Source organism: Benincasa hispida, chromosome 10, assembly GCF_027475165.1.
Source record: "Benincasa hispida cultivar pf3 chromosome 10, pf3_genome.v1.1, whole genome shotgun sequence".
In the NCBI taxonomy this organism is placed as follows: Eukaryota; Viridiplantae; Streptophyta; class Magnoliopsida; order Cucurbitales; family Cucurbitaceae; genus Benincasa; species Benincasa hispida.
In genome coordinates this window covers 852,456-924,544 of record NC_143487.1, presented here as the reverse complement: position 1 = coordinate 924,544, position 72,089 = coordinate 852,456, and the positions used below count along the sequence as shown (strand labels likewise).

Here is a 72,089-nt window from a genome sequence, read left to right as displayed (position 1 = left end):
TTTTAATCATGGATATTTTTTAAACAAATTAAAATTTCAACCAAATCAGCCATATCTAAGCCACGTCAACGCTGATATTTTTCGTTTGTTTCATTATTTGAACAGATTTTTAAAGTTAGAAGGGTATTTTTGAAATAGTTCAAAGTTCATGAGTATTTTTTATACGAAACCCAAAGTTTAAAGATATTTTTAATAACTTAACCAATATAAACGGTTCAAACTTGAAGAACAAAATCATTATTAAATGGGACCTAATTATTCCAATTTCAACATTACAACACATATTTGTTAATTTAAATATTACAAAACTACACACACGTATATATATTTAAAAAGAGAATAAGCGAGAATGTGTCTGGGTCTCGTTTAGCCAACATAGATAAAATTATCCCCACCCTCTATTTCTCATGTAAATGGAGACTTTTCACACATTATGATTGTCCTACAAGATAAATAGACATCGTTAAGTGAGTATAATTTATAATTTTAATTGATTGATGACAATTTTTTTTCAGTACAACAACTCATGGATGATGGATTGAAACCTAATCTATAGTGTAGAAATCATCGCAATTACGGTTGTCTTAAGCTCACTTTAACTATAAAATATTTCCTAATTTAATTATCGTTGAGATGAACTCAAGTTGACCAACTTAATACTTGATAAAAAAGAATTCCATCTAGTTAGATGTTTGAATCATCAGGTTGTTGAACTAACAAAAAGAGGTTGGGATATTCATATTAAAGCCCAAGATATCCGAACCGGAGTGGTCGGTTCGGTCGTTTTGGTTATATGGAAACCGAATCGAACCGTTACGGTTCACGTTCATATATTATTGAAATGGGCCTTGTACATCCACAACTGTGAATCCGGCCCAGTTCTGGTAAATCTCCCGCGAATTCCACGGCGGATATTAGAAAATTAAAAAGAGAAAATATATTTGGCAAGCTGTGATTGGCTGGCACGCGATTCTTTCTATGTGTGTGTAAAGATCCTCTCAGGTCTAAGCCGCGAAAATTCTCGTTTTTCAAAAAACTTCTTTTCGCACAAAAATTAAAATAATTATATTTTTACAACGTGGAGCAGCGTGGTCGAAGCAATTGCGTTTCTGTTTATTTTCACGTACCAAATTGCCCTCAAACAACATTCATTATACTACGTCGTATTTCTCTTTTCACATTAAACTCTATTCTTTTTCCGTCTACGTCCGCGCAGGGCTATTTTCGGTATTATGAAATATTGGGTCCGTCTTCTCCCTTTTCGTTTTGCCTTCTTCCAAGAAACCGACTCAGTGCCCTCCATTCCTTCCTTCTTCTCCAACCCAAAATCTCAAATCCCGACGTTTGGCAAACCCTAATTTTTGTTTCCTTTTCTGTGTGAGTGTTTTTTTTCTTCGTTTCATGTTCTTCAATCTGCTGCGTTATCTCATCAAAAGAATGAAATCGTAATCGGCTTTTATAGTTGGGGTTATCCAATTCGGAACGCATTGAAATCTAATATAAATCACAGGCGCCAGGCATATATTTCTCGTTACTGCTATCGTGTTCTTGTTTTATATTGATAATTCGTTTTTGAATCTGGAAAGTGGGATAAATTCGAGGGGTTAATTGATCTATATGGTATATGGCGAACGGTACGGCTCCGGATGAGTTCGTGGTGTTGTCACGGGTCCGTACTGGTCTCAAGCGTGAGTTTGCATTTGCTTTGAAAGTTCAATCGGAGATTTGTGGGTCATTAGGTCGGACACGTTCCAGGAAGTCGCAAAATGCGATTCCGGAGAGTCCCACCCCCAAGCGGTTAAAGGGCTTAGTGAAGATGGAAGCCAATGGCGGCGAGGAGGAAAATGAGGAATCGGGTGAGGCTGCCCTACTAAGGAGTTGTGAGGTGAGGGAGGTGGAGAAGGTGAAGATAATGGAGGATATGGCGGATTCAATGAGTGAAGAGGAGGCAAAGAGTGATATCGTAGACCTTATAAGCGACGAAGAACCCAAGAGTCAGGTCGATGAATCTACGGGTGATACTGGAACTAAGGACGAGACATCGAATGCTATTCGCTTAGAAGAATCAAAGGAGGAACTGTTGGATAGTGAGGATCCAAGCAGCCATGGGACAGTTGATTTGGCAAGGGACAGGGAATTGGTCGATGAACAAGCGGAGCGCTCATGCGTGGAGGAATCTAAGGTAACCTTGAGGAATGAACCTGAAGGGCCTTCAACATGTGGGAATTTAGGGAAGGTGGGTCAAAATGTTTCCTCAGAGGAAGCAGTGAATGGGTCGGAATCGGTCATTGTTGTTAATGGTCTGTTGGGAAAGAAGACAATTCAGCAACCTCGCAAGAGGTTTACTCGTTCGGCCTTAAAACAGAACTTGGAGCCCACGACGACGTCAGTTGAACATCTTGCCAAATGTAATACGGGTATGGCAATGCAAGTTATCACAAATGATACTGAAACCAAGCCCGATGATGTTCCTAGCTCCTTAGCTACACCTCCGATGAAGATTGGAAAGACAAAGCTGAAGAAAGTGTCTGCAAAGAAGTTTCCCGCCAAGTTAAAAGACCTTCTGGATACGGGTATTTTGGAGGGACTTCGAGTGAGATACATCAGGGGTTCTAAGGTATTGGTTTGAATTGCAGTTGCTTTCATTTTTGTAAATCTATATGGTTTTTGTCTTAGCTTCTATTCTGACTTATTGTAGATTAAAGCACAAGGAGAAACTGGGCTTGAAGGAGTAATCAGTGGCTCTGGGATAATTTGTTACTGTAACAACTGCCAAGGAAATGAAGTGAGTTTTGTCTATGGTCAGATAATTGAAATGCTCGAGGAATTTTCTTTTAATCCATATCTGAATAATGTAGGTTGTTTCTCCTACTTTATTTGAACTACATGCTGGTAGCTCAAATAAACGTCCACCAGAGTACATATACTTGGAGACTGGGAATACTCTCCGAGATATCATGAACGCATGCCAAAATTTTTCTTTAGACCAGACAGAAGAATTCATCCGAAGTGCTACTGGTTGTTCCTTGGTAAAGAGATCTGCTATCTGCATGAATTGCAAAGGTTGTTTTTTATGTCTGGTTAGTGTGTCATGCAGTTCCGCGACTTGGTTGCTACACCCGACAGTCTAATGTTTATAATTATGTTATAGGTCGAATTCCTGAATCAGACACCGGGATTGCCATGTTACTTTGCGGTTCATGCATGGATTCAAAGAAGCCTCAAGTTAGGCCCAGCCCCAGCCCCATTCCCATTCCAGCAGTCTTTAGTAATGACAGGTGTTTTTACTGGTCATGATGCCTTTTCCATTTAGTGTTTTGTGACAACGATATAAACAAGGGTTGGAACCTTTTTGGTGTTTTGTAATTTTTTTGCTTTATTTAATGCTTTTGGAAATTTCTATCAGTGATACTTTAGAATTTGGGATATAACCTAGTGGGAAGAATGCTACCATGCTGGTAAGTGGTAACCTTTTGTGTAGTATATGATTAACCGGCAAGTTGCAGTGTGACCTGCCTCGGGTTTTTGTTGGTTTATCTATTGTTTATTGGTGAATGTGAAGCACAATGGTTGCAAAGCAGAATAAATGAGGGTTTTCTTTTTCGTTGTATAAATCACACCAAAGATTAATTAAAATTTTAGATATTTCCGGATATTATCTCAGTCAACAACTTGAATACTTATTTTGCTTTATGTATTACACCTCTGTTTACCCTTTCAAACTTGACTTGTCAAGTTGTCATGGTTTGTTAAGGCTTTGTTGTAAATGGATGAATTTTCCTCTCCTCTGAATCAATATTTTCTTTTGACAATGAAATGGAACACTAGTATGGATCTGTAGATTTTTGGTTATCTCTATGATATATAAATTCCTTGAGCTCATACTCTGTTGCATGTATTTCAAACCCAACTTGTCAAGTTGTCATGGTTTGTCAAGGCTTTGATGTAAATTGATGAATTTTCCTCTCTTCTGAATGAAGGATTTTCTTTTAACAATGAAATGGAACACTAATATGGATTTGTAGATTTTTTGTTATCTCTACGATATATAAATTCGTTGAGCTCATACTCTGTTGCATGTATTTCTAGGCAATAGATTTACTATCCTTACCATACTAATTATAGGAAAGAACATTGGGTGGATCATCTCATTAAGGCATTATAGGTTTTTGGCTTTTGGAATCGAAATTCTGGTGTAGATGATGTAGGATATTTTATCTTGGACTCCTCTGACTAATTCTAATAATCTATGCCTTGTGTTTGTTTTTTGTAGAACTCCGAAACTAAATTTACTTCCCAAGTCATCTGATACTACTGCATCTAAGAGTGGTTCCAATCGTGGTAAAAGTCATGGAAGACTAACTAGAAAGTTAGTGATTTGTTCCTTATGAAATTCTCGTGTCGCTTGGATATGTTCTGACATACTCTCTTTCTTTATTTCCTTTTCACTGAAGTTTATCTCATGGACATTGTCTGATATCCTTCTAACAGGGATCTAAGGTTGCATAAGTTAGTGTTTGAGGAAGATATATTACCAGATGGAACTGAAGTTGCATACTATGCCCGTGGGCAGGTCTTTCATATTTTCTTATTCATTATTTAATCTTTTTTAACCATAGATAAATAATCAATTAGTTCTTACTAATAATCTTCATGTTATATATAGTTCATCTACTTATTCATCTTATTTCTTATTTTGCAGAAATTGTTGGTTGGGTATAAAAAGGGGTTTGGTATTTTTTGTAGCTGCTGCAACTCTGAGGTAGTATTCTTCTGTGAAACATTTCCGATCTTGAAGATTTGCTAGAGTTTTGATTTGACTTTTGTTTAATGAGTAGGTTAGTCCCTCGCAATTTGAATCTCATGCTGGTTGGGCATCAAGGCGCAAGCCGTGAGTATTTGTCTAGTTCATTTTATTGATATAGTTTATCCTGCATATGTGTGTGCGCGCATGTTTTTTTTTTTGTTTCTTTTTTTTTTTTTTTAAAGAAAATCAAATCAAGTTTTTAATGGGGGGCCTCTATGTTCACGTTCTCTTTTCTTGTTTCAAGACACTCCTTTTATTAATAGAGAACCAAGAAAAAATGTGTTTATAAACTCTTTTATGTTTCATGTTCTCTACAAATTTAAATTAAAAAAATCAAAGTTTTTGTGAAAATTAATTTATAAATATAAAACGTTATAACCTCTTCTGTTGTCTTTATATTATAATTTTTTAATGCAATTTATAGGTGAAAAATGGTCAAATAAGGCTTTTATTTACGTTGAAAATTGGAATGAGAAGAAGAAACTAGATTTTTTTTTCTAATTTTTTAATTGTATATAATATTTGGAATGTTTTTTAGGAACGAGAAACAAGAATGAAGAAATAGTTAACAAATGTCTGTTCTAAAAAACGAGAAGAAAAAAAGACTACGAGAAATAATAGTGTCACCAAACCACCTTTTAAGTAATTATTGTATTTTACCCATCTTATGCTGTAAGTGAAAACTAGATGGATGTTTGTGGAGTTTTGAACGAAATGACACTTTGTTTATAATATATTAGACTTTAGTGGATATAATTGGTTTTTTATTGACTTGGCCTAGCGTACTCTTCCTTGCAGATATTTGCACATTTACACATCAAATGGCGTGTCTCTGCATGAGTTGTCCATATCTCTATCGAAAGGACGAAAGTTCTCTTCCACTGATAATGATGACTTGTGTAGCATTTGTGCAGATGGAGGGGATCTGTTGTGTTGTGATGGCTGCCCCAGGGCTTTTCATAGAGGTGATTATGCTTCCTGTCGAAAATGGCATATCTTTGTGGTAGTTTGCCCACAAAATTTTAAGAAATTCTCTCTCTCTTGAGTCCTACGTTGGTATATTTGTTGATTGGTAACTCTTTCATAAATATTAATGCATAAATATGAGTCTCATGATCAAAATACTAAAATGGATAATGCGCTGGATTTATGCATTACTGCACTAGATACTGCAGAATACAGTTATTCCCCACGCTCCAGTAATTACATACATTTTCATTTGACGTTTTGTGCTTGGCCAATTCAGATTGTGTTCCTTTACCATGTATCCCTAGTGGTACCTGGTACTGCAAATATTGCCAGAATTTGTTCCAAAAGGAAAAATTTGTGGAGCACAATGCCAATGCTGTTGCCGCTGGAAGGATTGCTGGTGTTGATCCTATTGAACAGATAACAACGAGATGCATTCGAATTGTCAAAACTATGGAAGTGGAAGTTGGTGGATGTGCATTATGCAGGTTTATGTTTCTTCCTCGAAAGAAGCCCCATTTTTTGCATTTTGCTACCCCAATATTTGTTACATATTTGGTTTTGATTTTTTAATGTTTCTTCAAGTGTTCTAAATGGTAGTCTCAATTGTTGTAGATGCCATGACTTTAGCAAGTCAGGATTTGGTCCTCGAACTGTTATTCTCTGTGATCAGGTATTAATATTGTTTGAAGGCTTATTTGTCCAGCACTTTTTTGTTAATAATAATTAAAAAAAAAAAAAAAACCTTTACCACTATTTGCTAACTGTAAAGTACCAAATGGCAATATTTTCTCCAGTGTGAGAAGGAGTTTCATGTTGGCTGCTTAAAGGAAAACAACATGGAAGATCTGAAGGTGGCCCCCTATTCCATCTTCTCTGCAGATTTCTTTTGAGTGGTAAATGTTGTGATCTGATATTTAAAAATCTCGATACAACTATTTTTGCAGGAACTTCCCCAAGGAAAATGGTTTTGTTGTCCTGAGTGTAGCAGGATACATTCTGCACTGGAGAAGTTGGTGGTTTTAGGAGGAGAGAAGCTGCCTGAGTCTATTTTGGTCTCTGTTCGTAAAAAGATTGAAGACCAGGGTTCAGCAAGCATAAATGATCTTGAAATTAGATGGCGGGTCCTCAATTGGAAAATGTTGTCATCCGATGAAACTAGATCATTGCTTTCCAAGGCGGTTTCTATTTTCCATGTAAGTGACTATCATCAGCAAATGTCCTTTAGGGAGGAAAGCTATAGTTTACCAATTTTGAGCCGTTCTGATAAATATGGATTGTTTTGAGGGCTCTTTCTTCTTTTTAATTCTGCTTGCCAACCAACTGTTTCGTTTCTTTTTTGTAAATCCAGGATTGTTTTGATCCCATTGTTGACTCTGCCTCTGGGAGAGACTTCATTCCATCAATGCTTTATGGGTAAAGAATTGTACTCGGTTTTTCCCCTCTAATTCCCTCAATGATTGGTTTTTACATCTTGCTATGAAGTTGTGAAATATAGTGATTGTTGAGAGTAATCTTGTGCACTTCTATTTGCCGTGCAGAAGGAACATCAGGGGTCAAGAATTTGGCGGGATATACTGTGCAGTTCTAACTGTGAAGTAAGAATTTCTGACGTTTGTATTTTATTGTTGGAATCTTATCACTTGAAGTTGATTTTTGTCTCTTCTGTAGTGAATCTGTTGTGTCAGCGGGAATATTTCGTATATTTGGGACTGAAATAGCGGAGCTTCCTTTAGTAGCAACAGATACCAACTTTCAAGGACAGGTAACTATCATCTGTTTTTGCCATGAAAAAGATTTCCTCTTTCAATTAAGAAATGAATTTGCGGAGCTCATAAAGAAGACTATTTCCAGGGCTACTTCCAATCCTTATATGCATGCATTGAGAGGTTCTTAGGATTTTTGAAAGTGAAGAATCTAGTTCTGCCGGCTGCGGACGAAGCAGAGTTGTTGTGGATTAACAAGTTTGGATTCAGCAAGTTGCCTCCTGAAGAGGTGCATTAATCTTTACAATAGAAAATTGCATGTTATGAAAAAGAAAAACAAGTAGTGTTGAAAAGCACGTGTTTTCCTGTTGCAGGTAATTGAGTACAAGAGACATTACCAGATGATGATCTTCCAAGGGACATCGGTGCTGCAAAAAGCGGTACCACAATATCGTGTAATTAATAGTTCTTTGAAGCCAGGGAGCTGAAGAAGAAACATAGTAGAAGTTAGGTGACTTGATAGTGAATGAAATTCTTTTGCAGCGGAAAGCAAATCAAGCAACCCCCACTCGCCCTGACGAAATCTATATATAGGGAGGAAGGGGGAGGGGTGTTGTTTCTTTCTTTCTTCCCCTTCTTTTTTTTGGGTGTACAGAAAAATGGTCATACAACCCTGATGAATATGATAGGGTTACCAATTTTTTTTGGTAGTGTACAGAAGAAAGGAGAAAAAAAAAAGGATGGTAGTTAGTTCGGTGGAAGCTTGTGGAGAAAGAAAGTGTTTGGGTAAAGGAAGCTTTCCAAAATTTTGTCTCGGCCTTAAATTTCATAGTGTATTTTGCTATGACTTAATTTGTTTTGCATCCAGAGAATAGAATTCTGTCAATTTGTGGTAATGGAGGTTTTAGATTTGAACATGAATGTGGGTGGAAAGGGAAATTGAATATAGCAACTGATAGATATTGGATTTGGAGTTTTATATCAATGTTAAAACTATATGTAGAAATCATTCTGCTTGTTCCCTGTTTTAAATTGTTGTTCTCCTAATAAAAGTTTGTTCTGTTAGTAAGATGAACGGGCAAGTTTTGTAAGTTCAAATTTACTTTTTAAATGCTAATTCTTTTGTGGTATAAAATATATGGAGCCTGGAATTTAAATCCTTGCAAGTTGGCTGCATTAACATGGAGATTTTATAAGTTTATTTAAAATAAAAAAGAGAATAGTGAGGTCTCAAAAGTTAAAAAATCGACTTTTTATTGTGAAATTAATTTGTCCATTAAGAGTTTATTTATTTCAAGATATTTTTCCCTGCTTTTTAAAACGAAGTAAAATTACTATTTTTGCAAAGTTGTGTTACGTTTATGATTATTATTATTATTTTCTTCCCAAAATGTCAATATTCCAACTTGCAGGGAGAGTGTTATTGACATTGTGGTTCGAAATTCCTCTATTGTGTAAAAACTAGTTCTCTAGACCTAGGTTTAGGGTTTAAACAACAATATCTCACTAATTTAATGTCAAAAAATACCCTCCTTTTTTTTTTTTAGTTTTTGGAAGAAAATTGTTAGAACAACTTTTAAAGTTTCATAAATACCTTCAACCTTAAAAGATTTTTTTTTAAAAAAAAACTCTTATATAAGTATATTGTTAGTACAACTTTTAAAGTTTTATCAATACCTCCAGCCTTAAAAAAAAAAAAAAAAAAAAAAAAAAAAAAAAAAAAAAAAAAAAAAAACTCTTATATAAGTATTATATAAATTATTAATATACTTTACAAAAATACTTGAAATTTAAGAAGCTATTTCTTTTAGTAGAATATGGATAAGAAGAAAAGATGTTTTCAGATATAAGAAAATGAATCAATTTATTTCAAAATATCATTGTCACACAAGGACATTTTACTATATCCAAAAATATTTTTAGCCTTTATCATTTAGAATAATTATCCCTTAGAATCCAACTAACCTATACAATTTAAGAAGCTATTTCATTTATGCTGATTTCAAATATAGAAAAATAAACCAAAATAATAGAGATAGATAATAGTCTATCATTTGCTATTAATTATAAATATTTTTAGTAGTTTTTCTCGCGAATCTCACTTAGGTTGTCGAAGGTTAAAGTTTCGACACACATCCACCCTCGAGATTGCAGGTTTATTACTTTTCTTTTTCCCTCGTAGAGGAAATAAAGTAATGAGATGGTATACTATATGTATCTGTGTACTCGAGCTGCTTCTAACAACCTATGCATTTTGTTATCATTTCGAATTAGACGGAGGCTTGTGGGTTTGACGTGGGGGGGGGAGGGGGGTGTGGCTATATTTCTGGGAGAACTCCAGGCGAATATGAAGCGCATGGATATAAGTTGTGCATTAGAATAAAAGACAATTCCGAATTAGCTTTGTCTACGAACAACATTTTGTATATTAGGTTATCGAAGGTTACACACATGTTGAAACTTCAAAGCGATTAAAGAGATAAGTGGGCTGAAGCAGATTAAGGAGAGAGCGAGATTCAAAGCAAGATAGTAGGAGAGAGCGAGATGTTGAACGAGATTTTAGGAGAGAGCAAGATTCAAAGCGAGAATGTTGGAGAGAGCGAGATTTAGTTTATATTGACTAATCTGACTAACATTGAACTTGGTCAAATGAAATGTTTGAATAATTGAAAAATGAGATTATTCAGGAATACACATTGAATGCTAAGAATATGCATTGAGTTTTTGGTAGTAGATCCATAATAAACAAAAGTGTTTGTGATTGTTCCAGAAGAAATGAAAGCTAGTAATCATTAATGGAAAGCTAGTAATCATTAATAGAAAAATAACAACAATAACAAAGAGAGCGAGATATTGAGAGAGCGAGAGTGAGAGAGCGAGATCTTAGGAGAGAGCGAGATCGAGATCTTAAGAGAGAGCGATACTGAGAGAGCGAGATCTTAGGAGAGAGCGAGACTAAGAGAGCGAGATCTTAGGAGAGAGCGAGACTAAGAGAGCGATATCTTAGGAGAGAGCGAGAGTCTTCACTTTATTTGAACTTTCTATAGAAATATATATAAAAAAAAAAAGAAAAAAAAAAAGCTAATAATCATACTATAATTGAATAATCATTAGACTATAATTGAATATATTAGATTATTATACTATAATTGAATAATCATTAGACAATAAATTGAATATATAGATTATTATACAATAATTGAATAATAATTAGACAACAAATTGAATATATTAGATTATTATACATAATTGAATAATCATTAGACAACAAATTAAATATATTAGATTATTATACTATAAATTGAATATATTAGATTATTATAATGTAAAACTTTATTGATTACAAAAAAAAAAAAAATTGAATATACAGTAGATTATTATAAAAAAAAATTGAATATACAATAAATTATAATAAAAAAAATTGAATATACAATAAAATGAATATATAATAAAAAAAGAATATTTATTATTCAATCCCCAACTATCTGGAGCCCGTCTTAATAATGAAGGATGCTTCCTTCAATTATGTCCTAACTGGTCACAAAATCCACATCGTTGTGGAGTGGTTGGTTCTGTCCAATCCATCTCGTTGTGATAACGTGAACTTTTCGGTCCACCATGTCTTCTCAAACGATGGATCAGGATGTAAGACGGGTATATTAGGGTGCGTGATCCAATAATCTTCATGCAGTACATGTTGAAATTGAGGAGAGTAACATTTTCAGCATACGTTGACAATTTGTAGTAGTCCTCAATAAAATCTTCGTAGTTCATGGTAAAATGTGAGCAAACGGCCATAAAATGCGAGCATGGAATTTCAAATGTTTGCCACTTGTTACATGAATAGTATCGCTCGGTATGATGGTTTGTTCGAGATCACTAAGTATGAAACACCTGAGAGAAATTGTAACACACGAAGAGGTGTGTTTAATTTCAAATCAATATATTGGTATAATTGCAGCAATGAACAACCCAACAAATGGTTGGATGTGACCGAAATGTCACTATCGTTTCTGCTTACGACATATCGTCAGCAACTTCAATAAAAAGTATAAATTTAATTCATTGAAAAATTATGTTTATCGTGCTGGGTGTCAGTTTCAAATTCAAAAGTTCAACAAAGCAATTGAAGATATCAAAGGAATAAATCGGAGCTGTCTAAGTTTTTTTGACAACATTAGTTTAGAGCAATGGATTCAAGCACATGATGGAGGATTCAGATATGGGTGGATGACGACAAATATATCAGAGTGCATAAATGGAGTCCTCAAAGGAGCTCAAATGTTGCCTATAAATGCTCTTGCTTAGATAATATTCTTCAAATGCGTGAACTATTTCGAGAAAAGAAGAGTAGAAATAAGGGATGCATTGGAGCGTCAAGATAAACCCAGGACCTGTTGATCCCGATGTTTTATACGACCAGTCCATTCATCGATCATATGTTGTATGGCGAGATCGTACTACTGGAGAAATATCTTGCAGACGTCGAGAGGCAGGATTTATTCAGTTGGACTGGCATTTAATCACAACCTTGGTCGAGAGATGGAGGCCCGAGACGCATATATTCCATATGTATGTTGGAGAGTGCACTATCACTCTACAAGACATAGAAGTGTTGTTGGGGTTACCTGTTGACGGTGAACCTGTCACCGGAGTGATGTACGATGACTGGTTAGAAGTTTGTCAACTATACCTCGGTGCGACTCCACCTGCCGACAAGATTAAAGGATTGAGGTTAAGTTTAATATGGTTAGGAACATAATTTCGTTAGCTCACAGATGATGCAGACGAGGAAACCGTCAAAAGATATGCGCGAGCATATACACTACAAATGATGGGTGGAAGTCTGTTTTCAGATAAATCAAGTCATTTTGTTCACTTGATGTTCCTGCCACTGTTAGCTAACCTCCATGATGTGGGGCGGTATTCATGGGGTGGAGCATGCTTGACCTGGTTGTATAGACAACTATGCAAAGCAACAAGACCTGAAGTTCGAGAAATAGCTGGGCCTCTCATACTTTTGCAACTATGGACTTAGGAGCGATTTCCAACAATGGCTCCACAGCTACATCATGTTAATGATGCTCAGTTAGTTGGGCGAGCCTATGGTTCTCGGTATGTTGTTTTAATTCAATTTAATTTTTATATCACTGATCTAGTTAATTTAAATTCTAAATTATCAATTTAAAAATTTAGGTGGAGAGATAAATTTGTGTGACTTGGATAGCCACACATGTAGTCAACCAGTATGGATACATGTTTGATCTGCTTCAACCTGAACAGGTACATTACACTAAACCTAATTAATTATTTTATTCACATTTTTATTGTATTTGTCTTTAATATTCTCTAATATAATATTTTTTGTTTCAGGTTATTTGGGAGTCGTACAAAATTATTGTGCATACTTTGCCTAATTTTTTTACGAATGGTCAAACATATGTCGGATGATGAGTCCTCTCATATGTTTTCACATTGGTGAGTGGCATTGTGAAACCCGGATCTCCATTTTCCTACTTAAGTAAGTGATTAAGGGGTTGATTAGGAGAAAGTCAAATCCTATGTTATGTAAATAATCTAATAATTTTACAATTGTCATAATAACTGTAATAATTGTCACCTTCTGTAGATCAACAATTAGTAAGAGTGAATGTAAACTATAATGGTTAGGAATTATAGTTATGATAACCATATTTGATCCTGGAGTATGAGTAGAGAAGACCCTAAAAGAATAAAAAGAAGAGAAAACCTCGAAGAATTAAATCCTGAATAGTGAAGAAAGGATTGAAGTACTGAGGAAAATATAGAAAATTATTTGGGAAAATTCGTGTGGAAGTTGCACGGAGATAAACCATATTCACAGTAGCTAACGATATTGGAGAGAAAGTTGGAGAGAAAATGGGAGAGAGCGAGATTGGAAAGAATGAGATTGGAGAGAGCAGTTTGAGCGAGAGTTTGAGCAAGAAAGTGGGGGAGAACGAGAGTTTGAGCGAGAAAGTTGGAGAGAGCGACAGTGGAGAAAGCGAGAGTTTGAGCAAAAAAGTTGGAGAGAGCGAGAGTGAAGAAAGCGAGATTGTGAGCGAGAAATGGGAGAGAGCGAGAGTTTGAGCGAGAAAGTTGGAGAGAGTGAGAGTGGAGAGAGCGAGACCAGCGAGAAAGTGGAAGAGAGCGAGAGCAGCCTGAATGCCTCATTCGAACGTCACGCCCACATGATCGAAGGAACTCACTTGTGCATTAAACGGCCAAGTAAGTATTTATGTGTTGAATTTGGCCACGTTCTTATAGATTATATATTGAAAACCCTAAATTGAATACAAACAAAGATTGAAGACGCAAGGGCAAAAGTCAACCAAAATTAGGTGTCTTATTAAGAGAAATTATTAAACCCTAATAAATTGTGGTGGATGCGTATGGAAAGAACACCTTGAGCCAAAGTGAGGTAAGCTTGCGTTGATGAGGGGAGAAGTAACCACTTGGCCATGTAGCCAAGTAGGTGGTGTCAACACCATAGGAGGTTTGGACGCCTATAAATAGAGTCTTTGATATTTCATTTTCAAATCACAAATCATAAAATTCGTAAAAACAGGGGGAGAGTAGAGTACATTGGACAGTGAGGGTGGAGGATAATGCATCAATTTGAGACGAAGAGATCTCCCAATCTACTCGAGCGTTTGATGTAATTTCAAAGCCATCTGAAAGATAAGAGAGTCTAGTTTTCATGGTGAGGCTTCCAGAGAAGAAACTCTAAGGAATTGGGCTGGAGAATGAGAAAAAGATAGAGGGGTCGAGATATCGGGTAAGCTGGGCCAGTCTTGATATTTGAATGATTCCGGCTAAATCATGAAGAGTTATGAGCTAAGATTTTATGATAACTTCTTGAGACATTTTATAATAGTTTTGTAGAAGGAAGTATCTCAAAATAAAGTTTAAAAATATGAGTAATCTAAACTGTAAGTTGGATCTAGATTCTAAAGGTAAAAGGGAGCCCGAGGTAGAAAAGGGAACTATTAGAAAGGCTCCTAAGAAATTAAGGTGAGTGTTATATCTGTGATAATTAACACATAGTTTGGGTGTTATAGGAGTGTTATATCTGTGATAATTAACACATAGTTTGGGTGTTATAGCTTTATAGTTTCTATATATCGTGAGTGTTATAGGTTTATAGTTTTAATATATCGTGAGTGTTATAGCGTTATAGTTTCGATATATCGTAAGTGTTATAGCTTTATAGTTTCGATATATCGTGAGTGTTAGGTTGCTTTGATAAATAAATGCATAATAGGAGTGTTATTATAGCTTGGATACGTACTGTGATTGTCATATAACTCTGATATATTATGAGTATTATATAACTTTGGTATGTATGCTGAATGTTATACAACTTTAGTATATAAATGCATATTATGAGTATTTACTTAGCTTTATACTATGATATATGATTATATGCATATGTAAATGAAAAATCCATACTTTTGATGATAGGATGATTGCCATGATATTGTTTGTGTGTGACTGTGGAAACTGAGATTATGTCCGAGATATAGTTAGCATGCTTAACAAAAGGTGCTTGGCGAGAAAAATAGTCGGCTTCGGTCGGCGGGAAATAATTGTCGGTGACGACCGGCGGGAAATATAGTCAAGTACCTAAGCATGATTAGCGGGATAAATAAAAATAGTCAGTGTGCACATTGGCGGGAATTGGGGTCATAGGAAGGTTTTCATAGATGATTGTATTGATTGATGATATGATATGCATGCTACGTGTAGCTTTTGGGATAAAGATTACTGGTTGCATGATTATATCTTTGATTGTGCATGAGTTATAATGCGAGTGTTGCCATGTGATTGATTTTCCAAAAATGATGATTTTCAAAGTGAATTTCGTCTTAAAAGAACCACTCACTGGGCTTAGTAGCTCACACTCTTCAAAATGTTTTCTTAATCCCCCCCCAGGTAGCGGAAGATGAGGAGTTCCAGGGTGGTGCTAAGGCCAAGGTTTGCCACGTGCCCCAATAATTACACTTCCGGAGGGTTTTTACGGTTGTCATTATAAACTTTATTGTTAAGTCCTTAAGTTGTATAAACGTTATATCACTATCGTAATAAAAGATGGGCCTACCTAATCTGTTATAGTTTATTTCCTTGACTTAATCATTCCGCTGTGTATAAGTTATAGTATGGTATCAGAGTTATTCCGCAAGAATTATTAGGCAGTAAGTGTCAACTCAAGGGTTGATAACTACTGCAGTAGCATCCCTCTCCTGAGCTAAGAAGGTGGTCTGGGGGCGGGGTGTGACAGGCATCTTCCTGACAGGGTGATGAGACAATTCGGTTTTCAGCAGGATGTCCCATTGTCTTATAATATTGAACTCGTACTGCATGATATTGACCTAAGAACTGGAGATTGGTCCAAAAAAGTTGCACATTTGGTAGTGCGATGGCACTATCGTGTAAGGTTTATTGCAGTGAGGGTTTCTCTTGAACAATTTGACACAGATGTCACTCCAGAATATATTCATTGGTATAATAATATCATAAGGTGCTACGTCATTCGTCCGGGAGCAGTTGTGGGTCATCTGGTAAATGAATGAATATTATCTAATTTTTTTAATTTAAATTTATTTTAAATATTGTCTAATTGTTTTATAATTCACAGATATCGAACAATATCAAACTCCGTGAGGTTACGAATGATCCGAACCAGGTTCTTGCTATATATAGTGACAACCAAAGCTATATGGAGGAAATTCATTATATGTTCGATATACCTATTGTTCCTCCACCAGCTCCTAGACGTAGAGAACCTGTTCGGAAAGAGGATGAGTTTGATGAGGTTGCACATAATGTGGAAGAGTTGCCCCCTATGACGCAGACGCAGAGTCAAGCTAATTATGTTAGTCCGATGATGATGATGCCAGCATTTGGTTCAGGACATTATGACTCAGAGGCTGGTTCTTCGTCTTCATACGTGCATGGACATGGTAGGGGTCGTGGAGAGCATAATGAATATTTATATTATGAAGCGCCTGCAGAGGTACCAGAGCAACATCAAGAAGAACCCGAGCAACCTCAAGTTCAAAGTCGACGACAACAACCAGCTCGAAATTGACGACGTCCGCCTTGTGAGACACATTGATTTTTGTAATTATTTTTGTATAAATGAGATATTTAATTTACATTTATTTTTATTTTTATGAGTTATTATTTTTTTTAATTTATTCTTTTTAGTGTTTAAATAAAATAATAAAATATTTTTAGAAATTATTTTTATAAAATAGAAAATTAAAAAAAAAAGGATTAGAAAGAAGGTGGAGTGTGTAATAATTAAAAATAAAAAAAGGGAAGTTAAGTGGAAAAAAGAAAGAGATTCATTAGCTCGTTATTTAGTCAGACTTGCTGAGATGACAGAATCCGGAAAAATTATTCAACAATATTAGGAAGGGCAAGGTCGAGGTTCAAAGTTCGACGTACAAATGAAAGGAACCGTTAGGTCGAATTTTGAACCCTTGACTTATTTAAAAAAAAATAATATTTTTATAAATAGCTTGAAAACAAAAATATTTTCCTAAATAGTTTTTAATTTTCCTAAACAAAAATATCCTTTTAATTTTCCCATTTAAAAACTATTTTTTTTCGTTTCCTTCGGCCAAGATCCAACACACAGTAAAAATTAAAAAAGATTAAAAGAAAAAAAGCCCCTACTGTGTCACACGTGGCTTATAATGATTGGCCAATTATGCATTTCATTACTTCCAACCGCGTGCATATATATAATGTGCCATTTCGTCGAGTTCTGGAGCCCTAGCTTAGTCTGAGTTTACTGTTCATACGTCGCTTCACTTCAGCGATCGAAACCATCGAATCCGCTTAATTGTATTGTAATTCCCTTTGAAAGAACGAAGATTACGCAGTGATAGATGGGTCAGATTCAGTACTCTGAGAAGTACTTCGACGACATTTACGAGTACAGGTATTGTATTCTTACTCTCTCAGTTTCTCGCAGTCTTGAAGGATTGTTTGTATTGGAGGTGTTCATTGTTTGTCTTGTATGGCTGACTGGATTGATTGATTGAGGCAGGCATGTGGTTCTTCCACCCGAAGTGGCAAAGTTGCTTCCAAAGAATCGCCTGCTCTCGGAAGTAAGCAATTCTGTCTTCGTAGTTTTTAAATTATGTATTTTGATTTTGTTACGGATGGAAGTATTCTCTCTTACTGTTTAGGAATAAATTGGGTTCAATAGTTGGATTATTTAATCGGGTTTGGGTATCATACTTGACTCTAAGAAATTGTTATTGACTTATGGTACGGTCTATAGCTTTCCCCCCTCTGTCTAATATTTCAAAGTTTTCATGTGATCTTGATACTCTCCCTTTTATTTGACTGATGGTTGTATGAAAGTTGAACCATTGTTTCGAGTATTTCGCATAGAAGAAAAAAGGATTGAGAATCCAGCGCTTATGACTTATTCATTAGACTGTACCGCTTCTGGTCCAATCGTATGTTCTCTCTATGAAACTAGTGAGCAATGAACGCTGTGGTAGGCATAGGAATATTATTATTCCATCAATGCCTTTTGATTTTCTTAGATATCTTCTTGAACTAAGCAAAAGGGTATTTGCCAAATCTATTTGACTACTCATTTAATAGAAGCGTGTTGTTATACTCTTATGGCATGTTTGAGAGTGATTTTGAGAACAAAATCAATTTTATCATGTTTAAAATTACTCCAAAACATAGTTTTAATATTTCAAAATCAATTTTGATGGTATGAAAATTACATTCAAGAGTGTAAAATCAAACACTAAACCAATTTTGACTTTATAAAGACGTGTTGAACATTGATACTAAATATCACAAAAGTGATTATAACTATTTCAAAATCACTCCAAAACATGTACTTAGCCCTTTAATCTTTTGTGCAGAATGAGTGGCGTGCAATTGGAGTTCAGCAGAGTCGTGGGTGGGTGCACTATGCTATTCATCGTCCCGAGCCGCACATCATGCTATTCAGGAGGCCCCTAAACTATCAACAGCAGCAGGAGAATCTTGCTCAACAAAATGTGCTTGCTGCTAAATGACTGTTTTTCACTGATTATGTGAAATGCTACTGGGGAGAAAGAAAGCAATTAATATTCAGTCGTGTAATGGTTTTAAAATGAAAAACCGTCCACACTTTCCTGGTATCTGTGGTCAATCCTCCTACTTTAAAAATCTGCAGGAGTTTCCATGTTTACCCTGAACTCTGTATGGTTGTAGAGGTGGCTTATATATATACATATGCTTCTGTATCTTTTCTAGACTCTGCAATTCAATTCAATGGATATAGAACCAATGGTGTTGATGGATCTTGATCCTTAACTTTCTGTACATTGCTGAATTATTTTTATGCTTCATCTTTGTGTGACTTCCCAATTTTATGGTTTTTAGAAAAAACATGGATTATGTTGATTATGAATCATGATCTTGCATTCTTGCTCCTTTTCTTTTATGAGGCTACATTAGTTCATTCTTGCAACATCTAGGCTTGAGAATTTCTACCACTTTAGCGTACTGCTTGCTTATCAGAACTTGTGAAAGGGAAAGTGAGATTTTTTACTGTATAGGGCTGTTTGAAGTGCTGAATTGAGATGAGATAGGATATATGGGGTTCATGTTCGTGGAATTATACCACTTGGTGTAAATTTTTGAATTCTAAATAACTTGCTTTTGTGATTACTATTTTTGTTTTTTTTTTTTAATTCAATAATTATACTCATTTGTTTGAATAAAATATGGATTGCAATTTGTTTCTTTTAATTTTTAAAGTTTTTTTTTTCTTTTTGGGTAATGAACAACAATTGACCTACTACATTTCTTGCAGAAATATGGTTAAATAAAATGAGAATCAGAACTTTTGATTCTTAATTTTTCTCCATTCATCTTCTTTTTCTATGTCTTGTTATTTATTGTTAATGTCATTGTTTTTTTTAATTGCATTTCCCTTATCATCTTAGCAGCTAATGGAATGTCATCACATTTCTTCAACCATTTTTTTTACTTAATAGTCATCCGTGTTATAATAGTCGATAACTGTCATTAGTGTTATAATAGACGGAAGTGGTTGTTGAAGTTGATTATGCTGGTGGAGTTTGTAATTGGAGGTGGTTGATAGGGCTTGAAGTTGACGCGTGAAAGTGGTATTGGAGTTTGTCGTCAGAGTTTGTCGTCGGAGGTGGTTTTCGGAACCTAGAATTGATTACGTGAAAGTGGTTGTCGGAATTGTCATCAAAGATGGTTGTTGGAGCTTGAAGTTGGTTGCGGAGTTGTCATCAAAAGTGGTTGTTGAAGCATTTGAAAACATTGGAAGGGAAAGTTGGGGTGAGTCGGTGAAATATATTAAGTGAACTCAATCATGTTGGTGAATCAAACACTCCCATACAACTATCAGCAATCATATTGGTGGTCCAAACGCTCCCATACAACTATCATTTAGATGGTGTAAATTTTGTTTTAAATTCTTTGGTTTAACATTTAGGTCAAAGAGATTTGAATGATTCAAATGAATCTCGACGGCCTGAGCATTGAAAAGGTTAGATCTCTTCCGAATCTTGATTTAGTATGCTTTCCCGATTTATTTGCTGCATTTTATCCTCTCCTGTGTTTCAAATATGACATCTTGGCTTTACCCTTTTTACCTTAAATGAAAGCTATTAGTTCACTTAGTGAGTTGTTTTGGTATGAAAATGACAGGATTTCAAAGACATTAGGTTTGGTTTCATGTTGCAATTCACCCAATAAAGTTATTGGATGCTTTAGTGAAAATTGAATCTAAAGGTAAAGACCAATCTTTTCTTCCAAGATATTTGAGGTAAAAAAAAAAAAAGATTTTTCCCCCTCTTTTCCTTAAAAATTAAATAATGAAGAATGTATTAAGTGCATCATTACTTGAAGTTGAAACTCTAATTAGGAATCTGTTTAAAAGCTATAAAACAAGAAAAGTGCTCAAACTATCTGATTTTAACAACAATACATACATACAATACAAAACAAGTGCATTTAACTTCCATAATTGTAAATACAATGAAACAACATTGCCAGTAAGAAAATGCCTCTCTTTCTCTAACTATCTATCGTACGTAACACTGTTTCAAATCGTAATTCTAATTCGCATCTTCTTCAGAAGTCTCTGTAATTCTAAGTTGCTGCTGTAATAATGCAGCCCTTCTTGCCTTAAGCTTTGCCCCTTCAATATGCAACAAAACCCACTTCTCATTCATATCCTTCAAAATCTTCTCCTCCATTGTCCTCAGCCCTTCTCTCCACACCCCATTACCCGGAAATTGCCGAGAAAATTCACCCACAAGAACGGGAAAGTTCTTCAGATCAACCCCAACCCGTTCTTTTCTTGAGAGACTAGAAACTGCCCTTTGTTTGATTCTTCGTGAAAGTTCTCGTGAAGGTGAAATTACCTGTGGTTTTCTTGTTATAGGTGTGGGGGATTTTCCCCAGATGCAGCGGCCGAGCTCGAGGATCTGACGGTGGTGGGGAGTTTTGATGAAGGATTTTGTTCTGGCGAATTTGTGGTACAGGAGCTTGAGCCGGTGGAGCTTATCGGCGATGTGGGAGTGGGTGAATTTGGGGCCGAGAGCGGTCTGGAGGCGGTCAAAGGTCGGAGAATCGAGAGTGGGCTGAGAATTCTTGGTGGGGTTTTGAGATCTGGCGATTTGGAGGTAGGAATTCAGGAGATTGAGTTCATCTTCGTCGGTGAAATGGAGTTGATCGGTTTGATTGTTGGATTGGGTTAGGGTTAGGGTTAGGGTTTCGGGAGAGGCGTTGGACGGCGGTGAACGGCGGAGCGTTGACATGGGGGGGGGATGGGGAGTTGGGACGATTAGATTGGAGTTTCTTTGGGGTTTCGCTTCGGTGAGAGAGAGGGTCAATGACAGGTAAAATGCTTTGAGTTCCAAATTTGGTGAGCCGGTCAATTACACGATGGCAAGCCAAACAAAATTTCCCGCCCCCCCAATCTTTTTTTTTTTTCTTTTCAATACAATGAGATCGAAACGCGAGATTGATAATAAATATTGTATATTAATTAAATTATGTTCTATTTTTTTGACCGATCAAAATGAGATGAATCTTAAAATATTTAATCTCAACTTTAGTCTATAGATTTTGAGTTATATTTATTAAAGTCAAAATACTAGTTTCATCAATGCATTTTGAAGGTTCTTCAACTTTATTCTATAGATTTTAAAATGTTTAATTTTAGTTTACTTTTAATAAATTTTAAATTTAGCATCAAGAAGTTAGTTTAAATTAATATTAAAAACTAAGTTTAAGATTTATTAAAAATATGAATATTAAAATTAAATATTTGAAAGTACATAAACTAAAGTTGAATAAGGTAGAATATAGGGACCAAAATGATATTTTAATGTTTCAAAAATTAGGCCATGTCTAGATGTAACCATTTGACTTTTTATTATTATTATTATTATTATTGAAAATTAATTGTATAAATATTACTTTTATGTGATTTTTGTAGTTTGTTATTTATTTTTCTAAGAGCGTTTAAAAAACAAAATCAGGTTTTTTTTTTTAGAAACTTGTTTTATTTATCCAGAATTTTACGATAAACTAAATTGTATAATTAGGAAATATAAAAACTATAGTGAAGAAGTTGTGAACGTAATTTTTAAAATGAAATACCAAATATTATAAAAACTTAACATTTTATTGTGTCTGACAAAATCTAATAAAGATTTTAAAATTAAAATTAAACCAAAAAATTGTGCCAATATATATTTTTTTTTCAAAGGGTACTAGTAATTATTATGACGAGTTAAATTTTTGTAAAGACTCTATCTTACCTATTCATTACATATGTATCATATTAACTATATTTTGTACTTAAGAAACAGGGGGAAAATATACTATTTTTCTCACTACTTCTTTTGGTCTAGTTTTTATTTATTCTCTAAATTTTTAAGTGTAACATTTTAATAATGCATTTCTTAGTTTAATATCTATTTGATTTATAAGTTTTTTTAATCATATTTTATCATAAAATTTTGAATTTATTTTCATTTGGTCCTTAAGTTTCAATAGTTTGCAATTTTACTTTTGGTTTTTACTAATGTTCACTTTCAATCTTTAACATTATCTTTTAGTTAACAAATTTAAAATAATTATGATATGGACATTTCAAATTAATTTTAATAGTAATAAAAAATGAGTGAAAATTAATTTACTTATAATTAATTTAATTATTTTAAACTAATTAATATACATTAATATTTAAGATAAAAAATGAGTATTTAGTGAAAATGATAAGTAAAAGGGTAGATCTTGAATTTTAGGGATCAAATAGAAACACAGACACTCACAGGTTCCGTGCTAAATCTAGTAGGTAAGATTCTTAAACATAAAAGACTAAATTAAAATTAAATTCAAAAGCAAGAATAAAATGGTGAGACCAAAGGTCTAAACCTACCAACAAAAAGGGTATTTAATATTAGCAAAAAGAATCAGTTAAAAAAGAATAGATATAAAAATTAATATTTGAATAACCTAACTAAATAAAAACCAATGATTGGTTTGTATTTTATTGGACAACAGTTTGAATCTCTTATTCATAAAATTCGATTGGTTTGATTTGATTTTTAGTTCACCGATAGTTTTGTCATTTTTAAAAGTATTTTCGGTTTAAAACAATTACCTTATTTCATTTTCCACGCCCTGGGTTGGCCCAAGGCTGAGCCCCTCAGATCAACAAATTCTGTATCGGGTCCCTCTCGGCGTTTGCCCTTTGAAGAAGTTTCTCCTGATTTCAATCGTTATCACTCTCAACTCAACCCCAAATCCTTTGGTACGGTCGCCATCTTCTTGTTTCCAGCTAGGGTTTTGCTTTTACTTAACTGTTTTGGCTAAGAATTGGCCGAGCCCGTTGTTAAATTCGTTTTGTTCAATTAACTTGTACTGCTCATGTTTCTCGATTCCTATGATGTTGCTTTTATTGCCAATAGTTCCTATGAACATTTTTTTCTATTGATTCTAATGGTTTTTAGCCGCATGGGTAGATTTTGTGCCTGCTAAATGTATGAATTGCATTATCAATTATGGACAAAGTAGGCTGTTATATTGTTAATATAATTTTAAATTTATCTTCACCAATCAACCTAAATTTTTGAGTTAATCAAGTCCTTTATTCAAACTTTTGCAAGGTTGTTTTCACTCCTGGTGTTAAAGCGCCATAAACTTAAGTTTTTGGGTCGGTGATTTAACCTAACCAAATATTTGTAATTCACACTTGCATTTCATTGCCAATTAGTGGAATAAAGTTGTGCCTGGAGCTCAACCATCTTTCTTTTGTGCCTGTATTTGTGTATCAGTATATGTGTCCATGGAGATGGAGGCTTAGGCTTCTCAGTTTAAGATTAGCTGCAGAAGTGTTATGATTTGCTAGTACTTGTGGATTGTTATTAATTTATTTAGCTTTATTGGTCATTAATTGAGAATGCTGCATGATTACAGGAGTCTTCATTTTACATCTCCTGTTGTGTAGAAAATTATGGAACCTGATCATTGTGATATTTTCGTTCTTTTGTTGTTCAATATAGTTGTATTCATTTTATTTTTTATTTTTTGGATAAGAAATGATTAGTTGTGTTCATAATGTTCTCAAAGTCAGAGTATCTGATACACTTGTTTCAATCTGATATATTGTGGACGAGAAATTCGGAAGATGTTCTTATCAATTGACCAATCGTTGTATAAAGTTGGTGTCGTTAGAAGTAAACTTGTTGTCAATATATCATATGTAGCATGTTGTTGAGCCTTCATTTGATTTCTGTAAAGCATTTCCTTCCTCTTGTCAATTCAAGGTGGTTGGTGCTTTCTTGTATGATAAAATTCTTTGTAGGTTAAGTTTACAGAATCTTAATTTCATCTAAAATGTTTCTCTTCTTTTCCTTGCTGTTCCTTGCTGTCTTGGTTCCTGCGTTTTGTTCTCTCCTTAACCTTTGTAGCTGATGATATGTACTTGAGGCCTTTTTGTGGCACTTTTTAAAACCAAAAGATCTGTTATTTATTAGAAGTAAAATAAATAAATAAATAAATAAATAATAAAAAAGAAGCAATTTGAAATGTTTGCCAATTTATTTATCTTCTTTACTTGCCGACCACGGACTTAGGGTCTATTTGGATTGACTTTCAAGTGTTTAAAATTGTTTTTTTTTGGCACTTAGAAACACTTTTTTAATCACCTAAAAAGCCAATCCAAATAGGCCTTTATATTCCCATTAGTCCTCTTCTCCTCGATATGCAATCAACATCTTTTTGGATGCACCCCTATAATCCCATATTTACTAGTTTCTAAACTATTTCTTCTGTATTGAGGATCATTGAAATAAGCAAGAATGCTATTTCTAAGAATAATACTATCTGTGGGTAGGAGGGGTGGTGGCTCTTTTCTCATTCTTAAATTGAATGATGAATCCTTTTTTCCTCCTCTTTGCCATTAAATCAGAAGTACCATAAAAAATATGAGATTAGATTGAATTACTTGGAAACTTTCACTCATTTTGTAGGTTTCTTTCCAGATCACTTGCAGAAAACTCGATGACACGGCGTCGGAATTTGATTGTTGCCATCGGGTTGATAGCCTTTGCATCTGCTGGATTAGCATTTCCCTTTTACATGGCGTAAGTGAAAGACTCATGGCTGCTATTGACAATCTTATGCCTTTTAAACTCTGAAAGTTGTAAGTTAATGTTGAAAAGGATTGTGATTCAGGTCTTCGAAAAAGCCAGTTATAGATTCGGCAAAGCCACTACCACCGCAAGCCACTTTTCGAGGTCCTTATATAAACACTGGTTCCCGAGACGTGGGACCTGACCATCAAACTTACTCCAAGAAGTGATTTTCTTCTTAATCTTGCTTCTTTTCAGTAATGTATGTGTTGGTTTATTTCAATGTAGAAGAATACTACATTAAATTTTTTCCCTTCTTATGGAAAAACAGTAGTTCACTTGATTTAGAAATCCGTGTAGATCAAAATATTGATGTCTATATAGGACTTTTGGATTGAGGGAATTGAGATGGGAATAAGGGTAGAAATGGGTAAGAGATACAAATCATTGTCTGGCACAAGTTTTGAACCTTTAAACATGAAAATAAGCTACTCTCATCCTTATACCCATGGACGATATCCATCCAAAAGCATGAGTTTTCTTGATGTCAACTTTATCCCCTTTTTAATACATGAATTTATTCTTTTATTTTATACTATTAAAATTAATTAATATATGAATATTAAATTTATAATTTAGAAAATTATATTAAATTTTAAATTATAATATTTGAATTTAACTACTCTACATCCATAAATAAATAAATTAATTACATAATAAACGATGCATTGATATTATTAAATCACCAATAATTAATTAATTATCATTATCATTAATAATTTATGAGACTTTTTTTAATAATTATAAATAGTTTAGCATAATTAATCATAATTCATTATTTTTTATTCACTAAATGTTATATTTATTCTTTTCGAACTGATTTTGATTGTTTTATTAATTAGTATATCATATTTATATAAATTCATTATATTGATACATCAAATTATGTAATCAAGTAACTTTAATTATAAATTATTCATTTTACAAATATTTGTAATTAATAATTTAATTAATATTATTATTTGATAGTTAAATAATTAATTTCGCTCAAAATTTTGAATTGAATTTATTGTTTATCAAAATTCTTGGACTCTTTCAAACATTAAATTAAACGGTCCCATATCAAGATTTTATTTTTACGAACATATCAATTTAACAATTTCTAATTCTAAGTTATTGATTTGTTGATAGGAAAATAGAAATCAAAAGTTTTCCTTATTTGTAAGGGAAATATTGAATCACCCCCAAATAGAGTTGTGAGAAACTATAATTTATTGTATTAAAATCATATTTACTTCAAATTTATTTATCCATATAACTTACTTCACCATAGAAAATAGACCACTTGAAATATCACATTCCAAGATTTTCCTTTTTCATCACATGTCGATAAATCTTACTGATATTTATGGTGCAATTTCTACCTACTTAGCTCACCTGAAAGTAACCATTGACATAACTTCCACCATAGACCTTGCATAATCGTCAAGTCAATGCCGTGTGCAAACTTGTGGATTTACTAACATCACATCCTCTATCTGGTAAAACAGGTACCGTAAGGATGAATTTCATCTTCTTCAGAGGAAATCACCATCTTCCTTGACAAGAAAGACACTATCAATATCAAATCTAGAGCCCTTTGACGAACCTACTTTGTTTTTCAAATGCCCAAACTTTCTGCATTCCCGATAACTTATCTTATGCTCGAAGACTCTCTTTTTTGAATCTCTACTGGAATCATTTTTGGACTGCATAGGGCCATCATCACCACTTGCCTTGCACTCGTATAATCCATATTGGATTAACACATTCTTGACTTGTACTTGTGATAAGTCGAAGTTGATCATTCCATCAAATTTATCTACATCAAACTATACCAAGTTTGCCATACATCTACTTCATTTCTAGCAAATTAGCAAATAGTGAACAACTCATACTATTTACAATATCGTTGCCCGTTTCAAGAATTCTTTTCTGATGTGGAAGCTCAGACAATGCTGCAAGCACAAAACATACTCAGAAAATTAAGAAACTCTGAATCTAAAGCTCTGATATCACCTGTTGGGAAAAACCTCTCACTTATAAAACAGAGAAATTAAAAGAAATAATAAAATAGAAACACATGAATTTGTGTGGAAAACTCCCAACTCGAAAAAAACTACGAACCACTAGAAAGCAATTCACTATAAGAGCACTCTCTCAAATCTTTTATACTACTCACGCCTTTTTCCCACTCTCAAACTAGAGAATACACAAAGGAAATTTAATTACAGTTAGCACACTCAAGCTTAAAATATTTTTAACTGAAACACTGAAATTCAAAGGCATGGGCTCCATTTATAGTGCTTAGTATTAGCATAATTATTTTAAATCTATATTGAATAGATATAACCCTAGGATTCATGCTAACTTGTCAATAATAACATACTGTATTCCATTGCAAACTTGGTGGCAATTATAAGGTGGCTATTGTCTTCCTCGACCAAAACTTTGAATGCCCTAAGTGGGGTATCTCTCTAGATGGGATTAAAAAGAGACTGAGTGCTTATTGTTTTGGTATATTGGGGACTATAGTCTAAGGTCTCTTTATATAGAGTTCAATTGTTAATGTATTTCTACCCATTAAGTCCATACTCAATTAGAAATCTAGGGTCGTAATTAGTTAGATCATATAATAAGGTCCAATCTAATAGAATAACTAATGTGATACAAATTAATCTACATATATATCCCATATTTTAATTATACATATTATTATTTAAATACGTTAACACTTAGAGTCCATAACTTTTCTAAACCCTTTCAATGAAAGACAAACCCATGACTTTCCTAAACTTTTTAACGTAGAATAGGACAATTGAAGTACGGATTGGTCAAGTTTATAGACGAGTCTAAATTTAAATCCTTGTTGGATTTTGCCTCGAACCAAATCTTCTGGTGAATCAAATCTTGAAATTCCTCTTGAAATTGGGAGAATTTAACTCAGTCCACTTAAATATCTTATAGTTCAACTTATTGATGTAGTTATTTGGCCGGATTTTATTCAAATTATTCGAATTGGGATTCTTTATATTAAACAAAATTAAATTGGTTTGAACCACAAAGTTGTAATAAAAAAAAGGTCAAATTAAATTAAAATTTGGGATAATTCAAAATTTATCCCAAATTTAGAGTAGAAGTTTAGGCTTTATCCTCAAATTAAATTGGGCTGAACCTCATTTGAAGTCAAATTAAAGTTGGGCCATATCACCAAATTTCATCCCAAATTTTATTTATTAAGTTTGAATTTATACTCTCAAATCAACTTAGAATTTAGAATAAGACTTCTATTTATTCCCAAATTTATTCCAAATTCAAATATTTGACATTTGTTTTCAAATCAAATCGAAGCAAATCAATTTTTGGATTAAACGTCTATTTTATCTCGAACCAAAACTTGGTCATACTCCAAATTTTATCCCAAAATCAAATCGTTCAAGTTTATCCTCAAGCAAATTAAATTGTTGTTAAGACAAAAAAATTATCTCAAATTAAAATTTGGTTATATTCCAAACTTCATCCCAAATTTTAATCAAACTTATGTCTTAAATTCATAGTTTGATTAATTTGACACATCAAATAGAGTCAAACTCAAGAGCAAATAACTTGTATTTTGATTCCAACTTTTATCTTTTTTTAGATTCATCCATTCATACATGTGCATAAATCTTAAAGAGGGAGCGTCTGTTGAATGAAAAATTTTGGATCGATCACAAATTGCTACATCATTTCTTAAATTAAGGACAAATCAAATTTGAGACCAACTAAAAGTTGACATGTGCCCCAAATTGAAATTGAAAACATAAATTGATAGATTTCGATAATACCATTTGTTTTTATCATGACCATTGGATTGAGTAAAATATATTAGGCCCAATTTGACATTATTATTTGAGCTTAAGTCCAATTAAGCCCAAAACTATACTTAATTTGACCAAAATGTCAAATAAGGTCAAAATCCAATTAGTTGAGCCCAAGAGTCAGGTTCATGGACCAACTAAGCCCAAACCCAACCCACCAAAGAACTCTATTTAGAGGAGTTCTCTTCATTTGAAGGAGTTAGTAATTCTACACTTGAGAGCTTAGGGACTATAATCAGAAGACCTATTGACTCCTGAGGACTGAACCATTCTTTGAAGTTCAAGTTTTAAGATACAAAAAAATTTTCAATACTTCAACTTTAAGAATATCACTCGTTTCAGATAAAGTATTAGAGATCGAACCACATCCGTATCAAATCAACATCAATACAAGTTTAACTCCACGAAACAAATTTCACGAAAATCTCGTGTGAGCAAAGAAATTGAGAAAAAAATAAGCACAAATTTAAAAAACTAAAAATTAAAAATCAAATAGAGCTGAAGTATCTGGCTTGGCGTAGGTAAATTTCTCTTGTAGGTTCAAATTCCAATGCTTTTTTTAAACAAAATCTCACGCCTTAAATAGCATTAATATATTAGAACATGTTAAAAAGTTTTAAAACCCTTTTAGTTAGTTTAATATTTAAATTTATACCTCTAGATCAGATTTTCATATCATCAAAATTGATTTAAATTTTAAAATAAATATTTTGATGTAATTTTTAAAATAATAGACATCCTTTTATCTAAAAATCACTTTCACTAACGTATGATTAAGAAGGATGTTGAGTGACAGTAAATTTAGTTACACAAAAATGTTGCTGAACTTAGGAAAAATTAATCATATCCATATCACAGATTTTTTTTTTTTTTTTTAAAGCTTCTGGAAAATGGATGAAGAGAAAATGTCATTACTATTAAACAAAAATGGTTTGAAAATTGTAAACAAAAAATGTTGCTGCCCAAGATCGAACTGGGGACCTTTAGTGTGTAAGACTAACGTGATAACCACTACACCACAGCAACTGGATGTGCTTAAATTCGTAAGATAATAAATAATGCATTTAAAAAAGTTGTAGTATAAAATGTTACTGCCCAGGATCGAACTGGGGACCTTCAGTGTGTAAGACTGACGTGATAACCACTACACCACAGCAACTCAGCGATGATAAAGGCAGTAACTTTAAATATATAAATAGTTAATAATTTTAAGTTCAAAGTTTGACCTTTTTCACCTCTCAAATCATACTTTATTTTTAAACTAAAGTTAAAAGTTAAAAGTTTGTTTTGATCAATATATTCTCAACTTTTGTTTATTTCGATCTAATACTTAAAGTATTCTTTTTTGGGCCACATACTTTTTAACAACGGATCATATTATCCTCAATATATAAAGTTTTGACACGATAAAAATCATTTAATATAAGTTATGGTATAATTTTTTAAAAAAAATTAGTAAATGAAGTATCATGATAAAATAGAAAGAATGAGATAAAAATGAAAGAGAATCGACTCACATGGTAATCATTTTATAAAGTAAAAGTTCAATAACTAAAATGATAAAATTGAAAATATAGAAACTAAAGATAAACGTTTTTAAAAAGTAGAGATGTGACGACCAATTTTTTAGGTAATTTTTATTTAATTATCTTAAATTATTTGGGTATTATATTGAGTGTTGAGGCTAAATTCAATTATTGAAACTAAGATAATCCGATTTAAATTAGTTGTTTAAGATTTAAAATTTGAATTCAATTCAATGGGTGAATTTATATTTGAGGTTGAAATATTGGAGGAAAATCTGAAATTTTGGATTTAATTGATAAAAGTTTTATGAATTTCGAGGATTTGGAGGTTGGAATTTTATGTCAGATTTATTGTTGGTAGATTTCAATTGTTGAGAGATAATTGCAATATAAAATTTGGAAGTTCATTTTAAGTTGGGTTTAGAAAGAGTTATGGAATATATATAAGTACATATGTTTGAAATTAGGCTCCAAATAGATTTGGATGTTAAGGAAAAGAAAAGGAATTTCGTTTTATCGCGAAGCACTGTCGTTGTCATCACACGTTCGCCACTCAGCCTCAAGTTTCACAAATACACAAGATAGCCAACACATTAAACTTCGTAAACATTCATAAATATACAAGATAGCCAAGTTCAAGGACAAAACGGATGTAATGAAACTCTACCCACCCCCCACGACAAATATGTAACCTCCCAAATGACCAACACACATAAAACTCAAATTTGTCCCCAAAATGGTTTATCTCAATTCCCCCACCACAACACCCCATGACAAACATGGAACCTCATGGAACCTCCTGAACATTAAAATGATTACAAAAAATGAATCATCCCTGACTATGTATACATGAGATTTGAACCAATCGGAAAATTTGCGTTGATGTTTTATATATAAGTCAGAGGCGTTTTGAGCTTCACGATGAATTAACCTCAAATATTGCCTACAAAATTGATCATTTAAATGTTATATCAAAGGAGATACCCTAGAATTTAGAAAAGGAAAAAGTTTGAAACATACTTGCGATAGTCTATTATTTCTTTACAGTTGTTGAAAATGTACCAATGTGCAATACGCTTTTCCTCCGCTGATAGCATCCGTAAAGTTGACGCCCCTAATGGTCGTACCCTCTGCCTAAATAATTCAAATTCACCAAATATCTCGTGATCGAGAATGTTATCATCATTTCGTTTATTTCTATTGAATCTCATTTCAATTCCACTTAGATATCGCGAGCAGAAGTTCCATGATTCATTCATTGCATATACTTCTGCTATAGACCCCTTGGGACATGCTTTGTTCCGTATAAATTTTTTTAATGTTCGTAAACTTCTTTCAATAGGATACATCCAACTGTAACTAATTGGACCCACCACTTTGGTTTCATATGGTAGATGAGCTACAAGGTGTACCATTACATCGAAAAAGGCAGGTGAGAATATTCTCTTCAATTTATAAAGTATGACTATGATTTTTGCTTATAGTCTGTTCAAATCACTTACACATATTGTCTTTGCACATAAGTTGTGAAAGAATATACACAACTCAACAATAGCAGTGGATACGTTCTTCGGTAGGTATGCTCGAATACCAATAGGGAGTAATCTGTGAAGCAACACATGACAGTCGTGTGTTTTCAGCCCTGATATTTTTCCATCTTTGTCATTCATACATCGTGATATGTTATATACGAATCCATCAAGGAAATTCATTGATTTCAAATACTTACAAAACGAAATTCGTTCACCATTCTTTAATGTGTAAGCTGCGTGTGGTTTTATAAATCTGTTATCGACCTATATCAAGTGTAGGTCCTTTCTTATCTTCAAATCTTGTAAGTCTGATCGAGCGTTCGTTGTATCCTTTGTTTTTCCTTCAATATTTAACAATGTGCCCAACAAATTTTCGCATATGTTTTTTTCAATATGCATTACATCCAATTTATGTCGTAACAATAGTCTGGACCAATATGGAAGTTGGAAAAAAATACTTTTCTTAGTCCAGTTTAGAATTCACTTTCTTTTTTTATCTTGCTTCGATGGATGTTTGCTAAGCATAAAAAAGTTTAGCGTATTTATTTATTGTAATATCTCTTCTCCATTCATTTTGACTAGTGGAGGTCTACGTTCAACTTTTCCATCATGTTGTCTACTTCGACGCCAACTATGATTCTCTGGAAGATAACGTCGATGTCCCATAAATGATATTTTTCCTCTTATCCCGAAGGATGAGTTATCTTCTTTGCATATTGGACATGCTTGATAACCTTTTGTACTCCACCTAGATAAGTCACCGTATGCAGGGAAGAAATTAATCGTCCATAATAAGGTAGCATATAGTTGAAAAAACTCACCAGCAACAGAATCATAAGTTCACACACCAATTGTCCACAACTCTTTCAACTCTTCAATCAACGGTTGCAAGTAAACATCAATTTTCTTTCTAGGAGATTTTGGACCAGGTATGAGCAAAGACATGAAGAAGTTTGTTTCCTTCATGCATTTCCAAGGGGGCAAATTATAAGGAATTATCACCACAGGCCATATACTATAAGAAGTGCTCATATTTCCAAACGGATTGAAGCCATCTGAAGCTAATCTCAAACAAATATTTCGAGGATCTAAAGCGAAATGAGGGAATTCACAATCAAAATGTGCCCACCCCTCTGCATCAGCTGGATGTCGCAATACATCCTCCGTTTCAACTCGCTTATCTTTATGCCATCTCATATCAAAAGCGTCTTCTTTTGATGCAAACAATCGTTTTAATCTCGGTATCAATGGAAAATGGTGCAATACCTTATGTGGTATTTTTTTACCCTTGCCATCATTAACTTCGTACCGAGACTCACCACAAATAGGGCATTGTTGCAAATCTGCAAACTCTTTATAATACAATATACAATCATATTTGCATGCATGAATAGACTCATAACCTAGGCTAAATCACGCAATTTTCGCTTGGCTTCATAAAAGGAAGTAGGTATAGAGATGCTAGCTGGAAACACTGCTTTTAACAATTTCAGTAACATGTCAAACGATTTGTTACTCCAACCATTCAGAACTTTGATATGCATCAACTTCACTAAAAAGTTCAAAGACAAAAATTGCGAACACCCAGGGTATAATTCATTACGTGCTTCGGTCATTAAATCCTAGAGTAAGTTCGTGGTATCTCTTTCTTGACCATTAAAGGACATTTTATTTTCAATCCTTCCTTCATTTGCATTTTTGTTTTCAATTGGAACTTGTAAATCATTTATAAGATTCAACATCTCATTTTTTTCGACAACATTACTCTCTATACTATCTACTTCAACATCCTGTATTGAATGACTTGTATAACTTCTAGATAAGTTTATTGGCTCTCCATGATATACCCATTCAAAATATGAGGGAGATAATCCATATGTTAATAGATGTCGTTCCACAATATCTATCTTTTCCCAAATTGAATTCATAAAATTCTTGCTTGGACATCTTATTCGTCCGGAATCATTAACATGAAATCTTGCCATATCTAAGAACTGTGATACTCCTTCTCTATACTCCACTAATAACTTATTCCTTAGTTTAATCCATTCTTTATTCATCCTTAAAAATAAATATTTTATGACCAACTTGTAATCCAAAACAATAACCTGAATTAGAAGACAAAGTACAAAGTATTATTAAGCATTGAGTTCCATAATTTTCATTTTTTAAGGCAAAATAAACACATAGGTCCCTAGACCGTTTAAATTGTCTTAACAACTTTCAAATGTTTTATTTAGTACATCTCCAAGCTTTCAATTTTGTGTCTAATATAGGTCTTTCATCTATTCAACATCTTCTAAAATTTACAAGCCTATTGGACACAAAATTTAAAGTTCAATTTTCTATTAGACACAAAATTTAGTTTTATGTCTAGTAGATTCTTTAAACTTTTTAAAATATTAAATGTGTTAGGGACCTATTAAGTACCAAATTGGAGGTTTAAAGATTTATTTTATACTTTTTAAATTAATATAGGTCTTTCATCTATTCAACATCTTCGAAATATTAAATCATGCATGCTTAGGCTCCAAATAAACCAACATCATATCATTAGAATTTTATAATGTTTATCTCTAACGAATTATAACATGTTCATTATAAAATTACTCTCAACAATTTCAGAGAATTGTAAAACAAATATATTCTGCAAAATCGACGAGATATTAATGGGCATAATTTGTACCCAAAAAAAAATTTAGAGAAGATTTTAATGGACATGATTTGTATAAGAGAATTAACAAAAGCGAATACAATATTGAAACACATTTTAATGGGCATGATTTATACAACAATTCCAGAGAATTAACAAAAGTGAATGCAATATTGAAACACATTTTAATGGGCATGATTTGTACAAAAAAAATGTGAAATAATGATTTAAATAAAATACAAGATAAAATAAAATGAGAAGATTACCGGCGAGGAGACGGCGGCGGCAGCGGGCAGTTGATTGCAGCTGCTGACTGAAGGGAAGAGTGGCGGCGGAGGAAAAATGGGGGGAAATGGGAGAAAAATGGGATAGGGAGGGAGAGGAGTTGGTGGGAAAATACTTTTTATATTGTAAAGGGGAAAATGTAAGAAAAATGGGATAGGAAAATAGGAGAAAAATGAGATGGGAAAAATGGGAGAAAAATGGGATGGGAGAAAATGGGAGGCAAGGTGTAAAAGGATGGGAGAATGGGGAGAGGGAGGGAGAATGGTGAAGAAAAATGAGGAAAATGGAAGAATGAGGGAAAAATTTGAGAGGGAGAGAAGGAAAAATGGTTGGCGGCACCAGTTGGGGTGGGGGGGAGGAGGAGATGGGGTTAGGGTTTTGGGAAAATGGGAAAAAAAATGGGGGAGTGGGGAAGAAGTCGAGAGTGGAGGAGTTAAGCTTAGAAGTGAAAGAATTTTCTAAGTAGTGAAACCAAAAGGCTTTCGGGTAGATTTGAAGAATTTCAACACTTAGAAGCATTGAAGGTAAAAATTTAAGGATTGGATAGCCTAAAAGCAACTCCTAGGCAAGAAGCTAAGGGTAGCTCTGGTACATGTTAGAAGCATTGAAGGTAAAACTTTAACTAAGTGTTTGAACTATACTGCGAATGTTCTTTTTCAGGTAAAGGCAAGGACAAATCAGCGAATGACAAAAAGAATCTGTGACCGAGCCTTGGGACTTAACATCGCTTCTACATATGTTTTCCTCTTGTTTTCATTTTTTGGCTTAAGAGTCAAACATTTAAATTCTTTGATTGTTTTACTCGGTTACTTATTTAATCAACTTTTCAATTGAAGTTAGGGGTACCCCAAACAGTGGATTTATGTTCTTTTGAGATTTTATAATAGTAACTTATTTTAGAAATTCCTTTGAATTAGTCAAATGTTGTGAAAAAGTCGTTTGGGATTTATGCATGCATGTAGCAACGGTCCAATACTCATCCTAGAAAGTCGAGTCATTACAAGAGGCATCAAAATGAAGCAAAGTTAAAAGCATAGACATCAAAGTATCATTAAAAACTTAAAGTAATGACATGTAACTTGACCAATAAGCTTAGACTTAGGGGACGTTTGGTCACTATAATCCTAAGTTACTATAGTTGGGTTATAATAGTTTGTGTTTGGGACGTAGATTATTTTAGTTTGGGTTACAACAACATGTGTTTGAGTTGTAAATTTTTTCAGTTTAAGAAGGAATAATAAACACTATAGCAAAAAATAAAAAATTGATTAATGTAAAATAATAAAAATTGTAGTAAATAGTAAATATTGTAGGAAATGAGGGCTTTAAAATAGTGTTGACTGTAGCAAATGGAGGACTACGAAATAATATTTATTGAAGTAAGAAGTGGTTATTATAATCTTAGATAGTCCTTGCCCCCAAACGTCCGCTTAAAAATTGATAGTATGATACTAAAAAATTAAATATAAATAAATAGATTTAAAAAAAGAAGAGAAAAAAGAAAAAAGTAAAAAGAAAACCTTACTATTGTTAACAAATATGCACTTTTTAAAAATAAAATAATAAAAAAATGAGAAAATGAAGGCTATTGTCTTTGCTTTTGCCAGAACATGCCCAGATTGAAACCAAAGTACAATGAATTAGCCGGCAAAACATAGCAGTTGTCGGTCGGATTGTACCCATTTGCTTTTAGCCACTTATCTGTCTTGTTTCTTTATTTTACACCCAATTCTAATTTTGTTTACACCTCAGTTTATTTATATACTAAATTTTTACGTTAAAATACTACTTTTGTTCTTAACGTTTTTAACCTTAGTTAATTTTAGATACTTTCAATCTATTTATTTTGATATTATACTTTTAATTTTTGATTCATTTTGGTTTTTAAGCTTTTAAAAAGTGACAATTTTAATTTCATGTATATGAAGGGACCTAAATGATTATTTTTTCTAAAAGTATAAAAATTAAAAAGTTCAATGACTAAATGAACTTTTTAAAAGTATAAGAACTAAAATGAATAAAAACAAAAAAATATAAAGACGTAAATTTTTTTGGTATGAAATAATGAACAGTAAAAAAATGATACAACATGCACCAAATATCGCTCATATTTTAGATTAGCTTCCACTTCCAGACAAGCATTTTAATTTTGTTGTCAGATGTTACAACTTCAAAGTGTCCATTTGTCAGCTTGTCATTTGTTGTTAAGGCTGCTACATGTTTCTTTTTTTTGTTAACAACCTAATGTTTTCACCCACATAAATTATGTCAATATCAAATCATGTTCCAAAATAGTGGCTTTATGTTCTGTAAAATCTATAGTACTAAAAACTTGATACATGACAAGATGGCTTAGCTTGATACAACATGTGCAAATCATGAACCCTCTTTTATTTGGACCCCCCCACCACAAAATCCCTAAACAATGCAATTCATACATATGTGTTGGGCTTCCTAACTTTGACCTGAGCCTCTACATCAAATCAATTCAATAACTTAACCTATAACTACATTTATAGATGTTTCTCCCATCATTTCACAGTAGGTTAGAAAATAATTGAGTACCGATTTCTAATGACATGGATAAAATGTTGAGTTAAATGCAAGAGAATGAACGGTAATTTCGATATATATGTTGTTTCTTCTTTAATTAATGAGATGAATAAAGAGAGTAAATCATAATTAATCACCATTACTCTCAATATTTTCACTTACACTCATTTTTCTTTATTCCATGTGAGATAGGAAAGTTTAAACATCTAACATCTTTGATCCCTATAATTTTTTTAAATTCATTTTGGTTCTTGTATTTTTAAAATATTTGTTTTGGTCCTTATACTCTCACTTTGATTCATTGTGGTCCCTATATTATAAAAATATTCATTTTGGTTCTTCAACTTTCAAAAAGTGATCGGTTTTTATCCTTTAAAAATGAAATGATCGAAATGAACTAAAGATAAATGAACATTTTGAAAGTATAGAAATAAAAATGAATTAAAACTAAAAAGATATGGAGTATTTAAATCGGTAAATAAATATTAGAAATTAGAACAAACGGTTCACATGGATAAAAATAGTAAAAGAGTCTACTATGATCAGTGCTCTAACATTAATGGGAGTAGATCAAGAATTAGAGACGTGGCGAGGCACAACCCAACCAAAAAAATAAAAAGGAAAAAGGAAAAAGGAAGGAAAATAAAAGGTGGGCCCGAATGGTATGGACCTTAGAGAAGGCCCACTTATCCAAGCCCAATGCCTTTTGTGGTAAGAGTTTGAGAGTATCTTTATCGGGAATAACGAAGGGGACATAGGGAATGGGTCCCACAAAACATAGAAAGAGAAGCCGTGGGACCCACCCCCTTCCCAATGTTGGTTAAAAAGTAGCTTCTAAAATAAGGGATAGGATAATACAGTTGGTCACTTCACTTAGGTGTAACTGTTAGGCTTAGAACTAAAACTGAGCTGTACTATTCTTTTTTTTTTTCTTTTTTTCTTTTTTCTTTTTTTTTTTAATTTAATTATTTATTTTAGTTATTAGAAGAAAAAAAACCCAAGAGAGAGAAAGAGACAGGTGGATCCATTTGGCATAGCTTAATCACCAACTCAGCCTGCCATCCATGTATTTTTTTTTGTCATTTAATATGAGAGAGAAAAAGAAAAAAAAAAGGAGTCATATGTAGAAGCAAAGCAAAGCATATGAAAAGAGAGAACCTATCCAATGAAGCTTTTAAATGTGGTGGTGGAGCTGCCAAACCCTAACCCCCCACTTTTTACTCTTTTTTTTTCCTACTTAATGGGTTCTTTTTATTATCATAAAAATTAAATCTTTTTCTTTTGTTATTTAAAAAAATGGGTAATATTAAAAGTAGAAAAAAAAAAGGTAACATGAAAATTACCCACTTTTCGTGAATGAAAAGAGGTAACCAAATAAGAACACACACCCAACCAACCACTCTTACTCAAAGTATTGAGATCCAATTTCAATGGGTAGATAACCAAATATTTCAATATATATTTATAGCTTCAAAGAATATATTTAATCACTATATATAATAATAAGTAACTGTAATTAAAGGGAAAAAAAAAAAATAAGAACACAATTCACAATTTAACCCTCCCCCAATATTGGCCGGCTGGCTCTTTGCTTTTTTCTTCAATAATGGCAATCCACAAGGGTTGGTGCTGAGAAGACAATTGTTTGTGGGGTTGCCGTAAATTGAAACTTTGTCTCCCGGAGATCATCTTCCGGCGCCGGTAGATTCAGATCCAATTCTAGAATGTTCCTTTCCTTCCTTTGATCCTCAGAGGAATTACGATGATGATGATTATTATGTTCCGTGTTTGTAGCCACAGCTAGTTGTTGTGCGCTCGACACGGCGGTTGTGGCTCTGTGTCTTCTCATATGTCCTCCCAATGCTTGACCTGAAGTGAATTCCAATCCACATATAGAACACTCATGAACTTTCCCTCCTTTATGAGCTTGAAAATTTATTCCCGTCGTCCCTTTGGTTGGAATTTGAACTGGAGTCACAATTTTGATGAATTGTGATTCTTCTGGTTCCTCCAGGGTGGTGATCGGCAGCTTAGGCTTCTTGTGGCTAGCGCGGTGGCCGCCAAGGGCTTGAAAAGAAGGGAAAGTCCGATTACAAGTCTTGCACTCATAAACATAAAATCCAGTGGTTTTAGACATCTCAAAATTGAATCTTTTAGCAGTGATTTTATCAATTTTGAGAGGGTCTTGAAGAATTTGCCTTGGGCGGCGGTGGGAATCTCCTTGAGCTAAAAGAATCAAGCAATTAGCCATATCTTCTTCCTCCTCAGTACTAATCTCATGATGATCATCATCAAGAACGAGATTATTAGTGTCGCCGGAGATGGAGGAAGAAGCGGCGGGGAATTCATCGGCGCCACCGCAAGAGGAGGAGGAAGTAGCATCAAGACCAGAAGAAAGAAGCCTCATACGCTTGTTACTACGGCGGCCTTTAACAGCAACAATAGTATGAATTTGATCATTAGATCCCACAAACTCTTCTGGGGTTTCCATGAAAGCAATCAAAATCAAAACTTTTCTAAGTATTGAAGTGAGAAAAGTGAGAGAGAGAGAGAGAGAGAAGTGAGGAGTGAGAGTAGGAAATGGTTAATATATATATATTAGTAATGAGGGGTTGAAAGCCGCCCACTCGTGAGAGAAAAGGAGTTCCATGTAATGTAAGAGTATGAGTGACTTTTTATTTGAAAAAAAAAAAAAAACCGATTAATATATAGATATATTTTTTTGTATAATTAGAATAGAATGTCACACATCTTGTAGTCACTAACATACTCGTATGCAATTGAGCTATACTCGTTTTGGCTTTAACGAGTAATGCTTAGTATATTATAAGATAAAAATTACTTTTAAGTACATTTGGGATATATCTTTATACAGCTCATCCCGAGTGATCAATCACAAAAGAAATTTCTCTTTTTTAGAAAAAGATATATTTCTTTATATATATTTTTTTTCTTTTTTTGAGAATGCATGGAAATGAATGTAGCTATGTAGGTTGCACTCCAACATTATTTTCCTCCTATCACATATTTTTACGCATTCACCATGATCATACATACATTAAAAAAAAAAGCTAAAAATATATATATAAAAATAATAATTGAATAATTGGTTGAAATACACAAAAATAGTTATAAGTTATAAATTTAGAATGCATGTAAATATATTATTTTTTAGTACCTACAAATCTTTTTATTTAATTAATTAAATTTCTTGATTGAAGTGCCAACCTTAATTGGCGAAGAAACAAGAAAAGCTAGTTGGATGAGTTTTGAAGGGGTTTGTTTATGGCTTTTAATTTTTGCTTTCTCACGCCCTTTTTATGCGCCACCTCATCGTTTTTATTTTATTATTAAAAAATTGCTTGAGACTTTGGATGTGTGTGAATGAGTTCCATACGTATGTGACTTAGTAATATTACAATCATCTTCTTCTTTTGGTGCCTTCATTTTTCAATAACCCAATTTCACATTATTCATAAAGTTTTCAACTTTTATTCATTTTCAATGCTTCCTTGTCAAATGTGCTATGAATTTTTTCTAAAGGAAATGAATAAGACTCCAATTTTTATATGAATTATTAATACTTCCTAAATTCCCCACTCTTTTTCAATTTCTTATCTTTTATTTTCTATTAAAGATAAGGCATATTATTATTGAGGGAACGATACTTTCAACTTTCTATTATTAATAAGAAATATTAATCTTGTAAGAAGATACAAATTATTTAAAAAATAGAAAATTAAATTGAGAGTTTACATGGGTTAAGAATCTATGTATATATCAGTATTATATTAAATACATCGTTGTTATTAATCTATTCACTCTAATTTTAGGTCTAGTGGCAAATCTATGGGTAAATTATTGTAATGTAACTTTCTCTTTAGATGATATTGATAAGATACTGCAAAATTTTACATGTTAAAGAGTTTGAAAGAATATTGGGCCCAAGGAATTGGAGTTGAGGACTAAAAAATTATCGATTTCATGTCATATTAGCTATTTACTTTGTGGGTCCAACGACTAATCAACTCCTCCGATTTTACCATTCCACTCCTTGTCCTCAACATCCTTTAAATATTTTCTATAAGGAAAATTTATAGTCGTATAGATATTATTTAAATAGTTATATTTTTCCATCTAAAAGGGGGTTTTGTTCACATTAAGCTCACACAATGCACAAGATGAATCATAAAATAAGATATGACTATTAATAAAGGTAATGATTAAGTGTAGCTTAGGTTGTATCTAATCTCATACGTCTATTTTTTTTAGACACTAAAATAAAATCATTTTTATAAAAAAAAAAAATTGTCACATGACACATTATTATTGGATGTTATTTAGGCTGCACAAAATATCGGTGCATCACTAAGTTTTTTCATTAATAAAAGCTAAAAAAAAAAAGAGGAAAGAGAGAGAAGAAAAGAAAATGACATATTTAAACCATGCCTATTTCACTCCATACTTTTGAAGAAGAAAACCCCACGATTTAAAGTTATTATATTACATGAAAGGCATGATGTCATAAATTAATTTTCAAGCAATATATAAATAATATTCCATTCCCTTTTCCCAATTTCTGTCTTTCTTTCTTTCTCACTTCCTCTTCCTTTGCTTGAAGCTTGATGCGAACCCGATTCTTCCTCGGCCGGGTCTACCCAACTAACCAATTATCTTAATAAAATTCAAAAAATAAAATAATAACCAATCATTTTCTGACACGACAATTAATTACTAAATAATATGGTAATAATGGTTGGTCTCGTTTCAGTACGTATCTCAAGATTTGGCAATTACATTACCAAACTGTCTTAATATTAATTTATCAAATTATTATTATTATTTATTAAAAAAAGAAAAAATGAAAAAGAAGAAGAAAAATAGGTCGGGTCGTTCCTACACTTATTTCATTAATATAATCCATAATAATCAAAATTAATTGACAAATAAATTAAATGAACTGAAATTTGTGGTTTGTTTGATTCAATATTTGACAGCATAACCCCATGATTAGACGGCACCAATTAATTTAATTAAGTCTTCCCTAATCGTATGGATGCGTTGTACATGAATACAAATTCAATTCACACTTGACTTTAAGCTGCTCCACCTTAGTTCCACTACTACTCAAAATACATATTTAGAAAAATAGGAAAGAATTTCTACCTATATTATATAGGTATATATATATATATATATATTATTGAAAGATTTCTTTGGAAGCAGAAGAGTGAGAACAAAATATGCGGAAAAGACTCGTGTTGGTTTGTGAGGATAGTTTTCACTCTTCAAAATATTCACGACAAATAAAGATGTCAAGATCATTAGGTATCGAAATTTGATTTAATTCCTAGACATGGGACGTTACAATTATTATTCATAGTGTGTGGTATGATGAGTAAATCTTTTATCATAAGTATTTAATAGAAAATATAGATTTATAATTTGTTGGGGAGGATGTGCCTGAAAAATGGTGGGAGGGTAACCAAATAAAATTGGTGGTTGTGGGAAAATAGGAAAATAAATAAATATATATATGATTAGAAAACTCTCAAAGCCTAACAGCCAAATGAAGGTTACTTTGAGTGGGTTAGAATCAAAGCTCACCCAACTCAACCAATAGCTTTAAGGCTTTGTTACTTTGGATTAATAAAGGTCTAAAGAGAATTTTCTCCGCTAATTAGACTTGTGTAATTATATAAGAAATTAGAATCTATTTTTAAGAAAAAGGGAAATTTTCAAACAATTTTAAAAATATAAGAGAAACTATTTACACAAAATAATAAAACTTTATATTTCTTTGATAGAGGTTGATAGAGGCTAATAGAAATCTATCGGTGTTTATCAATAATAAGAATTGATAGAAGTTTATTGTCGATAGATGTTGATAGAAGTCTATCAATATCTATCAATAATTTTTTATTATTTTCGTAAATAGTTTGACATTTTTCCTATCCGTGAAAATTTTTCTTAAAAAAGTAGTTCTCATAAACTTTGTATACTAATATTTTCCAATCAAAACTAAACACAAATTAATTATTATATAAAATCAGGTTTACATATATATTATTATTCTTTTGGAGGGTTTCAATCATAAACTCAAGTTTTGAAACTTCAAGCTTATTAAATTAGAGTGTATATTCAAATTCCATATTATAAAAAAAAAAAAAAATTAAAAAAAAGGCCAATTATGGGGTTTGGTTTCTAAAAAAGTCAAAACAGTTGAGAGAAATGAATTGAACTAATACCAAATTAAAGCAGAAAAGTAAACTAATCAACATTGTTTTTTTTTTAATATAATAAATGGGTAATTTGTAGTAGTATAAAATTTGGAGCTTAATTATGTAACTTTAGATACCTAATTAAGAGGTGAAATTAACAAGTGGATTTAATGAAAAAGAAAAAAAAAAATTGTTGAAGGGATTCGGTGTGGGCTATGGGATAGGCAGAAAATAGATTTTTTTTTTTTTTTTTTTTTTTTACAGTGAATTTAATAATAAAGAGTGGTTCCATCCACGGCCCCATTTTGATGATAATGTTAGATTAATTAGTATGATAAAATTCAATGATCAAAATTAAAAGTAATTTAAAGGAAAAAAAAAGAATTTATAAAAAGATGGTTCAAAAATAGAATTAAGATCAAATTTGAGAGGTCAAAATCATATTTAATTTTATTCTTATTATGAATCTTATCTTCCTTCCTCTCATCCATATTTGGAACCATCATTTGTGTGGATTTACAAAGATGATTTGATTATTTATTTATTTGTTTTGTTTTTTAATGGAAAGGAAAAAGACAAGTGGGTGAAATTGAAGATGGTAGAGATGATTATAGTATATATAATGAGATGTGTAACCTTTGATAAATTTTTTATTTTTGAATTATAAAAATTAAACTTACGAACATTTTTAATTTTTAAGTTTTGTTTTCTATTTCAAAAACTCATTTAGTTTCATAAATTAATTAGAAATTCAAGTGTTTATTTAACAAATATTTGAAAAAATATTAAAAAAATAAATATAAATGTAAAAAAATGAAATAGTTACCGAACAAGATTGAAATATAATTTTTTTTATAGATTAAAAACATGTTAGGATTTGATTAATATTATAATTTACTTTGGTCTATATAATTTTAAAAATTGTGTATATCATGTTTTAAAATTTATGTAGTGATTTAAACAATAATTTTTCTTTGTGACATTTTTCTACAAAAATATGTAAAGAGGGATAATAGATAAATTTTGGAGATGTTCAACAAGACTCATACCAACCACTTTTTATTCTTCACAACTCATATATCTCTTTCTATACTTGATAAAATTCTTCTACTTCTTCTTGTTTTTTTTTTTTTTTAACCTTACTAAAACTCTAACATTCAAACTAATTAACTATATATATGGTACTCATATTCACGCAAATTAGTTACATATTCTAGAGATTTTAAAATTACTAAAATTATTTTTATCAAATTTAAAATTACTCCAAAATACTTTTTTAATCCCTTAAAATTTAAGTATATGAATAAAAATGAGAGGAAAAAAACTCAAAACGGGCTTTAAAAATGAAGTATAAAAAAGTGGCCATTAATTAAGCATCAAATAACCATTATTGGGGACCGCAAGCTCAGATGGGAAATGAGTCATTTTCTGGGGAAAAAAAAAGAATAATAATAATGATAATAATTAAGGAAAATTGTAAGAGAAGAGAAAATATAGGTTTAAATCTTATCTTAATCTCTAAATTTTAAGTACTATTCTATTTTAGTAACTTTTAAAAATATTGGTTTTAGTCTTTGAATTTTTAAAAGATATTTATTTTGGGAAGATTTTTATTAACTCTTTAACAAAATGACGAAGTGATTTGTATCTTTGGATAACTAGGTTACCAAATCTCTTAGCTACGTTGAAAAAAAATCTAAAAATTCAATTTTGGAGGTGGCAAAGTAAGAGAATTTAAATCATATTTTTAGTTAAAAAATTTGGCGATTTAGTATTTTGGCGTTTGGTTGTTGGCATTTTATTTCATCTTACTTAATACATCTAGAGTTTAATCGTCTTAAAATACTAGTTCATTCACATTTCTGTTGAAGAGTCAACATAATTTTAATAGTAAAGACTAAAATAAAATTTTTAAAAAAATTTAAGGATTAAAACAAATGAAAATAGAAGGAGATTCAAAGTTGAAATACTAAAATAGGATTTAAACAAAAAATGTATTATGATTTGATAATATATTGGATTTAGTTTTATTTTGGTGCAAAATGGCAAGTTGTTCATTGATCAGTTCCAAACGTTCTGACGCACCGTTTTTGGGAACCACAGTTTGTCAGTTGTGACCTAAACCCATTGTTGCAAGTAGCTACCCACTTCCCTTTCTCTCTCACTCACTAAATAAATATAATTCTCTTGGCTGTCACTTAACTCACTACTCACCATATCCATCAATATATATATAACTATATAATATAATTAATTATATTTTCTTTTTTAGTTCAACCATTGTAGAGTGGAGAATCGAAGAATCTAATACTTAAAATGATAATTGATGTCTTAACCACTGAATTATGTTTGGATCTGATATCACTAGATCACTTTTAGTCGAATTACAAATTTGGTCCCTATGATTCAGAGGTTTCATGAAACTCTTGGAGGACGTTTATGCCCCCAACTTGCCTAGAATGGAATGGGCTATTATAGCTCACTCAATGTTTGGGCCGATCATTGTAATAGTTGAAGTTCCCAATTATTATAACTCACATTTAACTGCAGTAAAATTATTTGAAAACCTATTGTCTTAAGTGCATTTACTATTTTGTAAACATCATCTCTCATTATTTGTAACCCAGATTAAAAGAATATACATCAAATATAGAGGATTATAACCCATTGACTATAACAACCAACCCGACACTCCAAACAATCTCTCATAAATAATTCTTATGATAGTGGTTATTTGTGAGGATTTTATCAAATCATAGAGTCTATTTATGAGATTTTATCAAAGTACAAGAAATAAGTTTTAACTTTTTTATATAACCATAGAAAGTAATGACGTATTCAAGAGTGATTATGAAATGGTTAAAATCACTCTTAAGCATACGTTTAATTATTCAAAACTAATTTTAATGATATGAAAATCACATTTAGAAGTGTAAAATTAAATATTAAATTATTTTTCAATAATTAAAGACGTGATTTGGAGTGATTTTAAACATGACGAAAGTAATTTTGACAATCGTGAAACCACTCCTAAACATGTACTAAATTCCAACTTTTCCATACCAAGTTTGTAATTTAACTATTACTTTTTCAATTAAGTATTAAAAAAATTCTAAAAAGGAATTTATAATTTTAACATATAGCTTGGGAATGGTAAGTAAAATTTGTTTTTATTCTCCCGGTAGGTACTGAATTTGATATTACATTTATGTATTTAACTTATGCATTAACTAATTGGATTGAATTATATACAAGTTAGAAAAAACCAAAAGACTTTCATTTTTTTCATTATGGTTAGTTATATAGCTATTTGTATTATTATGCAATAACGTTGCTGATAATTCACACCCCCAAAACATAACTCTACCTAAGGTTAAACTTTGCCTAATCCTAAGTGTTTATATATATATATAAGTATAGGCTTTTAAAATTGATGAACTTTTTAAATGATATATGATGATAATAAAAATAACTAAAAGTACTGCACCATCGTACAATAATCACAATGTGCGTGAATTATTTTTTAATCTAGATTAGTTTTTTTTAGTACAATTGGGATGGAGAGATTGGAACTATAGTTCTTCTAATCACTAACATATCTGTATGTCGATTGAGCTATGCTCACTTTAACATCTATGTTTTATTTTGATCTAATAAAAAATAACTAAAATATAATCACTATAAATTAGCTATACCAAATATAATTGAAAAACTAACCAAAGTGATGTGTTACTATTTGACCCTTTTGACCAAGTTTTTCTTGGTTGTTGCTTAATAGTAAGTAAAAGTTATAAACATGCACATAAACATTTAATTTAATCCCAAAGTATATGAAGGGGAAAAAAAAGTGGGTGTCTACTTTTCTATCTTATTTTTGAAGCATGGAAAGAGACTTTGCTTACCTCTAAAAAAAGGGACCAAATTTTGTAACAAAGTCATACCCAATTTTATAATGATTTTATCCATAGACACTTAACCAATCCAATAATGTAATTTTTCTCACTATGTGTGTGTGTATTTATAAAAAGAGAGATGATTCATACTTTACTCAAAAGCATTATCTTATCTTATAAGATAGCCAAAGAAGGAGAGTATTGTGCAAGCCACTTTCTTTCCTTCTAACTAGATCTCAACTACTTAATTTGAAAACTTTGATTTATCACTAAACCTAAATTAAGCCCTCTTGATATTCATCTTAATTAATATTAATAATGAGCAAAAAAATTGTACAACTTTTATTAAATTAATTAATCCTTTAATTTATTTAAAGATTTTAATTGATTTATCCATGCTTATATGTCTCCAATGAATTAGTCAAATCAAACTTATATAAAGCTCCCAACAATTCATTGTATTATCACATTTATCTTAATTGTATGTAGCTAACTTTCAGTTAGTGTTTTAATGAAATTTAAAACTCTTAACTTAAATAATATTAGTCTTAGGACTATATAGGAGCTACATGGAAATGTTTTCTAGCTAGAAAATCATTTTTTGTTCTATTTTTAAAACAACAACTTTCAAAAGTAAAGTTTGTTTACTCTTGTTTTGATCTTATAGTTTTTTTTTTTTTTTTTTTTAATTGTGGATAACATGTTTTTAAAAAATAATTAAATTCATTTTTACTTTTAAAAAATAATTAAATTCATTTTTTACTTTTAGAGAACAACTTATCAATTAGCTCATATTTTCTCTTCACTCATCACATGGAAAATTGGAGTACTTTTTAGTGCTAGACCTAGAAGGGTTGGCCAAGGTGGCCCCAAGAGATTTAAAAAGTGATGATATTTTTTTTCAGTTTAACAATTACAATGTGAAAGATTGAACTATTAACCTTTGATATGATATTCTTTTAGTTTAACAATCTTTAGGATAAAAAACTGAACTATCAACTTTTGACAATATGGTAAACTAGTGGCTTACATACACTGAACATGTAGGATTAATTTTCAAGATTTATTGAGCGTATAGTATAGGTAGTAATTGAAATTACGATTCATGACCTCTCTTTTTAGAGATTGGAGTTTCGATCTCCCATATTTGTTATTGTAGTAGGAAAAAAATGGATGGATTAAGATAAAAATAAGTTTCTTTTTATAATGAGAAAGTAGAATTAGACTCTTTATGCCATTAAATCCTCTTACTCTCTATTCTTAGTGGTGTGAGTGTGATTGGAAGGTCATATTGATGAGTTTGAGAAGTAGATTGGGGCAGTTATAACAAATCCCAAGCATTGCATGCAAAATTATGCTATATAGAGAAAATTTGACTAATGAATCTTTTATATTTAATTAAAATATCATTTTGAAATTTGTTCAATTTTAATAAATATTTAAATTTAGTAATTCGAAGTTAATTTTTATAGGTAATAATAATATTTTTTTAAAAAAAAAAAAGTTAACAATAAACTAATAGTATGAACTAAATTTAAGATTTAATCAAAGTTCATATACTAAAATTGAACATTAAAAAATGATTAGATATGAATAAATAATTATAGATACCGAAAAGATATTTTAATATTTTATATTATTTAGTTCGATTATTTGAAATTACTTAAGAATGGGTTTTTTTTTTAAATAAGAAAAAATGAATGGTATGAAAAAAAAAAAAAAAAAAAAGAGTTATGATAACATTTATCGTGGAAGAAAATGACTGGAAGCCAACCGGAAGCCTAAAGTTAGGCTTTGGTTGTCTTTCAGTTCGTGAATCAAACTCCATGTCCCCTCGTGAAGTGTAACTCCAACCACATATTATGATGAAGCAACCATTTCACTAAAACACTCCATTTGCTCTTCTTTGCTAACTCATACCCATTTTCTTTACTCTTCTTTCTTACTTTCTTTCTTTCTTTCTTTGGGTTTAGTTCTCTCCAAACACTTTTTCATTTTATAATTTCACGAAATGTTGCTGATGTCTTGATTAGTTAAACTGTACTTATGTTGACAATTCAATTTTGGAGACTAGTGCCTGTTTGGTCCACCAACTTCTTAAGTTGGTTTAAACAATTCAACTTCAATAGTAAACGTTATTAAATTTACACATTTATTGCATAATTCTATTTCTCATTTTTTATATTCTTTTCACATTTACCAAGCAACTTCAATTTTCCCTCTATTCTCTACTTTTCACATTTATCAAGTACCTTTATCTTACTTTTTTAATCTATTTTTCACAAACATCGAGAAACTCGATCTATGGGCCAACCAGAGTTAACCTGTTTGGATTGACTTAATAACGACTTAAAAACACTATTTTAAGCACTTGAAAAGTCATTTCAAACCGGCTTTAAATGAAGAGATAGTAGAAGAATAGAGTAGAAACAAAAAGGAAAAGGAAGGGAGGACTTAATCATATTAAAAGGTTTTTGGTGCTTCAAAAGCGTTGAATGTATATGAACAAATGAAGGGGACATGAGTGGTTGCCTAATTAGGATCAGGTTGCTTGAATTATTGTTATTATTATTATGATTTTGTTTTCTTCTAATGTAAATGGAAATTTAGGTTGCTTGGTAGTGCAGGTTATGGTTTTGTTTGGCTTTTCCAACAAGAATGAGATTGCCATCAAAAGCACCTTCCACGTGTCTCATCCACAACAAAGGATTGCTACCTTCACATGTAATGAACTTAGAGCCAAGTACTTGGAATCCACATGAAATTGAAATACAAGTGGATCCATAAACTAAACTTAATAATTTCCAAACTTATTTTGCTTTTAGACTCTGTGTGTGTGCGCGTCCATGTCCAAAAGTTTAGTTTTTTAGTTACTTCTTTAATTATAGTTCTGAAAGATTCTAAACATGGAGGAAAGAAGAAGCAGTGTAGAGTGATATCCAGCCAAGGTGAAAGAAATGTCAATATCATATCCCTAAGTAAACAAATCTTTAGGTCAAACCCATTAAGCTCAAGCAGCAAGTCAATTTTATTCAGCTAATGGAAAGCACAGTAACAGATATCATCAATGAGGATGTAATAGAACCGTCTTCTCAAGACTATAATTTATATGCTGGGTAAAAGAAAAGAAACTCAAGCCTCTGGAGAAGCGGGTAGCAACAAGCAGCCAATAGTGCCACCGTATAGCTCGTACCAACCTAATAGGCTACATAGTTTGTTTGTTGCCATTACACGGGAGTCAGTCCGACGACACCTGCAAAGACATAAAACAAAATTGAGAATCTGTCTGTCTTATCAGCAATTAGCAACATTCTGGTTGATAAACCATTGAGCAGAGTATAAATTTTACAAATTATTTAGGCATCTTAGAAGCTAATAGGGAATTTCTGGATTTTACTCTTGCCTGTACTACCATGGCACTCGAGCAAAGCAATGGATTCGCTGCCGATTTAAGAGTTAATAACAGTTATACATTATCTATGCCGATTCATTCTGCAGAACTCTTAACTTGATTAGTTACTAAGCTTTATTCAAAAGTACGTCTTCTACAAAAAGGTGGGAAAATGCCATGCCAGCCTATCAGAGCAGAACAATAGCCAGCGCAGAGACTTTTAGACCACATATCTACCTACACGAAGGGCCTGATAATTGAAACATACTTTATTCACTTACCTGCCTTGCATCTTAAAATACACACACATGGCATGAGGTACAGATCACAGCAAAATGAATATGAGAAAGCCCTGGACTAAGAATTTTAAATCAAGCTATGAATCTCCTTGCATCTTTGAGCAGAGGGCAATCAGTATGCAAAGGTAACTTTGTTTAGCAAATCACACATGTGGCATGAGGTATACATAACAACAAAATGGATATGAGAAAGCCCTGGACTAAGAATTTTAAATAAAGTCATGAATCTTCATGCATCTTTGATGCAGAGGTCAATCAGTATTCAAGGGTAAATTAGTTATACAAATCACACACATGGCATGAGGTATACGCAATAGCAAAATGGATATGAGAAAGCCCTGGACTGAAAATTTTAAATAAAGCTATGAATCTCCTTGCATCTTCGAGCAGAGGTCAATCACTATTCAAAGGGTAACTTAGTTTAGCAACTCATACATGGCATGAGGTACGCTTAACAGCAAAATGGATATGAGAAATTGAAATCCCTAGAGTAAGAATTTTAAATAAATCTATAAATCTCCATGCATCTTGATCAGAAGCCAATCAGTTGTCAAAGGAAAATTAGTTTAACAAATCACACGCAGGGCATGACTCATGAGGCATAACAGAAAAATGGATATGAGAAAACCTTGGACTAAGAATTTTAAATAAAGCTATGAATCTCCATGCATCTTTGAGCAGATGTCAATCAGTATTAGGTAAATTAGTTTAGCAAATTACAAAATCTGTCATTGAGTCTTCTGGATACCATATGCCTTAAAGAAAACCACTAAGCTCCGGTAACAACTTAGTTCTTTTTGAACAAGTAATAACTGAGTAATTTGTCGTTTATACAATATAGACTACTGAAATTGGGAAGAAGATAGAGGAAATGGAACGTTGTCTGAAATCTGAAATTCTTGTACTTTAGGATGATATAAGATATGAATGAAATCCGTGGGAAAGTATTCAATGAAATTGATTCACCCTTGTTTATCACTTATTTAAATCGAATGAATTAAGCCGTCTTTTAAATATAGATGTCAAAGTGTGGGGAAAAATGATACTATGGACTCTCAAGAGGGAAGAAAAAAGATCTTTAACTTCACATACCACATGCCAATCTTCCACCAGCGTTGCCAGTGGTTAAACTGAGCTCGTGACCTCCTACATCATCATAACCCAAAAAATGAGAGGAAAAATTAAAATACGATAGTGAAATAAAGAAAATCCTAGTTAAGTGATGCAAACATCCTATCAGCAGCTAATAGTGTAGCTCTACCTACAAAGGTAACTAAAATCTCTTTCCGCGATTGAATTAATAATACTATATTTTAATCTATTAGGCCCAAATGAAGATAAGATAAAAGGAAAATAAATTAATTTAATTTTGATGTATCACTTGAGTAGGCTGATTGAATGACAAGGAAAGAAAAGGAGGTGCACAACATGTAACTAAATTGAAACAATGAATGGAACGTACCTTTTCCAAGATCATCCTCAAGCTCATGTACCACAAAAGCTCTTCCAACTACAGAATTGGGGCCGCTGAGAGGAATCTACAGATTAAGGAATTAATAACCGAGTATGTTAGAGGGGCAGATCTAAAATAAAGGCTTGAACATTATTTTGTCCTTAAACTTGTTAATACTAATGTCGCTGCGATCATGAATTGATAGATATGCGTGTACAATATACATAAAAAGTTCTACCAGCAGCACTTCAGCAGCACTGCCACCAGCAACATTAATAGTTATTATGATGTCAATTCGTGGTGAAAGACATAAATAGTCTGAGTATGTGAGTTGTGATGATGACATATATGGATAAAATAATAGAAACAATACTCAGAAGTCGCACCTGGTTGTCTACAATGGTTGCCTCTGCTACTCCTGTATATCAAGAAACATTGCAATAGTGCATTAGGGAGCTACAGATCTATGAAACATAAAACGAAACATCTTTCAAAGAGGAAAGAAGAAAAGCATATACCAACGGCATTGGCAATTATGTTTCCCAGGTCACCCGCATGACGGATTTCGTCCTCAGGAGCACCATGCGTTAATTTGTTGGGATTGAAATGTGCTCCTACAGTTGAAAATAATAAATAAACAGCAAACGAGAAACAAAGATGCAGTTGTACAAAAATACAACCGCACCGGCAAGTATCTAGCTTAAAAATGAACATGGGAACATGCTCTACCTGTAGAAATGCATCCATTTGTTGTATCTCCATACTCATGCTACATAAGGAAATACGGAAGGATGTTGATTAAAACAACATTTCAGAAATTCAACTAGTTGATTGCAACAAAAACCATAGATTATGCCAGCCTTTATGAAATTACTTACAAGATGGAATCCGTGAAGCCCTTCGGTGAGCCCAGTAACACGCACATTGACTGTTGTGGGACCTAGAAACAATACAACATTTTTCAGCATCACAACATCACTACTAATACTATCATTATCATTATCATTACCATTACCATCTTCATTGTTGTTATCATTATTACTATTACCAATAACTTGCAATTTTCGGATGGGGAAGTTTATATTAAAATGTTGATATAATTAAATGTACCATAAAGTTTAAGTTTTTGGACTAATCGGTGATTTAACATGGTACCAGAACAAGATGTCTTATATTCAAACCCATGTAATGCGACTAATATTATTTCCTCCTCCAATTAATGTGATTTATATTTGTTGGACCTTTTACAAATTTTTAAGGGGAGTGCTAAAATGTTGATATAATTAAATTTATGATAACCCATCAGCTTAAACTTTTAGGGTAATTGGTGATTAAATTTATGATAATCTATCAGCTTAAGCTTTTCGGTGAATTGGTGATTTAACAATCTCCTCAAAAGCCTTTTGGTTATAGAATAAACATAGAAGACAACAGAACCCTACGAGAAAGAAAACGTCATAAAATCAATAGAATCATGCTCCTGAAGTTAAGAGTCAACTTATGTGCGTGCCATTACGTTAGAACAAAAAAAAATCTCAAGAAGAAAGCAATGCAGGCAAAAAATTACGAACCCATTTCGCACATATCACATTTCAATCAAAGCCAACACAAATATCAGAAACCAGACGCTGAATAAAACCTCAAAACCCCGACTTCTACTCCAATTTCCCAGGCCATTTAATCCAATCAACTAGGGTAAACCTATAAAGTATGATAGGATGAGATAAAAGATTAATAGGTAGGGAGTGTACAGACCATCGTCCTCTTGGGTGAGCGTGACGACGCCTTCAACGTTGGAAGTTCCCTTGAGAACGGCGACAGCTTTCTTGGTAGCAGCGACAACGGCGAGGGGTTTGGGGGCGACGGAGGCAGCGAGGGAGAGGGAGTGGCGAGGGAGCTTGAGAGAGGCGCCATGGAAGGAGGAGGAGGGGGAAGGGGGAGAGGAAGAATTGGAGAATGGGGGCAATGGGATGTAGTGGGAAGGGGAAACAGAGAGAAGGGATTGTGCGGCCATAGCTGCAAGAATTGCTTGCATTAGCTATGGGGAACTGTCGATGATAATGGGATAATGGGAGATTGGAGGCTTCCAGTAGATGTGTGCCACTCTAATACCAACTAACTGCATATGTGATAGGTCTCATTCCCCCCGGCCCCTCATGGCTTGAAAGGTTTTATCTCAAAGCCTCCTCAAAAAGGTTAATTTCATTATATTTAATAGTCCAAATCGATGGTCCCTTGAGTGATGTAAAAATTAGGTAAAAAAAGAGTGAAATGATCTGAATTTTTGAAAAAAAAAAAAAATGTTAGAGGATCCTTTGTTGATTTCAAATTCGAGTGAAATTATCAAAACATACTTACATACACGCGAAAAGGCATTCTCGCTCTTGTTCGTCTCGCTTTCTCTTATTTTTTCACTCACAAATCATTATGTCTCTTGCTTTCGCTTGTCTCGCTCTCTCTTCTTTTTTTCACTTGCAAATTACTATGTCTCTCGCTTTCGTTCTTCTCGTTCTCTCTTCGTTTCTTCATTCACAAAATCACTCATCTCTCTCTCGTCTCTTGCTCACCGAAGTTGGTCGCATCGGAGTTGCTCACATGGACTCATCGTACTAGAGAAGAAGAAGAAGTTGTACAGATGAGAAAAAGAAAACAACGTGCAAAGAAATATTTCTCGCACTGGAGAGGAAGAGGAAAAAGGAAAAAACATCAACAAATGAGCATTTGACGTTTTTTCAAAAACTGGGTCATTTGTCATTTTGGACGAGTCATTTGAACAATTATCTCAAATTTCAATAAATACATAATATTAGGTTAGCTATTAGGATGTCTACTCGAATTTAATATTTCATATTATGCTAAAAAGTAATCATTTTGTTTAATAAAGTTCTTATATCAAAATACAAGTTCATTTTGTAAAAAAAAAAAATTAGCTTTGTGTCTATTTTATTTCAAGCTTGCCTAATAAGTTTTTAAATTTAAAATTTTGTCTCTTTTTTTCTTACCGGATCATTCTTCTCTTCCCTTTCTCTTTTTTCCTTTTCCTTGTTAAATAAAATAAAATCCCATATCTAAATCGAAATAATGAAGGTTTGCTTCGTATTAGATGCCCAGATCTTTAGAAGAAAACAATGAAGGAAAAAAAATTAGGAAGGGGCAACCATGGATGAAGAAAGGAGAGGAGAAGATTAATAGAATATAGGATGGAGCTCTAGGAGGAGAAAATTAAAAGGATATTGTCCTTTTATAAACTATTTAGGAAAATATTGTTGTTTTCAAACTATTTGTAAATTTATTTTTTTAAGAAAAATAAGTCGATTTAGGTCGAATTTTCAACCCTCGACCTTCTTTTCACTTGTACGTCGAACTTTGAACCCTCGACCTTGCCCTTCCTAACATTATTATTGAGTCTGTTTAATTATAATTCCCGAAACCTTCCTCTATCAAAAGATCGTATTTCTAAATTTTCATAAGGTCCCCCTGGAATTCCTTCCAAAGCTTGTTAAATAATTTTTACGGATTCTGTCATCTCAGCAAGTCTGACTAAATAACGAGCTAATGAATCTCCTTCTTTTTGCCACTGAACTTCCCAATCAAATTTGAGAGCGAGATTATGAGAGAGAGTGAGATTTTGAGAGAGCGAGAGCGAGATTTTGAGCATGAGCGTGAGCGAGAGCGAAATAGCGAGATTTTGATAGAGAGCGAGAATACTGTATAAATTTCTCTTTTTTTTCTTTTTAATTATTACACATTCCACCTTATTCTTTCTAATTTTGTTTTTAATTTTCTATTTTATAAAAACAATTTCTAAATATATTTTATTATTTTATTTAAACTCTAAAAAGAATAAATTAAAAATAATAATAACTCATAAAAATTAAAAAAAAAAAATTAAATATCTCATTTATATAAAAATAATTACAAAAATCAATGTGTCCCACAAGGCGGACGTCGTCGATTTCGAGCTGGTTGTCGTCGTCGACTTCAAACTTGAGGTTGCTTGGGTTCTTCTTGATGTTGCTCTGGTACCTCTGCAGGCGCTTTATAATATAAATATTCATTATGCTCTCCACGACCCCGACCATGTCCATGCACGTATGAAGACGAATGACTAGCCTCTGAGTCATAATGTCCTGAACCAAATGCTGGCATCATCATCATCGGACTAACATAATTAGTTTGACTCTGCGTCTGCGTCACAGGGGTAACTCTTCCACATTATGTGCAACCTCATCAAACTCATCCTCTTCCCGAATAGGTCCTCTACGTCTAGGAGCTGGTGGAGGAACAATAGGTATATCGTACATATAATGAATTTCCTTCATATAGCTTTGGTTGTCACTACATATAGCAATAACCTGGTTCGGATCATTCGCAACCTCACGGAGTCTACTGTTGTTCGATCTATGTGAATTATAAAACAATTAGACAATATTTAAAATAAATTTAAATTAAAAATAGATAATATTCATTCATTTACCATATGACCCACAGCTGCTCCCGGACTAGTGACATAGCGCCTTGTGATATTATTATACCAATGAATATATTCTATAGTGACATTTGTGTCAAACTGTTCAAGATAAACCCCCACTGCAATAAACCTTGCACGATAGTACCATCGCACTACCAAATGTGTAACTTTTTCGGACCAATCTTTAGTCCTTAGGTTAATATCATGCCGTACGGGTTCAGTATTACAAGGCGATGGGACATCCTGCTGAAAACCGAATTGTCTCATCACCCTATCAGGAAGATGCTACTCACCAATATGAAAACATATGAGAGGACTCATCGTCCACCATATGTTTTGACCATTCGTACAAAAATTAGGCAAAGTATGCACAATAATTTTGTACGGCTCCCAAATAACCTGAAACACAAAAAATTATATTAGAGAATATTAAAGATAAATACAATAAAAATATGAATAAAATAATCAATTAAGTTTAGTGTAATGTATCTGTTCAGGTTGAAGCAGATCAAACATGTATATATACTTGTTGACTACATATGTGGTTGTCCTATCCACACAAATTTTGTCTCTCCACCTAAATTTTTAAATTGATAATTTAGAATTTAAATTAACTAGATCAGTGATATAAAAATTAAATTGAATTAAAACAACATACCGATAACCGTAGGCTCGTCCAACTAACTGAGCGTCATTAACATGATATAGCTGTGGATCCATTGTTGGAAATCGCTCCCAAGCCCATAGTTGCAAAAGTATGAGAGACCCAGCTATCTCTCGAACCTCAGATCTTGTTGCTTTGTATAGTTGTCTATACAACCATGCCAAGTATGCTCCACCCCACGAATACCACCCCGTATCATGGAAGGCAGGAACATCAAGTGAACAAAATGACTTGATTTATCTGAAAACAGACTTCTACACATCATTTGTAGTATATATGCTCGCGCATATCTTATGACAGTTTCCTCGTTTGCATCATCTGTGAGCTCACGAAATTATGTTCCTAACCATATTAAACTTAACCTCGATCCTTTAATCTTGTCGGCAGGTGGGGTCGCACCGAGGTACAGTTGAAAAACTTCTAACCAGTCATCGTACATCACTCCGGTATGCTGAATGTTACTCTACGAAGATTTTATTGAGGACTACTACAAATTGTCAACGTATGCTGAATGTTACTCTCCTCAATTTCAACCTGTACCGCATGAAGATTACTGGATCACGTACCCTAATATGCCTGTCTTACTTCCTGATCCATCGTTGTTGAGAAGACCTGGTAGACCGAAAAGTTTACGTTATCACAACGAGATGGATTGGACAGAACCAGCCACTCGACAACGATGTGGATTTTGTAACACATAATCGAAGGAAGTGTCCTTCGTTACTAAGACGGGCTCCAGATAGCTAGGGATTGAATAATAAATAATATTTTTTATTATATATTCATTTTATTGTATATTCAATTTTTTTATTACAATTTATTGTATATTCAATTTTTTTTATAATAATCTACTGTATATTCATTTTTTTTTTGTAATCAATAAAGTTTTACATTATAATAATCTAATATGTTCAATTTATAGTATAATAATCTAATATATTCAATTTATTGTCTAATGATTATTCAATTATAGTATAATAATCTAATATATTTAATTTGTTGTCTAATGATTATTCAATTATAGTATAATAATCTAATATATTCAATTATAGTCTAATGATTATTCAATTATAGTATGACTATTAGCTATTTTTTCTCTTTTTTTATATATATTTCTATGGAAAGTTTAAATAAAGTGAAGATTCTCGCTCTCTCCTAAGATCTTGCTCTCTCACTCTCGCTCTCTCACTCTCTGTTATTGTTGTTATTTTTCCATTAATGATTACTAGCTTTCATTTATTCTGGAACAATCACAAACACTTTTTTTTATTATGGATCTACTACCAGAAACTCAATGCGTAATCTTAGCATTCAATGTGTATTCCTGAATAATCTCATTTTTCAATTATTCAACCATTTTATTTTACCAAGTTCAATGTTAGTCAGATTAGTCAATATAAACTAAATCTCGCTCTCTCTAACATTTTCGCTTTGAATCTCACTCTCTCCTAAAATCTCGCTTTGAATCTCGCTCTCTCTTAAAATCTCGTTCAACATCTCGCTCTCTCCTACTATCTCGCTTTGAATCTCACTCTCTCCTTAATTTGCTTCAGCCTACTTATCTTTTTAATCGCTTTGAAGTTTCGACATGTGTGTAACTTTCGACAACCTAATATACAAAATTTTGTTCGTAGACAAAGCTAATTCAGAATTGTCTTTCATTCCAAGGCATAACTTGTATCCATGCGCTTCATATTCGTTTGGAGTTCACTCCCAGAAATATAGCCATCCTCACCCTCTCACGTCAATCCCACAAGCCTCCGTCTAATTCGAAATGATAACAAAATGCATAGGTTGTTAGAAGCAGCTCGAGTACACAGATACATATAGTATACCATCTCATTACTTTATTTCCTCTATGAGGGAAAAAGAAAAGTAATAAACCTGCAATCTCGAGGGTGGATGTGTGTCGAAACTTCAACCTTCGACAACCTAAGCGAGATTCACGAGATTTCCCTTGTCGAGGGTTGAAGTTTCAACTTATGTATTGTTTCCAAGTTTTTCTTTGTTCGTCGAGTTCTCAACATTCGACCTCCACATTAGTCGAGTTCTCAACATTCGACCGACCTCTAGCCTCGAACTCTCAAAACAACAATATTTCTCTAATAAGTTTTGAAAACAATAATATTAATATTAAATATCCGAGCAGGAGAGCGAGAAATGAGAGAATACTAAATATTTAAATTATTATTTAAAATCTATTAGTAATTAAGATCTTGTTGTTAAGTCAACTAAAGGATCGTTAACCATCATTATCTATACTCCGAAAACTAAGATCTCGTTTAGTAACAATTTTGTTTATAATTTTTTATTTTTAAAATTTATGTCTACTTTTTCTCGAATTTCAAAATGTAATTTTTACTGTAAAAAAAATATAAAATTCTTATTCAAAATTTAAAACAAAAACTGGTTTTGAAAACTTTTTTTTTTTTTTTTTAAATTTTCAAAATTGGGCTTGAAAAGATGGATGGAAAATAGATAAAAATAATATGGATTAAATTATACAAAATATCCTTAAAGTTTGTACTTTTTGTCAAAAGTACTATTTAACTTCCAAAAATTTGAAAAGTTCTCTTAAACCTCGCAACTGAGCTTAAAAATACATTCACCATTGATTTTGGATGGAAAATATTACTATTTTGTGTACTTTTAAAAATTTCAAAAATACTCTTAAACTTAAAGGAGATGTTAAAAAATATTCTTATTGTTATATGAATAGAAATCGTTAATATCGTCTTACTCCTTTATTTTCCCTTTTTTCTATCCACACTCTTCTTCAATACTCTTTTACTCCCCTTTTTGTTAATTGTTTGACATTTATTTATCTAAAAATAATAATAGATAAAATTGCATATTTCATTGAGAATAAAGAGAATAATGGAAGCACCAATATGATTATAGGACTTAAATATTTTAAAATTGGTTTTTTTCGAACTTAAGAAAGCTTCAAACGAATTGATCACCATTTTAACTCTATTGACGTTTTTAAGTCCTCTTTTTCTTAATTTCATAGTAATTTTTTAACAAGGTATTAACAGGTTATGTTCACATATTGACGGATAAGATATTTTTTAACTTTCTTTTAAGTTTAAGGATTTTTTTTTTAATTTTTAAAAATTTAGGAGTATTTTAAAAACAAAACTTTAACAATTTCCATCTAAAACTAACGAGGATGATTTAAAAAAAAATTAAAGTTTAGTGGCATTCTTTAAAATTTTAAGAATTCATGGATAATTTTGACACAAAATATAATGTTAAAGGGCATTTTTTATAATTTAATCTAAAATATATAAACTTGTAAGGAAAATTTGTGTTATAAGCCTTAATATTTTATCTGTGCCTAAAAAGTTTAAAGTTATTTTTAAATATAATGCAACTTATTTATAAATGTAGTAAAATGTTATTGTCTATTCGTAATAGACAGATATGATATTTTATCATACTAGTCAAATTATGTGCATTGCACGTGTTTCATAACCTTAGAAATCAAATTTACATGGATAAGTTTAAATAAAAGTGTTCTACTTCATACTCATTTTTCTTTTGATTTTTTATCTCATGATTCAAGTATTTGATAGTAAGAGAAGAAATAAACAAATAATATTTATATCTATAACGAGAAAACTTTAAAATAAAAGCTTCTCACTTTTATTAGAAATAAAAACATGTTTCTATTATATCTATTTAAAAATTATACATGGATTAATTGTTGTATATTTACAAAAAATTTGAAAAGAGAAAAAAAGTACAAAAACATGTAAAAATATGAATTGTTGTATATTTACAATAAATTTGAAAAGAGATAAAAAGTACATAAGCATGTGTATATATATATTGTCAACCGATTCATTGATGTGCATTTTCAAAAATTAAAAAGCGAAAAAAACTACAAATGTATAAAATAGTCAATCACTTTATTTCTTGTCACTTTACTGATCTCTAAGTTACTTGAACCATTAATAAATTTTTTAAACTTAAAAAACAAGGCACTCTTTTCCATCTCTTTGATGTGTGAGGAAGAATATGTAAATTCGTGTGTATATAATAAAAAGAGAGCTACAAAAGCATATGAAAAATTATAGCAACATTAAATCATCATCGAAGAAGAGGACATTTAAAAATAAAAATAAGAGAACATATGATAAAAAAAAAAGAGAGAGAGAGAGAGAGACAAATTTGGTATCTCGTCTAGAACAGAAAAAATAAATGCTTGAAGCAAAAAATCTTGAAATAATGCCTACTTTTGAAAAGAGCTTAAAATAAGGAAAAAAATTGTTGGGAACGATGTTGCTATTAAGTTTTTTTTTTTTTTTAAAAAAAAAATACCATAATGCTACAAACAAATTTTCTACAAAAATAAAAGAAAAAAAAATAGAGATAACGAGTTTTAAAAAATATATTAGAAGAAGAAAAATGAAAAAAAAAATGAAAGAAGTTACCTGAAAAAAGTTTAATTTAGTTGTTTATAAAAAAAATGAGATATCAAATCATGATTATATTTTATTTTCATTCAAAACAAATATATTTACAAATTACAAAACTATTTGAAAGGATTTTTTTTAGATGACATGATATCAATTTTTTTTTTTAAAAAAATATCTTTAATGTTTTTAAGATAAAATGAGATTTTCATCCTTAACTTTTTCTTTTTTTTTAAATAAGATGAGATTATAGATAAAATATAAATCTAGACTTTTAATAAAAAGGGAAAAAAATTCTAAACGTGAATTATTCTTATATAAAATCAATTTTTTAAATAAAAAATCTATTATCACTCCAATTTTCTTACTTTAGAGGGAAAATTCACTTAATGATTCAATGTGCTCTATACAACACTAACGTGATCCAGAGTTTTATTGTGTTTTTAAAATTTACTTTCATATCCTTTTAGATTTTAATGGTATATAGATTTTTATTTTTTATTTTTTGAAATTTTCTTTAACATCAATTATTATTATTTTTAGATAAAATGAGATTTTGTAGATAACAACTAAATCTATATTTTTCATAGTATATACGTAGATTTTTTTCATAGCCCTTTTGGGGTGTTTGATAAATGGGTATGAGTTGTTAGGTTGGGTGGGTTATTAAAATCACATTTTTACCCACTCAAAACTAACCCTAAAAACTAGTGATATTTTCATTTATTTCTCTTTCCCTCATCTTTGTCGTTTGGATTTTTCACAATCTTATTTTTTTTTATATTGTGAAAAGAATGATAGCTTTTGGATACGTCATAACATGTAATTTTTGTGTTTGTATTATGACACGGATATTATAAGTTGGCCATTCGATCGGTTCATATTATTTTTGTGATCTAATGAAAAAATGTTACTGTATTACATCACATTCTCACCATCATAATCAAATGAAAGTAATATCCTATGTATAATTTCAATTCCAAATATACTATCCATATTATATAAAAATAAATTGTATGATATGTGAAATAATAATGTTAAGTTAGCAAGATTCGATATATATACATACAATATACTAATTAGTAATTGGGATAATTACCTTCGATATATATACATACAATATATAATATACCAATTAATTGAGTAGTAATATGAAATGTATTTTGTTGGTATGTTTTACAGATTGAAGAGAATTATAATTATTACAGTTTTTGAAAACAATATATGAAAAATAATCTATTATATTTTATAAATTGAGAGAGAAAATTTGAGATTGTCCAGTTTATGTCATAAATGATTTGAGAAAATACATGTATATTTGAAAATTAATCAACATTTGCAAAGCATAAAACTTAAAAAATAAAATAATGAAATAAAAAATAAACAGAAAAAATAGAACTAATCTCTTTCACAAAAAACTGCATTAGATCCACCAACTCAATTCAACACAACAAACACAGACAATAATTATCAATTCAACTAAACTCTGCAAACAAATACAAACAATTTAGAGATAAAATTTATATGGTAAATGGTGTTTTTATTTTTTAATATGATTTGTGCAATTTTTTCCTTTTAATGTGATTTGGAGTTTTATTGTGTTTTTTAATTTTGTTTTTAGATCCCTTTTATACTTTAAGTTTAGATAGTATATAGTTTTTTTTTTTTTTTTTTTAATGTTTATTTTCTTGACATGATTTTTGTGATGTTTCTATTATTATTATTATTTTTTAACCTGATTCAAAGATTTTCTTAATTTTTGTTTCTTTGAATGTGATTTAGAGTTTCACTGTTTTTTTCCGTATCCCTTTTTAAATTAGATTAAGATAGTATATATACATACATGCATATATATATAGACACACATATATATGTACATCCATATATATATATATATATATATATATATACATATATAGATGATATATATACATACATATAGATATATATATATATAGATGCATATATACACATTTAGATATACATATAGTATACATATATAGATGATACATATATGTAACATACATATAGATACATATATAGACATATATATAGATGCATATATATATACATACATATAGACATACATATAGATGCATATATAATACATACATATATATCATACATATACATAATACATACATACATACATACATATATATATATATATATATATATATATTATAACGATCCAAATTTCTAGTATGTTTCTAGGGCGATCTCTATGCATGCATAGACTTGGCAATACATTTTCGAAGAATAATTAAATAAAAGAGATAAAAAATTTATTTCATTAAATAAAACTCAAATACCGTTCGAGGTACCCATAAATCAACTTTAAAATGAATAACAATTAAATAAATCAAGGAATATTTCATAAGATTCAAAATGCCTGACTCCTAACCCAGACACTAGTACATGAAACCTAAGTGCGGAAGCAATAGTTCGTCCAAATGGCCAGGTCACGGATCTCTCTTGTCATTTGCCGGTCTATCTCACACACATATATGTGTACATCCACACACATATATATATATATAGATAAATAGATAGATAGATGCATATATATACATATATATAGATGCATATATATACATACATATAGATATACATATATATACACATACATATAGACATACATATAGATGCATAGATATACATATATATAGATGCATATATATACATACATATAGATATACATATATATATACATACATATAGACATACATATAGATGCATATATATACATACATATAGATGCATATATATACATACATATCTATACATACATATATACATACATACATACATACATACATACATACATACATACATACATACATATATATATATATATATATATATATATATATATATATATTATAACGATCCAAATTTCTAGTATGTTTCTAGGACGATCTCTATGCATGCATAGACTTGGCAATACATTTTCGAAGAATAATTAAATAAAAGAGATAAAAAATTTATTTCATTAAATAAAACTCAAATACCGTTCAAGGTACCCATAAATCAACTTTAAAATGAATAACAATTAAATAAATCAAGGAATATTTCATAAGATTCAAAATGCCTGACTCCTAACCCAGACACTAGTACATGAAACCCAAGTGCGGAAGCAATAGTTCTTCCAAATGGCCAGGTCACGGATCTCTCTTGTCATTTGCCGGTCTATCTCTACCTTTACCTGAAAAACATGAAAGGAAAATGATGAGTATAAAAGTATACTCAGTAAGCGACCCACTACTGGGCCCACCCAGTGATCTGTTAGTTTTCCCATCGAGACACAAGTGCACAATGGCACTGTGCGTAGGCATAGGCATAAGCATAAAGGGTGAACCTAAAGGCATGCTTTCATAAGTAGTGACCTCGGTGGGTACAAACATAAACATAAGTGGTGGTCCCAAAAGGATACCATACATAAGCATAGGGTGTGGGCCCGAAGGCTCACGGCATGCGGTGTGCATAGTCCATGGAAACAGTAACAGTCACTGTAATCTCATACAGACACAAGCATTCATCCAACGTCATAAATCATGCTAAGACTACATAATTGTTCCCCATTCATCCATCCATATATAGACATATAAAAATATTATACTCCAATTAGAACCAATGGTACGCATACTTAAGTTCGAGGGCAAATTGTTAATAAGTCGCTTACCTTGGGTTTAGGCCCACGCAGAAGAAAACGAATACCTGAAACTCCCTCATAAATTAGCAAAGGCTTGAGTCAAAGCCCCTGACACCAATCACAAACACACAGTTCAATTTGTGGGACAAATCCCCAAAATCCAAACAAATTAATTCAACAAACCTCACACAACTTACCCCCAAAACTTGCCAAAAATAACCAATGAAGGTTTTGGTGGCTGCTACAATGTCTTAAAACCTCCACTTAAGTCTCCTGATTCAATATTGGACCAAACGTCAAGTCAAGATTTTACTAAATAGCCAAGATCTTTCAAGAAATCTCAAAAGAGCTTACCAAAACGACCAAGTTCTTACCCTACAGTACGCGAACAGAGGCCATATGAGCAGGCTCGACGCTGTACGGATGACCACTACCGTTGGTGTCGATGGCCTTGAGACGATGGTAGGACGCAGTTGAGGACGACTGCGGATGGCGTGGCTCGCATCTTCACGGCGACAATGGACTGATGATGGGAAATTAGATGTCAAATTATTCAACAACTAAAATCCGTTGGACGCAATATGCGATGCATATTCTTAAGGTATGCGTTGATAGTCATGTGTCGATGGTCATACATTGGAATGATTATGCGTTAACAAATGTATGCGATGACCATGTGTCCTGTCGCAAGTTTTCTTGCGTTCACACGAAGATGTTCCTCGTGTTCTGCCTTTGTCTTGGAATAGACCAAGATGTCATCAATGAAAACAATTACAAATGTGTCCAGGAAATCCCTGAACACCCTATTCATCAAATCCATGAATATCACTGGAGCATTGGCCAGACCAAATGACATTACAATGAACTCGTAATGTCTGTTTCTGGATCGAAATGCAGTCTTCGAGATATCATTGTCCCTTATTCTCGGTTAATGGTAACCCGACCGTAGGTCAATCTTGGAAAATACGGTAGAACCCTGTAGCTGGTCAAACAGGTCATTGATCCTAGGAAACGGGTACTTATTCTTGATGGTCACCTTATTCAACTCTCTATAGTCTATGCATAAGCATAACGACCCATCATTTTTCTTCACAAACAATACTGATGCTCCCCACAGAGAAACACTGGGTCATATGAACCCTTTATCAAGCAGTTCCTACAACTGGACCTTTTAATTCATTCGGAGCCATTCTGTACAGAGCTTTGGATATGGGAATAGTGCCCGACTCCAGCTCGATCGTAAAATCAATCTCCCTTGGTGGAGGCAACCCTGGAAGTTTTTCTGGAAACACATTGGGATAATCTCTCATAACTGGCTTAGAGGCTAGAGCAATCTTGGTTTCTCTTGTGTCAACTAGGCTAGCCAAGATACTCCAGACACCTTGGTTAATCAACCTCTTGGCCTTTACAACTGAAATCACCTTGGGTAAAACTACTGTCCCGACCCTCTTGAACTTAAAACTGGCTTTCCTAGGGGGTTAAAGATCACTTTCTTACGAGAATAGTCTATACTAGCATGATTGGCAACCAACCAATCCATGCCAGAATCACATCAAAGTCACGCATGTCTGACACTATTAAAGTCATATCAAGGGTGCAGTTTGCTATTTCTAACTGACATGCTTTTATCTTTTTACTTGCTATCATAATTTCTCTTGATGGTGTAGATACTGATAAAACATAACCCAAGGGTTCTAAAACTAGCATAGCATGTTTTACGAACAACGATAAAATGAAAGAGTGAGACGAGCTAGAGTCAAATCATGCCAAGGCATAATGCCCCAAGATTGGGAGCGTTCCTGTCACTACTATTCCCGAATGCTCAACTTCCTGGCGATTGGTGGTATAGACCCGACCCTGCTGCTGTTGTCGATTTGAACTACCCTAATGCGAACTTGGGGGCTGACCCCCTGCACTTTCGGAACCACTACTGGGGCATTGGTCCGCCGTATGCCCTGCCTGCTTACATTTGAAGCAAGTCCCCGTGCCAATCAGATAACGTCCCCAATGAAGCTTCCCACACGACTTGCACGCTAGCCTTTCCCACTAAACTCCTCCTGAAGTAGCAGCTTGCCGTTGGGCATGCCCTAGCAACCTGTTTGTACTTTAAACCTTCTGTAGAGGTCCCAGAGCTTTCTGCTCAATTTTCCTCTTCTGGCCTGGGGCAGGTTCCTCTGTTAAGGACTTTAGGAATTCTATCCCTGGAGGACAGTGATAACTGATAGAAATACAAGTTATTTATATCATCTTACTTAGAATATGCGGCAATAGGAAGGAAAAGTTGCATCAAACATAGAATGTTGATAGATTGTGTTAACTAAAGCAAGAAGTATTTTTAGAGATAGAAACAACCTTGCATTTGGAAACGTTTGTCCCTGATCATCATAGAGATATGGTGATGTAGGCGATCACCGAGAGGTGTAAGCTAAGGGAAGATGGAACCTTAGTTGCGTCCTCTACAGGATTGACAAACTTGCGATATTCTTTTCCCTAAACCTATTCTCACTCTGATTCTATCCACAGAACTTGCCATCGCATTCTCTCACACACACCTTGCACAACTTTAGATTTATTTACCTGTTTGTTCAGTTATCGTCGCATTTTACTCTTCAGCACCTCACAATCTTGATTTGTTTACGGTCGCATATATCACTTCATTGTCGCACTAGCATCGCAAATCCCCGTGTTTGACCTCGAATCTTTCTGAGAAACTCGCAGTGGAATTATACTTGGTCTCATCGCAAGAAAATTTGTGACACACATAAACTATATGAACGCATTAAAAACTTGTGACACGCATAAACTATATGAACGCATTAAAAACTTGTGACACGCATAAACTATATGAACGCATTAAAAACTTGTGACACGCATATAGTTTTTGGCGTCGTTGCCGGGGATTGGTGACTTTAGGGCTGATATTTTTGTGATATTGTGCAGGATAGGTTTCTAGAGTACAGTGTGCTTAAGCGAAGAGTAGCTGGCGTGCATGAGTATTGGAACGGATCCAGAATTCAACTCCGACCCAGAAATCAAAAGAACCTTTCATAGGAGAGCACGCCAAAATCGTAATAGGCATCGCAGAGATATGGGGAACAACAACAATGACAGGCCTGAGCCAAATGAGATTAACTTCTGGGATCAGTTGGTAGAAAGATTTATGAAGAAGTTCTTCCCTCCCACTGTTAACGCAAGAAGACGACGGGAAGCACTAAATTTCGAGCAAGCAGATAATGAAACTCTGAGCACAACATGGGTGCGCTTTTGACGTTTGAAGAATTGTCCGCATATTGGGATTCCATATTGCTTTCTTATGGAAACTTTCTATAATGTCCTGAACAGAGTGACGCAAGTAGTCGCAAACGCCTCAACAACGGAAGGTTTTATGGATAAGACTTATACCGAAGTGAAAGTCATCATAGATCGCATATTGAGAAATACGAATGATTGGGTTGATGATGGATATAGAGGCAGAAGCACGAAACGAAGGAAAACAGACAGAGCCATTATACCAGTGGACACAATGACCACGTTGGCTTCCAGATGGCTGCAATCACCTCGCTCCTACAAACCATGGCCATAAATCAATGAGCACTCTCTCATAATGCAGTGCAAGCCAGCGCACTAACACAAGTGGCAGCTGTAAGTTGTATACAATGCGGGGGAGGCTCATTCAGTGGAAGTCTTCCCATCAAACCAATAATCTGTATATTCGGTCCACAATAACCCCTTCAGCAACACTTATAACCCAGGTTGGAGGAATCATCCCAACCTCAGTTGGGGAAGGAACACTAACCAGGGAGGCCAAAGGAATCTGCAGACCAATTATTCAAGGAATAGAGGAGATCCTCCAGGCTTTCATCACCAAGGTCAAGGCCAAAATCATTATCAGAACAGGAAACCTTACAACCAACCATATTTATCCAACACTTCACCCAATTCATCGTACTTAGAATCACTGCTCAAAGAATACATATAGAAGAATGACGCGCTCATGCAGTCTTAAGCATCTTCCATTAGGAATTTGGAGGTACAGGTTGGGCAACTTGCGACCAAATTGAAAAATAGAACACCTGGTACACTGCCCAACAACTCGGAAGCACCCAGACCTAGTGGAAAAGAACAATGTCAAGCGGTGACATTGGGTAGGCAAGTTTGATCGCCTGCAGGGATGCGCTTTGCAGTAACGTTGAAAATCTTTTCCAACAAGCGTCCATCTAAACTATCTTTACTGCTTTGTTAAATTAGTTTCCTTTTTAGTTCTATTTGCATTGTTTATGTTGATTGAATGAATGATTTGCGTAAGTATTGCAATGACTTATCATCATGGTTTTGAGATAAGCATTGCTATGTCGAATATACAATGCGATAATGGGTATGCATTGCGCCCATCTTCTATTTAATTTAAAAAATAATAATAAAATAAAATTTACGGAGAAGGTTAAACGTACGAGCGTTTAAGCTCCCGAGGATCATTATAGCATAGCAGACGAAAGGACATCTTTTGTCTGTTAGGTCATAATGGTGAGGGACGTGGCAGGCTTTTTGGATGACCAAGGCCTGCTGAGCGCATTTTCGGTATGTCAAGGCCCAACCTATAAACCCTCCCCCCAACCTCATTGAGGAGTTTACTTCCGAATTTTTATTCAAACCTCTCCAAAATCCTCTGCATACTCAAAACCCTACCCGTTCTTCCCCTACCCAAAAGCGTCACTCTCTTTTTTCCCTTCACCTAAATCCATGGCTAGACAATCATCACACTCTTCTTCCCAACCATCATCTCCCTCCAAAGCCCCAGTCTCTGCGCGGGAAGTAGCCTTTCTCGCCGTCAGTTGCCTCCTCACAGCTCAGCGAAGACCAGGCCCCATAATCGCCAGGAAACCCAAGTGTAAGCCTTCAGCGTCTGCATCTCCATCTACTTGTCGAGAGGGGCCGAGCACGGAGAGTGCCCCTACCACCAGTTCTGAGATGGCGCTCCCACTATCTCCAATTGAAAGTGAACATCAAAGAAAAGATGATAAGAGGTATTTGGGAGCATTTTAAGCTATTTGGAGAAGAACGGGGGGCTGTCGGAAGCGTGAGTAGTGAACTAGTCCATGCTATTGGAGGAGGAGTTGGTTTTAGCGTCGCGAAGGATGACCCCCACAATCTTGGATCCTAAGGAGAATGCCCCAGCAGACTCCAATGAGGGACCCATTAGGGTAGATGTGGAGGATGTGAAGGCGCGAAGGCGGGTGGAGCAGCTCGCGAAGGAGGTGGAGAAGAAAGTTGAAGAACAACGGGTAGAAAAGAATGAAGTGGCCCAGAAATAAAAAGAAAGGAAGGAGAATAGGAGAGTCGAGAGAAGGAAACGCAGGCGTGAAGAGAGACGCCTAAGAAAAGAAGAAGAACGAAGGCAGAGGGTGGAAAGCCCGGTCATCGAAGGAGAATCCACCACCGCAAGGGTGGAAAGGGGGATGTCAACGTAACTTGAACCATCATCGCGGAAAAAATCCTCATTTCCGCATCTAAGATTAGCTGCGACGGAGGCTCAACTCTGAGGTTCGGATGACAAAGAAGATCCTGACATCAGCCCACTTATGCAGCGTCGCAAGGGTCCACAACAGACCTAGAAATAATTGAATGCATAGAGAATGAGAGAGAAGAACGGAGGAGGGAATTGAAGGAGAAGGAAGAAAAAATGGCACATACGCGTCAAATCATCACCTCAGCCGATTTGGCTAGAAGGCTTCATGACGAGGAGGTTCGCTTGCCAACGTAAGGGTAGAGGAGGAAGAGAATAAAAGGCTTGCAATTCGAAAAAGAAATGCAAGAATAGGATAAAGTTGGGAAAAAGAAGAAGGACAAAAAGAAGTTGCGTCGAAGAGCCAAAGTACAACGCAACATTGAGTTAAAGAGGAAAGAGAGAGAAGAATGGGAAAGGGAAAAACAAGAGCAGGACAAGGAACAGGAACGCATCAAACGACAAAAGACCCGCCTTACGTCTGCTCAAGAAAAGGTGGAAGGCAGCGAGTCTTCGCCT

The 72,089-nt window shown here is 32.9% G+C and overlaps 6 protein-coding genes and 2 non-coding genes across 8 annotated transcripts; 3 read left to right on the top strand and 5 right to left on the bottom strand.

Moving 5' to 3' along the window:
• Positions 1 to 1,216: 1,216 nt before the first annotated feature.
• Positions 1,217 to 8,491, top strand: LOC120088721 (Acyl-CoA N-acyltransferase with RING/FYVE/PHD-type zinc finger domain-containing protein). Its single transcript, XM_039046153.2, has 18 exons — positions 1,217 to 2,617; positions 2,699 to 2,785; positions 2,859 to 3,063; positions 3,152 to 3,278; positions 4,274 to 4,369; positions 4,492 to 4,573; positions 4,703 to 4,762; positions 4,839 to 4,891; positions 5,606 to 5,772; positions 6,054 to 6,264; positions 6,392 to 6,449; positions 6,574 to 6,630; positions 6,724 to 6,972; positions 7,128 to 7,192; positions 7,318 to 7,374; positions 7,448 to 7,541; positions 7,631 to 7,771; positions 7,857 to 8,491. Exons 1-18 carry the CDS (start codon positions 1,625 to 1,627, stop codon positions 7,968 to 7,970), a joined length of 2,916 nt encoding a protein of 971 aa, XP_038902081.1. The 5' UTR covers positions 1,217 to 1,624; the 3' UTR covers positions 7,971 to 8,491.
• Positions 8,492 to 17,230: 8,739 nt separating this feature from the next.
• On the top strand, positions 17,231 to 18,840 carry LOC120089486 (cyclin-dependent kinases regulatory subunit 1-like). The gene is made up of 3 exons (XM_039046971.2): positions 17,231 to 17,452; positions 17,561 to 17,621; positions 18,405 to 18,840. Exons 1-3 carry the CDS (start codon positions 17,400 to 17,402, stop codon positions 18,558 to 18,560), a joined length of 270 nt encoding a protein of 89 aa, XP_038902899.1. The 5' UTR covers positions 17,231 to 17,399; the 3' UTR covers positions 18,561 to 18,840.
• Positions 18,841 to 20,460: 1,620 nt separating this feature from the next.
• Positions 20,461 to 21,606, bottom strand: LOC150033037 (uncharacterized). Its single transcript, XM_090305544.1, has one exon. It carries the CDS (start codon positions 21,324 to 21,326, stop codon positions 20,622 to 20,624), a length of 705 nt encoding a protein of 234 aa, XP_090161670.1. The 5' UTR covers positions 21,327 to 21,606; the 3' UTR covers positions 20,461 to 20,621.
• Positions 21,607 to 25,083: 3,477 nt separating this feature from the next.
• LOC120087838 (uncharacterized) lies at positions 25,084 to 25,384 on the top strand. Its single transcript, XM_039044770.2, has 2 exons — positions 25,084 to 25,166; positions 25,258 to 25,384. Exons 1-2 carry the CDS (start codon positions 25,084 to 25,086, stop codon positions 25,382 to 25,384), a joined length of 210 nt encoding a protein of 69 aa, XP_038900698.1.
• Positions 25,385 to 30,006: 4,622 nt separating this feature from the next.
• TRNAV-UAC (transfer RNA valine (anticodon UAC)) lies at positions 30,007 to 30,079 on the bottom strand. The gene has a single exon. It is a non-coding gene; the product is annotated as a tRNA-Val (tRNA).
• A 60-nt stretch (positions 30,080 to 30,139) lies between these two features.
• Positions 30,140 to 30,212, bottom strand: TRNAV-UAC (transfer RNA valine (anticodon UAC)). Its single transcript has one exon. It is a non-coding gene; the product is annotated as a tRNA-Val (tRNA).
• Positions 30,213 to 39,016: 8,804 nt separating this feature from the next.
• On the bottom strand, positions 39,017 to 40,173 carry LOC120088562 (C2H2-type zinc finger family protein). Its single transcript, XM_039045955.2, has one exon. It carries the CDS (start codon positions 40,091 to 40,093, stop codon positions 39,203 to 39,205), a length of 891 nt encoding a protein of 296 aa, XP_038901883.1. The 5' UTR covers positions 40,094 to 40,173; the 3' UTR covers positions 39,017 to 39,202.
• A 10,547-nt stretch (positions 40,174 to 50,720) lies between these two features.
• CSD2 (copper/zinc superoxide dismutase 2) lies at positions 50,721 to 55,046 on the bottom strand. The gene is made up of 8 exons (XM_039046213.2): positions 54,615 to 55,046; positions 53,738 to 53,799; positions 53,589 to 53,628; positions 53,378 to 53,473; positions 53,246 to 53,277; positions 52,869 to 52,944; positions 52,499 to 52,552; positions 50,721 to 50,969 (listed from the first exon to the last, which is right to left on the bottom strand). Exons 1-8 carry the CDS (start codon positions 54,892 to 54,894, stop codon positions 50,944 to 50,946), a joined length of 666 nt encoding a protein of 221 aa, XP_038902141.1. The 5' UTR covers positions 54,895 to 55,046; the 3' UTR covers positions 50,721 to 50,943.
• Between the last annotated feature and the right edge of the window lie 17,043 nt (positions 55,047 to 72,089).

Bases quoted from the DNA above. Each gene is read 5' to 3' on its own strand.
- LOC120088721 (XM_039046153.2), top strand. From the start codon at position 1,625: ATGGCGAACGGTACGGCTCCGGATGAGTTCGTGGTGTTGTCACGGGTC. The intron at 4,574-4,702 runs GTCTTTCATATT...CTTATTTTGCAG, and splicing joins CATACTATGCCCGTGGGCAG to AAATTGTTGGTTGGGTATAA. The intron at 5,773-6,053 runs GTGATTATGCTT...TGGCCAATTCAG, and splicing joins CCCCAGGGCTTTTCATAGAG to ATTGTGTTCCTTTACCATGT.
- LOC120089486 (XM_039046971.2), top strand. From the start codon at position 17,400: ATGGGTCAGATTCAGTACTCTGAGAAGTACTTCGACGACATTTACGAG. The intron at 17,453-17,560 runs GTATTGTATTCT...TGATTGAGGCAG, and splicing joins GACGACATTTACGAGTACAG to GCATGTGGTTCTTCCACCCG. The intron at 17,622-18,404 runs GTAAGCAATTCT...TCTTTTGTGCAG, and splicing joins AGAATCGCCTGCTCTCGGAA to AATGAGTGGCGTGCAATTGG.
- LOC150033037 (XM_090305544.1), bottom strand. From the start codon at position 21,326: ATGTCAACGCTCCGCCGTTCACCGCCGTCCAACGCCTCTCCCGAAACC.
- LOC120087838 (XM_039044770.2), top strand. From the start codon at position 25,084: ATGACACGGCGTCGGAATTTGATTGTTGCCATCGGGTTGATAGCCTTT. The intron at 25,167-25,257 runs GTAAGTGAAAGA...ATTGTGATTCAG, and splicing joins GCATTTCCCTTTTACATGGC to GTCTTCGAAAAAGCCAGTTA.
- LOC120088562 (XM_039045955.2), bottom strand. From the start codon at position 40,093: ATGGAAACCCCAGAAGAGTTTGTGGGATCTAATGATCAAATTCATACT.
- CSD2 (XM_039046213.2), bottom strand. From the start codon at position 54,894: ATGCAAGCAATTCTTGCAGCTATGGCCGCACAATCCCTTCTCTCTGTT. The intron at 53,800-54,614 runs GTCTGTACACTC...TATTGTTTCTAG, and splicing joins GCTCACCCAAGAGGACGATG to GTCCCACAACAGTCAATGTG. The intron at 52,945-53,245 runs GTGCGACTTCTG...CTTAATCTGTAG, and splicing joins CAACCATTGTAGACAACCAG to ATTCCTCTCAGCGGCCCCAA.